Below are 72,089 nucleotides of genomic sequence, written 5' to 3'. Positions count from 1 at the left end.
GGGCCAGAAGAAATATGTGCAATTTTAATGGTTGCTTAGTTTTGGAATAGACTTTTCTTGTGCTGCAAACAAGTGTCTTTCTACTTGATAAATTTGATCAAAATGCATGCAATTACTTTTTTTTCCCCTAGAGGCAAAACATTCATAATAAGATGGGTATATATTTTCATCTCAAATATCATATTAGAAAACTAACAGAAAGAAAATGTGAAAGGCTAGTCATTCCAGGCATGCATAGCCCATTAATTAAATAAAAGAGTAAATCTACAATAGTTGCTTATGTTATTTATAAAGCCTGATGAGTTTGCATGGTGCTGAACTTTTCGGATATCATTTTTTTTCATTATACTCCAGTGTCCTAGAGCTGTCTAAATTAACCAGAAGCTACTTAAAGGCAAAAAGCACAACACCATTATAATTAACCCTCATTTCTTTCAAGTATATAAATTCAGGTACCTCAAAGCTTCTACAAAACAAAGTACTTAGAATTCAAGATCTGCTTTGAAATTCAAGGAAATTTTTGGTTGACTAGTTCTTGAATAAATTTGGGAAATAATTAAAAATTAATCTTCATATAATGTCAAAGCAAAAGAAAAATTTAGTAAAAATGAAATACAATAAACAAATTCTTTCCATTGTGGTGCTCTGAGAGGCTGATTTTACTGCTATCATTTGAAGGCTTTTCCATATGGCAGTTAAATTTAATAAATTATGAATTATATCACTAATGTTATGGAAGACAGTACATCCTGATTTTAAATCATTGCTTGTTTGATGATTTTATACAGAAATACTACATGTGCTGGAGCTCTAGGAATCCTATAATAGAGCAAAAAATGACTTTTGAACTTACAGTTTAAATTATTATTGATGCTATCTTTAATACTGCTTAGTACTCTTTTAATCCTTGTAGTCCTTAAAAACGCTATTTTAAACTCTACTTTCTAATCAAACTGTTAGAATTTTTTTCAATGTTCCAGTCTGGCTTTTGAGCCAAGTGTGATCATTAGCAGCTTTTTTCTTCCCAATATTTACGTCCATTCAGTGGCATACTAGAAGGTCAACTCTGCGACAGCACCAAAGGACATTATGTTTCATAAAACTGTTTTAGCCATTGTAATTAGAACAAAGGGGAAAAAAAAGAATCAAAGAAAAGGTACAATGATGACTTTATTAGTTGCTACAGACTTAATTTATTTTTCCGTTAAAATCACCACCTTTAGTCCCTGTCAGTTGAATGTTTTCTAAGCCACATCCACTGTTGCATTGCTATTATTTGAGGAAATACTCCTACTATTTTGGAACCTATCCTAATTAACTCCTCTACTGATGCAGGTTTGTAAATTATGGAGTCAGCCCAGCCTTTTTACCCCTTTGAGGGACAAGTTCTGTGATCTCATGGTAATTTACCTTTATTGCACGCTTTGTCACTTGATTGCTTCCCTAGGCATGATATAAGAAAAATATATAACAAGAATAATAATTAGTAACATTCACAGCTTAACATGACTGCAACATGACTTTATACCACTGATGTCACCAATTACATGAGTATTATTTAGCAGTCTGACAACAAATTCAAAAGGACAAACCACATTGCATATGAGTGAAAACCATAGTAAAACTTGTCAAAACATACATCAATGTGGAGTTCAGGAAAGATCAGTGCATAAATCATAAAATTTCAGAACTGCTACATTATCTCAAGCTCTAATTAGGTTATTTAAAATAAAATTAAAACAACTTAAATTTCATCATGCTTTGTACTTTCTGAAACTAAGGATATTACAAAATCTAGATAAAATTTTGAAATTTTATACATGTATAAGAGAATGAATAAAGCAAAAATGAAATAAATTAATGATTTTCCTAAAACTTACAAACTTATAAATATAGCATAAAAAATTTCAACTATCCATTATTCAGAGGAAGGATTCTTTCTCAGTAATCACAAGGAACTGTGTAACATCATATTCTATCTGGTTATAGAAAGAAAAAAAGAGAAAAAATCTATAGTTTGTTTTTTTTTTTTAAATGTATTTCTTGTGAAACACATACATATCTTATTGTCATGAATTCCATAATTTTTACCTGGGCTTTTCCTATCAATGAGCCTAATGATAAACAAAAATGGAGAACTGATTTATCTCAGTGACAGTGCTATTTTTCCTGATGAAAGAATGAGTTTCTCTCCAGTAAGGTATCTCAGATGCAGTATAACTTAATTTCTTGTTTGCCCAGATCATGTCCATAAGACAGAGACACAGGAAAATAATTTTTGTTGAATTTTAGTCCTTCAAAAAATGAATCAGACCTCTTGGATTGAAATCACCCACTTCTATTAGATAAAAGCTTTCTGGTTTGTCTCCTTCAACAATAAAAGAAACAGTGAAAACACATTTTTCTCTTATGAAAATGCCTGGAAAATTTCTCACTATTTTCTGTTGAAATAAGTTCTTTCCTAATCAGCATTACTAAAATAAGGTGATACTGCTTTTTAAGACAATTTTGAAAACAGAAAAGTCAAAAAGATAATTCATCATGATTGGTTTATTCTTTTTTTATTCTCTGCTTAATGATTGGACTGGTTTTCTATTCTTGTGCTGGTAAATACCTGAATCACTTGCACAGTTGAATGCAGGTAAACCTTAGAACAAAGGCCAAAAAACTGGACAGTGACTTTAAATAAAGAACTGTGGAATAGGTCAGACAGTGATTTTCAATGCTGGTAGGCAGATTCCATACATGACAACTCCAGAACTTTTGTGTGGCAGCATTTGCTACTTAGCTTAATTTCATCCAGGGTCTCCCTGGAGGGAGTAGGGTTACTGTATTTCCCTCAGTTGAACAGGTGAGTTTGTGCACAGAAATACTTTTTATTTCCTCTTCTTGTAGGGGCATAGCTTGAAATAAACTTCTATTGATAATTAATGGAGGGTGCTCTGGGATGGTTTTCTTCAGCCTCTTTAGAAAAGTGAGAGAAAACAAACTGCAAACCATATGAATCATTTTGATAATAGCAGTCAGCCTCTAGGCTTTGTCTAATTTTACTCCTCTCCCCTGATAAGTCACTGAGTACATGTTTTCCATATGACAGAAGAGCCTCCTCCTGGTGGTTGTCCCTTAGAAGTGAACCTTTCCAGCAGTCATGGCTCAGGGAACACCTGGGTAAAAGGACAAGTGAGAGTTGCTCACAAAGAACTGCTTTGGGTAGCCCTTGAGCAGTAAGGTGATGCCTCTTTCACAGCTGTGACATTTCCTTTAATGCCTTACCTGCCTCCTGGGAAAAATCCCTCCAGTGCAGCCATTTGCCTCCGAACATGGCATCACTTTCCCTTTGTCTTTGATTGAAGCAATACAGAATCGGCTGCTGACGAGCAGGATGAACACCAAAAGGTACCTCAGGAAATTAAATTCCCTTAAATTTCTTCTAAATGGCTTCCAGTGCTTGAACTGTCTCTTTTATGAGCAGCTCAGGCTTTTCTACACTGCAGCACAGCATGCAATGTGTACAGATGCTTGGGGCTGACTTCTTATAAGCCCTAGACAAATACGATGCATAAAAAAGAGTGCCAGGTGCTCAGGGCTAGGATGCTAAAGAGGCCAAGAGCACTTACAGCTCCCATTGACTTCAGGGGCAGCTGAGGCTGCTTGACAACTCTCAGGAAGAGCTCAGCAACTTGCAGAAGTTTCAAAAAGGTTTCTCTCTTTCTGTATTCTTAGAATGACATGCTATTCATAAGATACCTACTGCCTTAATTTCATATCTACTAACAGATTTAAATAGTAATGAGCAAAACTATTCTGCAAAGTAAACAAATAAAAGTTAGATGTTTTAGTAACTAACAGAAGGACAACTGTGTGTTAGGATTTAATTATGAGAAGAAAGTGATATTTGGCAAAAGGCATCCGTAATTTGTGTTTCCATCATTTTATAAAGCTTCTTTTAATGGATTAAAATCACTTCTGGCAGCTTTTCCCCCTTTGCTGCCATAAACTAAACCCAAATCTCTACTTTAGGGAAGATTAGCTGTTAGAAATGCAAACAGAAAGTTCTGAATAGAAATAAATAAAAGTATCAGTATGATTGCTTCACTTTTTAATAGCCAAAACATTTCATAAGATGCTTTACTGTGTTGTAAAATAAGCTTTTCACATCTTTGCAGGTGTTTCATGTGTACCTGAAGGAATATGAATTTGTAAGGCTATCTAAATATATATTTAGATAGTCTTACAAATATGAATATACAGATAGTCTTACAAAATATTTATCATAATTACACCTCTGTAATAAATGGAAAAATATGGGTTTGGGTGTTGTGTTTTTTTTGGTGGTTTTTTTTTTTTTTTTTTTTTTTTTTTTTTTTTTTTTTTTTTCCTTTCCTCTAAAATAAATAAAATTAGGCCTTTTTTTCCAGCTTGGAAATCTGTAAATTAGGTAGTTATACATACTTTTCTGAGACATAAATTGCAGCACTCTATGAACCAGCCTGAGGAAGAAATAAAAATGAAAGGTTTTTCTTACAGGTTTTCTGCTCTTTGCAAATTACTTGTTTGTTTTTTTTTCCTCCTCTCTGTTACTTTGTGAGAATCAATGTTAATAATCCAAGAAAAATGTGCACTGTAGAGAATTTCTGCAATAAATGCTGGTGTGTTGAAGTGGCAAACCAGCACTGTAAATCCATATGTAAAATAGGAAAGAGCAACATTACAATCTTGTCAACCACTAGCATAAATATACACCAATCCTTAAGGCAGGGGCTGGAGGGGGAGTGTGAAAATATCTTTCCAGAAATATGATTGATATAATGCCAGAGACTTACCTCTTATCTATAGATTAAGACTGTGGCTTCAAAAATTGAACATTTATACCTAAATGAATTTTAAATACTATTTCTAGAAAAAATTGTTTACGTAAAAATGCAGCGAAGAAGTATCAGAAACATTTGCAAAAACAATTTATATGTACAGTAATTATAAATGAGGTCTATAGAGATCTATAAATACTCAAAATATCATTCCATAGATTTTTTGTTTTGTTTTCTAGGGCTATAATGGATTATGAAATATATAAAATCCATAGCAGCTACTTCAGAAAGGGAAGCACCTCAGGGAAATATTGTGCCAGATTCTCAAATAGAGGTATGATCCCATTGTACCACTCAGCTGCTACAAATGAACCATAACCCAGTTGAAAATTTCTGGCAAAGGACTTCCTGTCTTCAGAAAATTCTCTTCTGACATATATCTCTCATTCCCAGGCACAGTAGCTTTATGTCTTCACTGTGAAAAAATATATCTCAAGAGTAAGAAAGTTCATGGTACAGTATTGCCACAGTCTTTCTCCAGTGATATAAAAACCCCACCAAATTTCTGTAGCACCAACACAACTGGACCAAGTAAACTCAGGACAGTTGACAGAGACTCAGACCTTTCTTATTTTTTATCCCCTGTGTTGAATCAGACACAGGTAAAGTTGATGTTCGCTAAGGATTTTTCTCTCATTTACTTCCCCCTTTTTTATTAAAAAAAAAAAGCATTTCCAACCAATTTATTTGTTTGCAGCACAGTAATACCACTATATTCACTATGCTAGTTACAGTTATCATGCACATCCTGCTTTAATTTTGAGCACTTAACTACCTGGGAATTTTCTTTTAATTTAAAGATTTTCACTAAGATACCTATTTTATTTATCTTGCAAAGAGAAAGAGCATTTTTCCTACAAAACCAGGTATGATCTGTATAACTTTATACCTTTTCTTATCCATTTACCTTAATGGCCGTTGGCATATATCTTGTTTTACCTTTCCTCCTTCTTTTGAGATCTCTCTTATTTCCTTAACATACATCATGAAAACAAACAAAGACCCCAAGGTCATGTCTATTTCAGTATCATAATTTCTAAAGGATGCAACAAAACTGTCAGTCTCCTTGTCAATGGCAGAAGAGCTTCTCTCTAATTAAATAGAAAATGGGATTTTCTCCCTCCTACTGACAAAATAAAGGAAACAAAATTCTGAATAATGTGATTCTCTCTGACATTTCAGCATGAATGGATGGAGCTGTTATCCACCCATTAGGAAATAGTAATGTGCAGAGCATGACATTTATAGTAAATATAAAAACTGTAACCATTTAGATTCTAGAATTGTTCATGCTTACAGCTCTATATTAGTGGTAAAATCTTATGAAAACAAAAAAGTAACATCGTTAAAAGCTCAAACACAAGCCAGCATGATATAACAGATTTTCTTTTTTTAAATTCAAGAAAGATGTAAATGGCCATGACATTTAACATTGCTGAGCAATAACAGTTATTAAGGTCGTTCAGAATGAAGGTAATTACATTAATATGTGGTATTGTTTGGCAACGAAAACAAGGAAATAACTGTGGAGGCTGGAAGTCTATTTATAATGCTCACGTGTCTGTGACTGTGTGACCACTGAAGGGCAATGAGCAATTTCTAGATAAAATCTGCATCATTATTCTCATATAGCAAGAAGAAAATACAGGGCACAAAGAAAGACAGCACACACTGTAGTCACTCAAATAGAGTGTCAGACTTAAAAGCAAAACCAGGACCACATCCAATTTGTGGATGAAGAAACAGAATACTAAAACCTCACTCATAATTTTAATCCCATAAAAAATGGGGAGCACTAAAGCCTTTTCAAATGTGTTTGAAATGGTAATATTCAAGAAAATTACTTTATAGAGAACTGTTCATGTCACTTTAGGATGTAGGAAAATATTTAATAGTACTCTCTGGAGGAATTAAAAAATAGAAATAGGGCAGGATTTCAAATAAGAGAAGAGGGAAGAAAAATAGAAAGGAAAAGAAAGGATGCAGCAAAATAGATACAAAACAAAAGGCTGCAGCTCTTAACTTCATGATCAAGCAGGTGAACCCAAAATATATGATATGTTGTGTTATGGAATTGCAAACACTATGGTGCACTGATGGAAGCATACGACTCAACACAACATTGTACCCAGAGAAGTACCTGCAATTTTTTCATACCTCAGCAGGTCTTCAAGGCTTGGTGCCTTTTCATGTGTGTCATAAACTGTTGGAACAAATGAATGCCCCTCAAGAAATTTTAAAAAATTCAAATCAAATTAATCCAAAGGCATGTACAATTAATTTGGTTGTTTTGCTTTTTCATCTAACTACTGTGAAATGTCTTCATCTCCAGAGAGAAATGAGAAGTTTACCTTCAACAAGTAAATGCTACAGAAAATAATGAAGTTACAAGTGCTTGAAAAGAAAGAGTGAAAAAAAAAAGAAACAAAAAAAACCACCCAAACCCACATTAAATTATTAAATGTATGCTGACTATGCTTTACAAGATACTGTCATCAGAGAATATCAGAGAAGAAAGATAAGAACAAGTAAGATAACTGTTATATATTAAATATCTTCTTGGTACAGCAGCCACAGTAAAATTTCCTTTCAAGGTGAAAAATTGTAGTTTTTTAAAAAAAACCAAATGTGCCAAGGAATATGTCTCAAAAAACATGAAATATTTTATAGTGAATGATAATATTTTATTTGTTTTCTACATAGAAGAAGCTATTTCTTCTTTGTATACTATTTCCAAGGACCACTTTGATTTAAGAACAGCCTTGAGTTTAAATTAAGAGATCCAAAACAAAAGGGAAGCTAGTCATAACAGAGTACTCCTTAACTATGCTGATAAATAAAAAAGCTTATGGTACAAGTATTTGTAAGCAGGAGAACTTTAGAGGTACAACAAAAACAAAACAAACAAAAAATGAAGAGAATTCCATCCAGCATATGCTAATATAAAATTGAATGAAGAAAAGTGTTTGGTTATAGAAAAAAAAAAAAACCAAAAAAAAAACCAACAAAACAACAAAACAAACAAACCAAAAACAAACAAAAAAATAAAAAAAAACCAAAAAAAACCCGGTTATACTCTCAGTGAAGATCCTATATAATACCTACAGCACCCTTATTTTCAAAATTCAAGGTTAGCCATAGAAAATAAAAATCCATGTCCAGATGACACTTAACAAAACACTGGTCAAAAATACACTTTTAAAGTTTTTCTGAACAAGATGAAATATATTACATGATCAAGTTATTATTTTTTTACCCAAACCAAGGTTACTGTGTTACTCCCATCTCTACCCCCATGCTGTAGATTTATTGATTCAAGAGTATCAGATATAGGAGTTTAACAGTAACTGTGGGGTAGGTTACTCACCTTATCAGGGAGTCCCTACTTGCATCTGGACACAATATAGGTCCCCTGCTCATACACAATATGGGTATGAAGGAGAAACATAATTTGCTAGACATGTTTTTTGCATGCCTAATGGGGAATGGGAACTGTGCTGGTAAATCAGTCAGGGAAAACGAAAATTTTCCTATAAACACAGTGCCCAGACAGTCTTACAAATATCATCTCAGGATTATTAAAAAATATCATTGTGATGTTTAAAGCACCAAGAAAACAATACCAAACCAAAACAAAAATCAAAACAGCAAGAGCAAAACCACAAACAAAAAACCAAACAAAAGACCACAAAAGTTCCCCTCAAAAAAAGAAAAAAAATTATGCAAAGCAAAACGTTTTGCAAAACCCGTCACTTTTGGTGAAACCTTCAAAGCACTGTTTGGCAGCTTATCTGGAAGGGTAACTCAGTTTCAAGACTGCTTTTTCAAAGAATGCCTCATCCTCCAGTCAGAGAGCATCGTGCAATGAGGGTCCCCACTGCTCTCTCTAGAGCAATGTACTTTGCAAGCTCTTGGAAACCTATGCTCCTTCTAACTTAGACCTCTTGAGTTACTCTACTGCATCAGAATTACACACAAGTAGGATATGGAAACTCATTTAACAAATTTTCAAAGTACACTAAGTAGATTAAAGCAAATTATTGGTTTTTTTAAAAAAAAATTCTCTGAACAATTAATGTTATAATTTTTAGTTTAATGTTTAAAATTTTTAGTTTAAAGATTTTACAGTGACACAGGCCTTACTTTGACTTCTTAAAAGAGGAATGATTTAATTTCTTACCAATGTACAATTGATGATAGTTTGTTTTTTTTTCTAAAACCAGCATGACATTATGTTCTGATAAATTATGTACTTGAAACAAAAATACATGCCTCGGTATTTATTTATTTATTATTTATTTATTCATTGATTTGCTTGCTTTAAGCTAGTGATTTAGAGTTGGTGTTTGGAGCTTTTAGACTGAAGATAATTTGTAATGATCACACAGATATTACAGCATCAGAGTGCTCGTGTGCTGTACTGGCAGTCACACTTGAACTGTATCCCCTCATGATTTTCTGGGAGATGTAGAAATAGCGTGAGGGAGATGTTTGTTATTCATTCATCTGAGTTTTTTTAAAAAATTGTTTCTGCTTTACAACATGGGTTATGGTTGTGTGCAATAAAAATATTTAAAGAAATTTCACCATGTAGAAAAAAAATAGGCCTGGGGCAATAAAGGAGGGAAGCAAAAGATTCTCTGCATAATTCCTTAATAGTGTGTAGAGTATCTCCAGAGAACCTACATAAAAATTAATGCATTAAAACTGCTTTCTTTAGTATTTAATTTACATTATTTTTTTAATTTATTCAAGGTTTGAGATTAGTTCTAGGAGATAAAAAGCCATATATAAGCCTTGGGAGAAAGAATTCCAACTGCTTGCAAAGAACAGACAGGGATTGATGACTGACTGATCTGACTTTCTGGAGCAGCAAAGTTTACAGCTGTACTCTCCCAAGGGCTATACCTCAAGAGGAGAATTACAGGGCTTTATCACAATATTTTAAAATTGTAAATTAAAATTTCTCAATTTTTACACAGGACAGTGAATAATGCTTCATCCAACTGGGTCCTGGGAGATTATTCACAGTTGTTTATTTGGTATAATCCTTTTCATTCTTCATCTGAATTTGCCACTCACTGGATGGAAGTAGCAAATAAAGTATCAAGAAGGAAGCTTTCTAAATTTCCAGTAAAAAGGTATGGTTGCTACAGGTCCTTGATCTCCCTTTTCTCTGAGTAACCTGAGCAGCTGCTCAGGATTATAGAAATATAACATCCCATAAGAAAAAAACCAAAACAGAATCTTGTGAACTGTAGACAGACAAACAAGGACAGAGGTGGTGGTCCACCTGGCTAAATGCAAATGTCTGCAGTGCAGACACCTCTGTCACACCTATATTATTATTCACATATATTCCTTCTACAGTCAGTGGAGAGAAACAGCTAAGTCTACGTGATGATTCATGTTGTCTTACGTAGAAGTTAAAAATGCATGGAGTGTTATGTGCTGAAGTATTTATTTCTTAACACTGGTTTTGGAGTCCATATACTAAGCATAGCAAGAAATCTCTAGAATGCAAATGTCTACAGTGAAGTTTAATACTAAACAAGTCAATTTTAAATCAATATACTAAAATAAAGCATATATATGAGTTTTTAAATCTCTCAAGAAAGAATGTGAAAATAAAAGATGTAGGGCAAAACTGGAATTAGGTGTTGCAACTCTTCTGGTGGAGACATTTTTATTTCATCCGGCTCTAAAAATGGAACCTTGTATAATATAAGTTCAAAATACAGGAATATATGTAACCAGATATAGGTAATTGTACTGTGGGAGTTCAATAAATCACAATTTAGTACAGTAAATTGAGTTATGTCTAATATAATCAGATGTGGATTTTTCAGAATAGTCTGTGAGGTTATAAATGAATTTTTGATTAAAACTACAGTTTTTGCTGAGGCATTTAAGGCAGAAAATAGCTTTTAGCACCTAAAGCATGTAGAAAGATAGCCAGCTTTAAATTTGTTTTTAATTCATTATTGTGTTCAGATGCTACATGATCCTGTCCCAATTCAAGTAAACAAAAGGACCATGAATGTGATTAATGTCCCCTAATAATGAATACAGAATCAAAAGTCATAAGTATTTTGTTTTATGTTAGCATTACTCAACATATAATGAAGCTTTACAGAAACATTCCAATTTGCATTGTTTGTTAATTGAATAGTCTTGATCAGCATTTCATTAAAAATTTAATTTTAAACACACCCATTGATATTGATTCAATCTCAGGACATTGCTTTGCTAAACCTTTGAAAAAAACCCCAACACTGTCAGGCTCTAGTAGCTGATGTCAGTGTTTATGTTTGATAGTTATTTCTGACGCCTTTAATAATTTAACCCAATTTCTGTATAAATATGGGAAAACAGACTTCTTAAAATCCCATAAACTATCTTAGAAGTCACTCCCCAGTTAAGTTTGCTTGCAATATTCCTCTGAAGAGAATAAATATAAATCTAGTCTTAATGCTGAATTTGAAAAGAAACCTCATTCTGAAAGTAAATTGTAAGTGTGTATAATATGATGTCATTTGTTTCATGTAATTTCATACAGTGACTTCATTCAGCAGTTGGTTTGAAAATAAGAACCTTTTAATTTATTCTTTTGCTCAACATAGTTTTAGAAACATATAGAGTGTAAAGCTAGTGTGATGTCAGATCTTTGCTATTTTTATTCATAAATGGGTAATTATATTTGCTTAGCAATGTATTTTCAACCTTTAGAATCCTTATACCAATTGCAGAAGTATTTAAAAAATTTAGAAGAGTGACAATAGTATTCTTACTATTCATGATCTTCATAATAAAATATAGACGATCAAACTGATTTTTTGTACAAAACAAAACATATGGGTACAACAAAGCTAAGAGCTCAGTCTTACCCTTGGATTGTAATGACTCCATGAAGTGCTACAGGCTTGGGAAAGCCCAGCTGGAAAGCTCGTAGAAAAGGACATGGGTGTCACATTCACGTTTTCTGAAAAACCCCTTCGCCCAGGATTTTTCTCCTGGGAAGCTGAGAAGCCTCAGAGAAAAAAGAAAACAATAATTATCTCATTTACTTCTCCTGTTTTACTCCTTTGGAATGTGTTTGGAGATTGTTTAGCAACAGGTGATTGTTTCATTGGTTTCTGGTGTGAATTGTGTTTACTCATTGGTTAATCAGTGCCGAGCTGTGTTGGGACTCTGGAGTTTTTATTATTATCTTTTTAGCATTCTGTAGGTATCCTTTCTGTATTCTTTAGAATAGTATAGTTTAGTATTCTTTAATGTAATACAGTATTATAAAATAATAGATTAACCTTCTGAGAACATAGAGTCAGATTCATCATTCCTTCCTTCATTGGAGCACCCTGCAAATACAATACATGGGGATGCTGGCTGACAGCAGCTGAACATGAGCCAGCAATGTGCCCAAGGTGGCCAAGAAGGCCAATGGCATCCTGTCCTGTATCAGCTACAGTGTGGCCAGCAGGACCAGAGCAGTGATTGTCCCCTTGTATTTGGCAATGGTGAGGCCACACCTCAAAATCCTGTGTTCAGTTCTGAGCCCCTCTCTGGAAGAAGAACATTGAGGTGCTGGAGTGTCTTCAGAGAAGAGCAACAGAGCTGGTGAGGGGTCTGAAGCACAAGTCTGATGAGGAGAAGCTGAGGGAGCTGGGGATGTTTAGTCTGGAGAAAAGGAGTCTCTGTGGGGATCTTATTGCTCTGTATAAGTAACTGAAAGAGGGCTGTAACAAAGATTGATCTATTCTCCCAGGTAAGTGACAGGATAAGAAGCAATGGACTCAAGTTACGCCAACAGAGGTTTAGATTGGATATTAGGATAAAATTCTTCACTGGGAGCATAGTCAGACATTCTAGCAGGCTTACCAAGGAAGTAGTGGAATCACCATCCCTAGAAGTATTCAAAGTTTGTTTGGATGTCGCATGTGAAGACGTTGTTCAGTGAAAAACATGATGATGTTGGGTTAAGGGTTGAAACTGATGATCTTAGAGCTCTTTTCTAACCTTAACGATTCTATGATTCTGATATTTGTGTTATGTTAATCCAGTTTTTCTTGATGAAAAGACAGAGATCCGTTTGGCCTCATCTGTAACTTCTCATTTCTTATTGGAAAATGTTGTAATCAGACATGTTGTGCCTACAGCATTGTTTTAAATACAATTTTCTCAAGATAAGTTTTAAGCTTTCAATTTGGGTATGTGTTTAGACTTTACCATTATCTTAAAAAACATGTTTAAACTAATGTCATGTAATACTGAAATCTGAGTTGGAAGGAAAGTTAGGTTTCTTCTTTCTCTGGTGTGAATCTGAAATTTGGAAGTTGTAACTGGAAGGCCACATATTTTTTAGAAATTACTGAAAGCTGTTGTTTTGGAAAAATGGCCATCAGTTTAAATATTATTGACATATTAAAAGCTTTATCAGGAAATACAAATAATAGCTAAAAATTATTAGATCTTCCATAATTTCAAACATAATCCAAAGTGGAAAAAAGTGGTGTTTTTTTCTCAAGGATAGGTAAATTATATCTGGATTATTGAGACACTTTCATAAATTTTTTTTCTTCTAAGAAGACAAAATAATATGACATTGTAAGGTTTATAATTAATATTAGAGATCAGTTACATATCCTTAGGCACTAATGTTGTACACAATTTTGTCTTCCTAATTTTATTTCAGGTTAAGAAGGGAGAAATGGACACTTATCAGGAAAAATTAATCTGAAACATTTAAGACATCTACATTAAGGCAAGATTAATTGTCTCCTGAAAATATACCATCTCATTTATTTTTTTAACCATTAAGGCAGCACAGGGATTTTAACTCAGATGAATTTGACTGAATAATTTCTTCTCCTTTGCATCAATATAATATTTTGTCATATCTGTGACTGCCTTAGCAACAGTACAGCCAACTACCCACAGCTAAAGGAGGTCATGACTTTTATTTCCAGAGATACTAAGGAGCAATACATCAGCTCTCTCATCAAGATCAACATCTTCATCAACTTTTAGTAGCTAAACTAATGATTCAGCCACTGACTGAATTCATTGAATCACAATCATTCATGGACTAGCAAAATGAAAAATGCTTAATAAGCCAGGATGCTAATATGCTGCTAAATTTTCTGGATTCATTTCCCAAGTGTGTGCACTTTGAGTTCATTAGGACTCAGGTAGCTCTTTTACTTTGCAAGTATTGAAAGTTACCTTGAACTTTGTGCCTTGAATATTGAAACTGTCCAGAATTCAGCCCAGTAGATGAACCTGCATGATTTACTTTCCTGTATTAGAATAGAAACAGCATGCCTCACGTGGAAGAAGAACTTAATTTAGACATGGGGTTTATAGGTTCATTCTGATAACTAATGGCATTATTTTTATTTTTACATTATCTTGTAAAAAGCACTGAGGTGCAGCATAAACATCTGTTGATTTCTAATGGTGGTAGCAGGTGTCCTGTGGCAGGTAGGCCTTAATGATTTAAGGACAGAGATGGTGTATGGTGAAGCTGCCATTTTCAGTGATATTATAATGTACTACTAACTCAGAGCTGATGGACTTCTCCTTTAAATTAAGCTTAATATTTTAGTTTAATGCTAATTCACATGAATTCTCATCTTATTGCTGACAGTCTAATTGCTGGTTTCTCTCTGGAATGGAATATTGCTGTGGATGAACCCTTTAGAGGGATGCTTTTCTGAGGAGTTGATATCTTAATTATAAACATGGTGAAACAAGTCAGCGATACACAAAAAAAAAAAAAAATACTTTCAGATGAGTTTTCCTTAATTTAAATAGAATTAAATCCCAAGTTTTATGATATTTCCAGGCCAGTCCTCAGAGAAAGATACTTTGCATAGGCTGCTATGAGAAAGGGTGGGAACAGGGGCACACATCAATTGGTTGCTCTCAGGGGATTGTCTTAATCTTTTCCTTTATTACTTTCTAAATAGCTAAAACCCAACTTGGTTTTAGTAAACTGATAGTCGTCTAAAAAGATTTGTAGGGGACAGTCAGAGCAACAAACAAACCAGTAGAGGAAGGTCTTAGCATACATCACCATCTACTGTCATCCTTATCAGTTTGCCAGGGAGCCAGAACAGCTGGGCAAGAGTAAGTGTAATGCCCTCCAGGGCTATCTTTGGAGCACTCAGCCCATAAAAATTCATTTTATTAGACAGAGATGTATACAGCAATCTTAAGCTGCATGACTAGTAAGAAATAGAGTTAAAATGCTAAGATTGCAGTATTAGAATAATGATGGAAAAATAAACCAAAATGTGAAGTTCTTTGCAATCATAAGCAGCCATTTTATTTTTTCCTTCTGTGACACATAAAATCAGATAATTATGTGCTATTAATTTCATTTTGGTTTTAGGTATTGATCATGTAAATCCAAATATTTATGAATTAGCAACGTATCTCATATGCACAAGAGACAGAACTTAGAACTTTTTTGTCTGAAATTTGAGACATTTTTACTTTGCGTTGAAGTATTCTAGAGATGCTGCTTCTTTGACTGACACTGTGGGGAAAATCTGTTATCTAGTCAAGGTGAAAATCTTTACATCTTGTCAGCTGAATCTAGCCTTTAATAATTTCATCCCAATATTTTTATAATGCAAATTAAAGGGATAGATTATATTATATATAACATATAAATAACTATATTTTTAGTTTATAAAATTTATCATTATGTTGCAATAAAGGCATATTGTATTAATGTGGAGTTTGGCTAAATTTTGGAAAGTAATTTTCATTGACGTAATTATGTTTATTGGTCTCAATTTTATCTTAAAAGGTAATTTTTTAAGCTTCACAAATAAACAACCAAGGAGTGCAATATCAAATACAGGGAGATAAAAATTCTAGTCAGAAGGAATAAACAAGACTTTTCAGAAACATTGACAAAAATATATGAAACTAACAACCCAGAAACTCGGGTCAATATATAGAAAACATGCATTAATCAGGAGATCTGCACACGAAACAATATAGAACAGGCTAAAAAATAAGAAAGTGCTTAAATGAGGAATTACTACATTTTATAATTACTAAATGTAATAAATATAATTATTAAATAGATTTTTAAAATAAAAGGTAAATTTCATTAAAAAAAAATTAGGTTATGATTGTGTAATAGGTTTCCTACAGGCACTCTTACATATACAAAATTTGTGTAAATTAAAACCTTTTATGAATCCAGGCTTTGGTTCTGTGTATAGACCATTGGCTAAGCCATAGTTTTTGGGGCTTTTTTGACTGTTTGCTTGTATTGCCATGTCTTTTTAAAAGAAATGAAACTATTAGATGTATTAGAAAACATGTAATCATACATATTTTCTCAGATATCTCTGTTCTTTGTTCATAATGGGTCTGATGTAACTTCTTTAGTAGCCATTAGCAAAAGTTCCAGTGACTGCAAGATAGCAGTGAGGGAATACTTAATAAGTGAACATAATCTGTTACTTTCTCTTGAATATAGCAGTTGTATGCTAATAGTATCATTTCTTACTATATAATGTTTTATTTCCTGCTTGTATTGGTTTAGTTATTTAATGTATTTGAAAAACCCATCAAATTACTTTAAATGCAGACATATTTACTACCAAATAGTAAAAGTCCTTAGAATATGTAAATTCTTGTATTGTTGGGAAAAAAAAATCTATTCAGCTAACAATTTTGTATATTGTATAACGTGAAAGCAATTAAAATTAATTTTGTTAAAATGTTAAGTAGAACAGAGAGAAAAGAAAACAGGTAGACAAAAACAGAGCCGTACAATAGACTGCTCAGCTATTTATTATCCTGTGCTGCTTCTCCAAATCTGTTTGTTACTAAACTACATCTTATTTTGACACATAATCCTCTTAAGAATTGATCCCCCCTTGTAAATGCAGCTCATTTCAGAATGTAAGCAAATTGGTTTGCAAGGATTGATTGATAAAGGGAAGCACGCATTCATCATGCACCAGAGTTTCCTGTAATAGAAATGTGAAGGGATGACATTTTCTGCTGTCCACCCCTTCCTTGAACTGGTCAAATATTTGTCTGGTTTAGCAAATGCAAATTGTATTGAAGTAGCTAAGCAAAATAAAAATTAAAAAAAATAATTTAACATTTAATTTGGACCTTCACCCAAAATAAGTATTGTGTCTTATTAAGAGAATATTACTTAGGTAAACCTTAAACACCTTACTTATCTTCTTATTCCTAAACAACACTTGTGAAGCCTTACAGTCTTTCAAATCAAATATTGAATTTTGTTATGGGTAGTCTGTGAAAGTTCTACTTTTTGAGAGAATACCATTTCTCGTAGCATTCCCCTGACACTTTCATACATGACTCTTCAGAAACTAAAGACTGAATTAAGCTGCAGGTTCATTGCAATTGTTATTATTTGTAGTATTCTTATATAGTATAAGACCCTGATACTATGTGACATTTTTATTCTCTGGTCATATCCTGCAAGAAAGTATATAAAATAATTCAGCTAAAACAAAGAAAAAAAAAAGTTAAATTAATAAACATGTTCTATTACAATATTTTTTTCTGTAAGACATATTTCTTCCCATTTTTCATCCCATTTTTCACAGACATAAATGCTCATCAGATAAGTAAAAGAAGAGTAGCCAGAGTAAGCTGGGCAAACACAGCATGTTTGGATATCTTCAGTATGCAAAATTTGGGCAAAAAGCATAAGGTCCAAGCTCAACAGGAGATCCGCTGCTACAGAGCTCAGCATCATCTGGGAGCAAGTGACAGCTGCTTTCCTGCAGACAATAATCTGCTTTATGTGAGACAAGAATCCTTATGAGAAATAGTAAAAGAGGAAGGATTTATGACAACTTTTTAAACGCATAAGAGTCTCCCTAAAGTAACATCATTTGAACAAGGAAAATCTTCTCATCCTGAAAGGTAGGGATTTGGGGCTGCCATTGAGCTGTGAAATTGGTGTTAGAGGACCGTATCAATTACAGCTCCTTGCAGAAAGTTGTGGATTGTATCTCCCAGTAAATTCTGATGTCATAGCAGGCTGAGGATTCCTGAGAACTGTGGAAGACTCCCAGGATCTCTTTCCTCTTGGATTATTCTCTTTTTAAAATTAACACCCAAGCACTTACAAGGACTCCATAATTTCTTTTTTATACTGTCTTGGAATTGAGTTGTTTAACAGATTACATAAAATAAGTAACATTCACTTGAAGGGTTGGAAGACTCAGATCCTGTGATTGACCAACTCAGTTTAGACACAACTTTTGCTGCTTACAGCCACTAGGTCTAGCTATAAGAATTATCTCACATGAGTAGGATATCAATATCAGATGATTGGGAGGTTTTCTTCATCCCTGAAGAGTGATGGCTTGTGCTCCTGTTGACTCTTGCAGGTTTGTTGCAAGAAATTATTTTGATCTCTTTAGTAATTCTGGATAAAATCTTTTCTTTAGCAAAGGAGTTGTTTGCACTTTTTTTTAGCAGAAAAAATACTCAAAAAACCCAAATCAATCAACAACAACAACTAAAAAACCACTACAAATACTCCCATTAAAATGTGTTGTAAAAGAGGCTATGGTGCTTCCAGCCATCATACACATGATCTACAGAGAAAGAAAAAAGTAAACCCATATCATTTAAGTTTGGCCTTATCATGTGTTCAGATGCGACAATCAAGTTCCTTGTTCAAATATAACGTCTGCTAGTAAAATCATGCCTCAGAAACTCTTTAGCAAAGGAACACATAAACTCCTGATCTATATAAATATAGCAATTATACAGATATTTCTTAAAAATACAAAGTTTACAGACTTCGGCATTTAAAACTTCATGCAGAAATATGAACCATCATAAAGTAATGGATTTTACAGCTATTTAGTTCACTAAATACTGCAGTTTTTCCATGTAGAGTAAGTGGGACATGTAAGCACCACATTTCACCTCTTCTTCACTGCAATATCTCTGGCTATATGAATCCTAGTCCTTTGCAGTTTTATGCATTTGTTTTGATTAAGTAGGTGGGAATATGAAGGTAGTTGCAATGAAAACAAATGCTGGTTTATTTATACAGACTTTGAATGTAAGGTGAACCAGAGATACACTATATGCTGTATCCATGGGTGACTGACTCTCTTCCATGGTACATTAGGTAATGAGCTGTTTTTAAAACACACAACTGAGACACAACTGCTTTGACCAATTGTATCATTTATATCTGTCCACCTGGATTACATGCAAAAAGAACTCTTTTGCTATTATAGAAATCCATCAGCTTTGAAGAGGCAAAAATGACAGGCCTGGAGAATCAGACCTTCTTCCTAAGAAGAAAGGGTTCTTGGAAGCATCCCTATACAAGTAAGATTAAGAATTGTAAAGTTAGTGAAATCCCTCACATTTTCATGGGTAAAGCATAGGTGTTTATGTCAAAGACACTGATACTCAAAAAATTATTCCTTATATTTTGATTTTTCCTTATGAGCCTTAGGTTATCCTCCTAAACCCAAAGTTTTCTAATACAAGTTCCTCTTACAATAAGATTTTTGGCCATTTTCTACTGTTACATAGTCTGCCAGTACTGGAAATCTCTTGGTTTTGCCATCTTTGGAAGTAACATTCAAGCACTTGACTCTGCTGCTAGGGCATCCCTTAGCCCCCTCTTCCCCAGACCAAGAAAGTCCAGTGTCCTCAGTTTTTCCTCCTGAGCCATGTGGTTAAGGCCTGATCATCTTGATAGGTTTCTGCTGGAGTTTCTTGAATTTTCCAGGTGTCCTCTTCCAGGCCTTCTGAGCAGAAGAGCCTTCCATCCGTTTTTAGCCATACTCCTACTGAAGCACCATGGGATGGACTTGCACTTAATGAAGCAAGTGGTTCATCCCATTTGCAGTGAGTGAACTGTTGGCTCAAACTCAGCTTGGTGTCCACTGTAACTCCCAGGTTCTAATCAGCCACCAGTTCCTTAGACTCTATCAAGGCTGTGTTTCTCCTTACTGAAATGGTACACATGGAGGTCTGAGAACTGAATTCCTGCTTACATTAAGCAAGAGTTTTAGTGCGGTCCTTTCTTACCCTAGTCTCCTCCTCTGTTTTACTTTGTATTTGTGTCTTTGTTCATAAACAAGGACCCCTTATTTAAGTAGGTTTTCTGCTTTTCTTTGTCCACAGTAGGATGACTTATTGATGAGTTCTTTCATAAATCATATGGTTTTATTTTAAAAAATCAATATAAAATCATCAGTTTCCTGGACAACCTTGTTCTTTATGGTTACTTGTCAGAGAGTAATCCTAATTAGACATAGAAATTCCCTAAATAAGCCTGATTCTTCTGAAGTCCAGAATCCTAACTCCTCTGCTTCCTTCCCAAGACTGTCTTAAGATCCTGGGCTCAATTGTCTTATGATTTCTGAAGCCCAGAGCGAGGCACATTCATCACCAGTTTAGGAGTAGCAGGTCAAAAACAGCATTATTATCAGAGGGTCCTTCTAGCATATGCACCAGTATACTAGTGCTATCTAGACACTTCTGGAGTCAGGTAAGGGTCTGTGACCAGGACAATTACAACAATGAATTCTAGAATGCCTTGTACAAAGCCCCTTCTCACAGAATCATTTAATATCTCAAATTGGAAGGGATCTGGGAAGTTCTTCAATTCTTGACTCCACACAGGGCAACCTAAAAGGAAAACAATCTATGTTAGAGCCTTATTCAAATACTTCATGAACACCAACAGGCCTGGGGCCATGACAACTTTCCCAGGGAGCTTGTTCCAGTTCTTGGCCTCACTCTCATTGAAGATCTTCTTCCTAATATCCCTGAACTACACTTGGCAGCTTTAAGCCATTCCATCACGTTCTATCACCAGAAACCAGAGAGAAGAGATCAGCACTTCCCTCTCTCTCACACTTTAGGAGAAAGCATTGACCCAGCCCCTCAGTCTCCTCTTCTCTAAGCTGAATATGCTTCTTAGGCAAGTAGACTGGAACTAACACTAATTTAATTATTTTTCAACATCCCTAGGATTGCATCCTCCTGATCTTGACTCAATGTGGACTTAAGACTAATTCTACATTGTGTGTGGTCAAGGGAATGTGAAGGAAGGTCATTCCAAACAACATTCCTCAGTACCAGGCAGCTCTCCCCAGACTCCATTTTTTTAGCAATAGACCTGCTGACCTGGCTGCATGGTAGCTAGAGCAGTTTTGTCTGTTCAGTGCTGTGTCAGAAAACACAGTAACAGACATAAATGACTTGGCACTTAATATTTATCTGTTATTCAGAAATTCTAGGATCATATTTCTATGAGATCCTTGAAAGATCTTAAGTTTTAAATATATCTACCCCCTATGAGTAGATTGAGACATTAATTTGCAGCCAATTTTTGTAAGAAAGGATGTTATGAAGAAATATAAAGCCTAAAACAGAGTCAATTTTTGAAGAAAGGATACTTATGAAAAATCTACAAAGTTTAATGCTTCGATTACACAGCACATTTAGATGTCAGCAACTCTTTAAAGCAGGTGTATTTTGATTATTTCCTTTGCAAGCTTACTGAGAGTGGTTTAAAAATACAAAAATCCTTATAAGCATAATACGTAAGAAACAGTTGACAGGATTCATTGTCCAAGAGTAAATCTATAGCTATATGTTACACTTCATTCTTTTCAATAAAACATATTTAATAAACCAAATTTACTTCAAGATATATATCTAAACTTTTGGAGCTAAGAACACCAGATAACAGTGTAACTACTTTTATGTGAGGTAAAAAACCATTATCTTCCTTTACAGATTGTGAACTGAGAGACTTCAAAGAAGCTTTCTATCTACAAAGGCCTAAAGTTCACTTCTCATGTGATCATTATCTACACCAAAAAACCCCAAAAAACTAAAACAAAATACCAAACCCAATAAACCTCATTCTTCCTTTCACCTGATTATTTTAATGCAGATACATTTTGTTAAACCTGGAAAAATGCCAAAAGAAAAAAAAAAAATCATCTAGGTATTCAAGGAAATACCTATGCTAAGACGTCTAATTGATGACATGAATCCTACTCATAGTCTTAGTGCAGCTTTATACTGAGATTAATGGAGCATCTGAAAACCATCACAGAACACGAAAGTATATTATGAACTGGTTTTTTACTGAACAAAATTATTTTTGTATATATTAATGGTTTTGACAAAAATTTGTGCTTCTCCTTGACCTGTTTCCATAAGTAGCTACTTAAAAAACTGCTATCAGAAATATAAGAAAGAAAAGAAATCAGGCATGAGGAAACAACAGTCAATGTTAAATCTCATTTAAATATTAACAATATTTTTTTTTCTTTCAGTTATGTACTCTAATTATCTTTCGATATAAAGTATGATCTATTGCCTTGTTTTATTTTAAAATATATCAAGAATGCAAAAAAAATCTGCATAAAAGAAAAAAGGCTTGGAGCCATTGTTGTTACTCTAAATTGCAGTCCAGTTTTCCAAAAGAAAAAAGAAGAAAAGCTGATAAAAAGAAAAGAAACACAAAGCTTAAACTGTAGTAGTTCTTTCTAGCTATGACATTTAACTGGCAATTTTTTTGTTAGGGAAGTACATACACACAGAGATGCCCACAGTCACACACACACACACACACACACACACACACAGCCTCACTCCAATGAGCTTAGCAAAGACCAAGCAAAATCTTAGAAGCATCAAGCTGTGTAAAACATTGCTTTTAGCTGCTTCCCTCCTCAGCAGTTCTCAGCAGTGTGTCAGAGAATACTCTCATTAGCTGAGCTGGAGGGTTATTAAACCCAAATTAAGAAGAAAGAAGAGGAAGATGACAGCAGAGAAACAAAACACACACAAGAGAGGAAACCCAGATTTCCTTCTTCACCCTTCAGACATTTACCTGAGTACTCAGTGTGTGAAAAGGTAATTTGTATTTTAAATGCTCTGTTATGAACCTGATGCTAGATACTGTGAATCTGGGGTAGGGCACACAGGGTACCTATTCCATGCAAAGTAAAGGATTTAACTGACATTCCTGGGAGACATCCAGATTCACATCTCTGGTTCCTTTTTGTTAGGTTGTTGTTCAAGCTCTTTCTTATGGACCTTAATGGTGCTATGTTGGATCTAAGAACATTTTAGGGAATTTCAAGATATAGATGATATTCAGTTAATGTATTTTTGCTCAGTTCTTTCATTCCAGCCTAAATTACAGTTTCTGGACAACTGTGATCAGTAGATGCCCTATTGAATTATGCAGTTAGAATTAATTTTGAACACATTTTTTTAAGAAATTATTGTTATTTTAGCCCTTTTTTGTTGTTTTTAAAAGATTATTTCTCCTTGTATTAAAAGGATAGGCTAAAATGGCTAACATTGACATTAAGCCTTGGTATCAAGAAATTAGAAATTCTTTCTTAGTTGATGATGCATTAGTTTACAGCCAGTAGAACTAGTGTCAGCATATTAGTTTAATTTTGTGATATACCCCAGCTTTAATTAATGACAAAGCCATTTTTGTCACAAGAACAGTCCTTAAGAGCAAATAGGCATCTACTGAGAACAGAAACTGATTCATGATAACTGACAATACACATTCTAAGTAGGCTTGAAATGTCAGTATTTTTCACCTTGGTGTGAGAAACATTTCCTTCTTGTAGGAGATTTGTCTATCTAACAATCAGAAAACAAAAAGTGACTCATCAGATGCCAGATTAACTGGAGAAGGATCATTTTGTTCAGAATTAGACATCAGGATTAGTTGCTGCTTATTTTGTGATTGCAGGAGATATAGAAAGCATTACTTTTTATTTCAGGAAAAAGGCCTGACAGGATTTATTGTTTAGTATTTTCCTTACACAAAACTGCAAGTCATCTCCAACAGCAATTCCCTGACTGGAGTCAGAGCATTTATCTGTGCATTTGTTAGATCTAAAAAGGTAAATGTTGCCAGGATGAGGCTCTTTTAAAGGAAATCCCTAAATATGCAAACGTTAGCTTTGATGGTTTAATTTCTTATTATAGAAATGCTGTTCCATTAGGGAGAGAGAGAGAACTGCAAACTAAGGGGTCTGGTTTCAATGCAGAGTAAATAACTTCCAGAATAATCAAAAACTTTAAAGATTCAGTGATTTTTCATGATAGAAAAGTGAACCTCAGCTGTTTCCATATTTTATTCCATCTTTTAAACAAGCTTTCTAGCTCAGTAGATCAAACTTGGTGTTGCATCATTTATTTGGTGTTATGCACATTTTAACAGCATCATTGCACAGAACAGAAATTACTGCTTTATGACAGGGAAGCAATTTATTTGTGTTTAATGCACATAGAATAAGTTGGTGGAGGGCTGCAAAAATCATATGGTACATCAAACACATGCAAACACTTCAACAGGTTTCAATCTTTTTGGTCCTGGCAATATCTATTCTTCTTTGGGGCTTCAGCAGACTTTGACACACTTTGCCAAAATACAAGTTTAAGGTCATGTTTCTGATGAGACAACAGCTTTTATTAATAAATAAATTATAATAGTTGTGTGCATGTACTTTACAGTGCATAATTTTACAGTCCACTTAATTTTAAAAATTCGTTGTTCTGTCGTGAGTAGTGATTTTGTATACTACAGTTTTCATAGCCTTTGCAAATGATGTTCATATTGGGGTGTGATGAAAACCAAATCTTTTGAACCCTACTCTCAACTTATTCATGTGAAAAATGAGATTATGTAGGAGGCCAAAAGAAAACTATATTCTACCACACTGTATTTTAAAGACTTTGGCTTGATGGGCAACAAGTATTGTCTGTCCACTGTTATTATTTAAAGTATCATTTCATTATTTAATTATATATATTTTTAAATTTGTTATAATTTCTAAAAATAATGGCCCCTTAAATTCACCTAATAATTTCCAACAATTACAGTGTTAAACATGGTCCAGAAAGTTATTAAATGAATTTTATTAAAAATTCTATTAAAGAAATTCTATTAAATATATTTTCTTCATTTATTCCCTGTGCTCTTTCTTCTCTTTCTAACATCAAATTTCACTAAAAGAAAATAGAAATGAAATAGTATATGCATTGCCAAGAATGTACTCAAATACATCTTAGAAAAATACTTTCAGTTTTTTAACTTTATTATTTTGATGTTTTACTGCTCTCCATAAATGAATTGCCATTAACATCACGCATTAGAAATCCATTATGAATAAAAATTACCAAGGGAGGGCAAATAAATTTACTTTGCAGAGAAAACAAATAGGGAAAGAATGATAAAGCAAATTTCAAAAGCTTAGTACAGTAAAAATATAGTATTAAGAGAAACAGTACATTAGAAGTTTAAGAACAAAATCAGGATTTACACAGAATCAGATTTTTTTTTATGATAACTCTGGTTCAGAATAGATGTATTTTCTAATAATTGATATTTAAGTAAAATCTCAGACACAAAAATCATAAACATGAACAGAAACATTTATTTAATAATTGAGGTTTTCTATCCTTTAGTTCTTCAAAGAGAGGACCTTTAAAGAGCAAGAAATTCTTTCTTTCATCACAGAAAGTTTAAAATTTTGGCTTCTGATATAATCATGACAGAGAATAGCTAGAACTACAGTATTATCACTGTTCAGTGGAACACCAGGTAATTTAATTGGTTTCCTCCATGTGTATTTCTTCTACCATATTTTAATTAATTATTCATTAAAATTGAGAATAACCTTCGGATTAGTAGTTGGGGAACTTAACAAAAAATTAACCTCATAAAACAGAACTTTGGTTAGATATCACTCTTTAGCATCTAAACAAGATTAAAACGTATTGATAAATGCTCTTTCTTCTCAAGGATAAGTAAAATTTAGAATTTTGTTTAAATTTGAGATTTGATATTATCCTTTTTTTCCCCATTTTCCTATTTTCTTGAGAAGGAGGAAAGGCAGTTAAATAAATGTGCGGTTTAGTAATCTATTCCTCATCAACATCACGTCTTAATGCACAAAGAGCTAAGTAATTCAATAGGTCATCCTTTGCCCTATGTTGACCTATGCATTTGCATTTCATTTTTACCCTGACAGTTCCTTCACAATCATATGAACTCAGTTCTTAAAAGTAGCAATATAAAACCTCTGGTGGAATGATCAATATAGAACATTTATTTTAAAAAAAATCTGAAATAATCTTAAATTCATCTAGCATTTCAGGCAGATCTGATTTTTTTTTTTTTTTTTACCCACATCAGAACATTATCCAAATGGAGATGCTCATTATGTTCTGAATGAGTGGAGAATTAGAGGAATAAAACAGGTAACTGGACGATTGAGTTTCATGGGCACTGATTATTAGGTGATATCACAGGGTTTGTATTGGGCTGAATCACTTGCCTTGTCAGAAGAGCATGATGGATCCAAGATTGTTCAGCCTGGAGAGGAGATGGCTGTAGGATAGAACTGAACATCAGATCCCCAGTGCCTGCAAGGAAGTGGACCCAGGCTCTTCATACCTGTGTGTGGTGAAAGGACGAGAGAAAATAGACATATGTTGAAAAAGAAAACATTCTGTTTGCATGCAATGAAAATTCCCAATGGGATAGCAAAATGGTGGAGTAATTTGTAGTAAAAGATTCTAAAGCAATGGTGATTTTTAAGACCTGACTATATGTAGCATGAGCAGAGTTGAGCAGATCAGACTAAGAAGCTCTGAAATTATCATTTTTCTTGGTGCAAGATGGACTAAAAACTTCATGAGATAGTTTCCCAGTTGACTCATCCTACGGTCATATGGCTCTACATCCAAAATATAGGTCAGAGGCATCCTAATAACAACACAAAACTTAAGGAAATCTCACTAAAGATGACTACATGTATTTAGATGAAACTATGTCTCAAAGTATAATCAATTTTACAATCTCTCTGTAAGATTTTATAAGACTTTATGGCAGCTTATATATCTGGAAAGAGTGGGAAAGGGTGAAATAAATATATGTTAATGAAGAGAAACAACAAATACATCTTTGGTGGACTAACATTTGTGCAAATGCAGTGACAAAGGATTAAATTAAGCATAGGACTAAAATGTTGAGACAATTTATGTGCTTGACATTGTCCTTGCTTGCTCATCTTCCCTTAAAAGGTAAACAAATTATACTGGTTTTTTTGTTTGTTTGATTTGTTGGGTTTTTTTTCCCCCCCAGGTTACTAATAGCCTGTTTAATGATAGGTCTCGTCAGTCACAGCTTCCTGGAAAGAAGCCTGGGCTTAGGGAGGGTGGGGTTTTTATTTGCTTCTGCTATTTTGCTTTGGGTTTGGCTTGAGTTTGTTTTGGAGGTTGATTATTTTTTTGGTTTTGGTCTTTTTTTTTTTTGCTAATGAAAGCAAATTAAATTACAGGCATCAAATTTGAAATAGTGTACTAATTGTACTCTAACCACAACTGACATGCTGCAGCTAAGGAAACATAGAATTATCTTGTTCAAAATTTTGTACATAATACTGTGAATCTGCAAAGAATCATTGCTTAAAATTTACATAAATATCCCGCATTTACAAAATTACTGAGGAATTTCATTGTAGCAAAATGGTGCCATTTCCCCTTTTCCGTTATCACACTAATGTACATACTCTATTCATGACAGAATTTTCTTTAAATAACATACATTTAGAGCCAGGAATTGACTTCTCTATATGATTTATTTTTACTGAATTGTTCTGTAAAAATAGAGAGTCTTTGTTTTCCCCTCAGCTAGAGGGATGTATAATCTGTGACAGTGAACACTCCCTTCTATCTAACACACTTTTGTCTTTGTTTTGGAACAAGACATTAAAATTCCTGTTTTCAATCTGTTATATTTATTTTGAACTGCTAAAAAACTTTGAATTCTCACACTTGAATTTCCATCATTATTTTTAACGAGGCAGGCAAATTGTGATAATTTGCAATACCGTATTTCTCATGGTTGCTAGTAACAAACTTCTGACTTAAAGTAGTTGAATTTTTATTTCTTTCTTTTAGAATATAGGAGAACATCCTTTGTTTTATTCAATATTATGCATTTTGTTTCTAAATGAAACTCAAGAATATTAAATCTTTCGTAATACCATTAATTGCTGCATGACAGTTTTGATTGTACCAAGCTTACTTTAAATCATTTTTTCCTATAATGGTGTGAAAATTCCCAACCTTTTTTTTTTGTTTTGTTTTGTTTTTTGTTTTTTTTTTTTTTTCTCTAAGCATAATTAAGCACTTCACATGGAGATGGGAAGAGAACATTCTGCTTGTTATCATCTTTATGGTCAAGTGCACCTGGATCTTAATAAACTGTGTGTAGGAGCCTTCTCATTTCTTAGTTATATAAAGACAGAAGGATGCAAGAAAATGTCATAATATTTCAGCATAAATAGAAAATAATTATTCACACCTTTAGACTGATATAATTCCTTCCTGATAGCTGGCCTTTTAAAGAATTACTTTATATAAGAATTCCTAATAAAAATATCTTCTAAATTTCCTGGGAGAGTTAATCATCGTTGTTTTTAACTGAATTTTTAAAAATGGTGTGACATGATAGCTGTAAGGCTGGGAAGTTCTGCATGTAGCTATTACCTCTCAACTTCTTTGATTCTTTCATGTCCTGGGAGATGTCCCTTTATTCCTACCACTCCTTCAACCAAAATAGTGGTCCTCGCAGATAAAATATGAAGGCTATAGCAAGCCCACATGGTACTGCTGAGCATTGTAAAGGACCAACCTTCTTCACTTCTGAAGAGAGACTGTGATATGAAGATATATACAGAATATTCCAGTCAAGTAAAGCTTAGCACATTACTGTAGGAATAAATGAGATTCTGGCTCTGATAGTGGTAAATGGACATTGAATATTTGTGGTTGGATTCTTCTGTGATGTGTGAGATATACTTTCTGTCAGACAGCATAATCCTGTCATACCAGCCTGGACTGCCAGATAAATGAAATGGCTCTGTATTGTTCCTGGGCTATGGTGTAAAGAAGAGATTAAGCTATTAAAGAGCATCCAGAGAAGGGTTATGAAGGTGGTGAAGGGCCTTGAGGAGAAGCCATATGAGGAGCAGCTGAGGTCACTTGGTCTGTTCAGCCTGGAGGACACTGAGGGGAGACTTCACTGCAGTTACACCTTCCTCATGAGGGAAAGATGACGAGCAGGCATTGATCTCTTCTCCCTGGTGACCGGTGACAGAAGCTGGGGAAAGAGCATGAAGCTGAATCAGGAAAGGTTTAGGTTGGATTCAAACAGGTTCCTCAGGCAAGTGGTCACAGAATCAGTCTGACAGAGTTCAAGAAATGTTTGGACAATGCTCTCAGGTGCATAATGTGATTTTTGGAGCCAGAAATTGGCTGTAATAATCCTTATGGGTCCCTTCCAGCTCAGCAGATTTTATAATTCTGATGACAAGAAAATGTTTCACAAATTATGTTAAGAATAGTTCATGAAAGACTAATTTAAGTATTTGGTAACTGTTATCATATATCTATTCCAGCACTAAAAGTTACTTTTCAGCATTTTCAAAACAAAAGATAGAGATGTAGGCAGAGGGAGAGAGCACATAAGGGAGAGAAAGCAAGAGAAAACTTTCCCCATCAGCCAGCTTCCAGTAGAAGTGGGAGGGTATCAAGTTGAACATCCTCCCTTGAGCATCACCTCCACTGCAGCAGATCATCCCTCAAAACATTTTTTTCATGTAGTAAGTTATATCACTTTCATCAGGAACTATTCAAAATGTCTGTGCTTAGTTTTGCTTATGATGTGTCAACTGCAGCATGTGTTAACAGCGAAATATACTTGCTGGTTGTTAAGCTTTCTTCATATGTATTACTTGGTCCCTTAAGGTAAAATAAAAGTTGTTTAAAAAATAAAAATAGGTAAAGGGCAGAAATCCTGGGAAATAAAAGTCAAAAATACTAGCAAAAGAGCTACCAATGCATTATACATGTAAACTGATTTTCCTTAAGAAAAATCTTCAGCAGTGCAGATTTGACTGAAGCAACCAGCCTTTTTTCTCTCCCCCTTCCCCTCCACCCCCACTTTAACAGAAAACAGTGTTTCCTGTAAAATAAGCTGAATACAAACAACTGGTACAAAAATGCAAATGCTGTTGAGATATTTATGATTTTAAATTTAAACTTCAAAGTAACATTATGAAAAACAGACCTTTCTGTCATGTAGCTGGGTGAGACTACTAGTCTCACTACTCTCTACTATAGCAAAACCCAAATAATTTACTTCCAGGAAAAAAAACTACTGGATCCCAACCTGTGTACCTTAAAACATGTCCATACATGTGGGATACGTGAAATTTGAAAAGACAAACACTTGGAAAAAGGTAATTTTTATTAGTTTGTTTTTCAATTCTTTGCTTTTTTTCTGCAAAGTACTTTTATTAGAAAATGTCAGATCAACAAAACTGTATCTTATTTATGGGCTACTATGTGGCAAAAGAAAATATATAAAATCAGATACTGGAATTTTCCCCAGAAATTACTGTCTCCTTAACACTCAGCTGAATTCGTTGATATACATCCACAGCAGAAGTTATTCAGAAGAGTTTTTGGAAGAGGAAATATCTTGTATCTTCACAATGTATGTTTATTCAAACTCATCAGTCCTGGTTACAAATTTTTTTTTTTTTAACCTATTCCAAAAGTAATTTTATAATAAATATGGAAGTACTTAAAAATAGGAACTTAAATGTCTTGAATTCCCAGACACAAATTATATCCAGGAGTTAAATCTGTGAAATGATTCATCAACTCTCTCAACTCATTCACTGTGGGTGATTGCCTGTGTAAAGACCTCCCACAAAGCATGTAAAATTATTTTATGAATTCCAGGACTTTGTGTGTGGATGTGCATGTAAATCTTACTACGTAAAAAAGACAAGTTATTTGGACACCATCTAAACCTGGTTTAGGAATGAGGTAATCTTATACTGGGAATCTTGTTATCATCAATCAATGGCACAAATAGCAGAAAAAAATGTTTCTATTTGTCCCTTCAGATGACTTCTCTGAAAATATTTTAAAAAATTTCTTATAAAGTAGTATTGATCATATATGTAGCCTCAAAAATAAAAATGGTTATTATTCTTTGACTTCCTTTTAATAATCATTTAATCATAATCAAACTGAGTCTATAACAAAGAATTCTTTCTTTTCAGATAAATTCCATTGTAACAAGTATTCAGCTGTTTATCCATGGAAAAGTCACACTTGTCACTAATTTCTTCATGAGAAAGTTTTAGAGAATCTAGTCCAGTCACGTTTTAAAAAGAGTAGATATGCCAAAAAAGTAATTAAGCTGCAAGTTTCTTAAAACTGTCAGCTAGATAGATGTAATAGATCCAAGTTAACGGTACTACTGAGAAAATGCTTTGTTTTGAAATCAGCTTTTTTTTTTTTCCTCTTGGCCATTAAGTACACAGCTTTACAATCTTTAACCTTCTGTTTAGCTGTTGTCAGATCTTTGTGTGTGGTGGTAGGCAGAGAAAGACTAAGACGACAAATATGGTAGTGCAAGAGAGAGGAAATACCAGAAATAATGAGGAAAGAAGGTGACTTGCAATGGAGATGATTTAACACAGAAAACTTTACTCACTGAGGACAAGATTTCTCTATCTCATGCTATAGCAAACATTTTGTTGACTTGAACTTAGCAAATATTATTTATATACCCAGAAAATTACTCAAAATGTTTTACTGTAGCACATTTACAGATGCAAATTATTTGTTTAAATTACATGATTTATTTAACAAGTGAAAGTTTCAGAAATTGCAGGATCCATTTAAATAAACTGAAGCAGAATGTTGAGTAGATAGATTTATTGAGTTTCTAATGCAGCTGAGGTTTAGGAAGCAAGATCTAGACCAGAAATATGCTTTAAGAGAAGAAAATTCGGCAAAAGATTTTCAAATATTGTAATCTAATATATAACTCCTCATACCACATTCAGTTCATTGCTCTGTACAATCAAGAAGTAGGCAGACTTATATGTTCTTACAGACAAAAAAAAAAATTTTGAAAAACCATACATTAATTTGAAAACCTACTGTATTTCATATATACAATAATTGGAATTTTTCTCAGACCTGTATTCATTTCTCAAGTGAGATAAAATGGTACAGATATTACACAATATCCTCCCAATTAATTGCATTATAGTAAAGGCTTTTTTATCTGAAAACCTCCTAAACACTTTCAAATATAACTTTTTAAAAAGTTATTATGACTTTCAGCCAAGCTGTATTTTTAAAATATTTGGGCTCAAACTTCAGTGTAGAATTTGATAGGGTAGTAAGCATGTAATGAAGAAGAATCTGACTGCAATGAAAAATTTTAACTAGTATTTGGACAAAATTTCGCAGGTTTTGTTATCTGTTGGCATCTTATTGCAGAGGTTTCATACCCTCTCGGAGATTTCTCATGAGCAGCTCCTCACAGCACTGACTCCTCCTTCTCAGCACAGCCAACAAACTCCATCTCACCTCTCCCAACCAGCCAACCTGCTCTTTTATAATACCCCTCTTAACTGGATCCAGCTGTGGCCTATTAAGAGCCGGTTTGTTCTTAATGCTTGATAATTAGCACAGCTGTAACTCCTTAGGGGCCAGATCACCTTCACCACTTGTCTCTATTCACCGACCTTTTATCTAACCACAATTTCCCCTTTTCTTTTAATTACAAGTTTTCCATTCTTTTAAAGTCCTATAGAATGATTTCCAAGTGGCAGCCAAATCCACAGCTGCCTTGCCCCCTTTTTGACACTATATTTCACAGGGGGTTTTTTTGGGGTTTTTTTCCTTTTTTTTCCTCTTTTTTTTTTTTTCTCCTTTCCACATATATCAGACAAACAATCTGTTCAGCACTCGATATGTTATTTCTCATTGTGTCCCCAGCAGCTCACCTGTACCTCAGGTATCGAAATCTGTCAGTTCCAGATCAGGCAGCTTCTCCTGCTGCTCTCAATGCTACGCTGGGCTCCATCTCTGGCTGCACCTCGCCCTGCAGCCCACTCCCAATGATGTTGGGTGACTGTGGAGATGGCCACTATACAATTTTAGAAGGCTTCTCTTAGCTGTTGTCTGTGCACTCCATATGTTGTTTCTCCTTGTGTCCCCAGCAGCTCACCTGTACCTCAGGTGTCGAAATCTGTCAGGTCCAGATCAGGCAGCTTCCCCTTCTGCTCTCAATGCTACGCTGGGCTCCATCTCCGGCTGCACCTCACCCGACAGCCCACTCCAGATCACATTGGGTCACTGTGGAGATGGCTACTATATATTTTTAGAGGGCTTTTCTTACACATTGTCTGTGCACCTCTGACTCTGTCTCTCAGAGCTCCATGTTGCTGTTGTTCCAGTGCTCATGTCACAGTGACTTAGCAAACCTTCCCCTGTACTCCTCAGGGGCCATGCTATTGCTGAGGCACCCCCTGCTGCTGTGGCCATGCCATTTGCCACTTCTGTCACACAGCTTGTGTCCTGCTGCACACACAGCCATTCACGGGGAACCCAGCACCATCCTGGGTCCTTGATCACGTTGGGGTCACTAATTGTTGGCATCTTATTGCAGAGGTTTCATACCCTCTCGGAGATTTCTCATGAGCAGCTCCTCACAGCACTGACTCCTCCTTCTCAGCACAGCCAACAAACTCCATCTCACCTCTCCCAACCAGCCAACCTGCTCTTTTATAATACCCCTCTTAACTGGATCCAGCTGTGGCCTATTAAGAGCCGGTTTGTTCTTAATGCTTGATAATTAGCACAGCTGTAACTCCTTAGGGGCCAGATTACCTTCACCATTTGTCTCTATTCACCTACCTTTTATCTAATCACAGTTATCGGCAAAATTCTGAAGTAATATGCTGATTTACACATACACATTTACAATTAAGACCAAAAAGTAGACTTTTTTTCAACTTTTGTTGACAAACTATCAATTCACACATTGTTTTCATCTTATGAAAGATATAGAGTTTGTTCTTATACAAAAGCTTTCACACTTTTCTACATGTCTTCAATTTAATTTAATTAATTTAATTAAAATTACAAGTGTTTTATCATTTGGTCCTATCCTGGAGATCCTGAGACTGGGCCATGTAATATGGATTAGAGACACAAAAGTATATAATTCACAGAAACATGGATGAAAAATTTTAAAATTAAAATTCTTTTTCAATTGAGAATTTGGGGCTTTCTTTTGTTGAAATGGCAGAAAACAGTGAAATATTAATTTATATGAACTAGGATGTATTTCAGAAATGTTTGAAAAGGTGCCCCAAACGAACAGGTCTATCGCGACATTAGGAATGCGGGTAAAGATGTTTTAGTGTACACACTCTGTCATTTCTACTGCAAATCTAAATGGGTGGTGGTTATTTCTTCTGAACTTTAAATCTAAAGAACTTAATTTTATTTTGATTTTGTTTTGTTTTTAATTTTTTTGCCCTATAGTTTAATGGTTTAGAATCCAATCTTGTAAATATGTATAAAGTAGCATGAACTTGTCATAATTTTCACATGATTTTGTTAAACAAAACACAGATTAAAAGAAAATTGTTTTATGAGTGGTAGAGAAATGTAAAGATGTATCTGAAGAACTATTTATCCTAAGGATGGAGGAAAATTTTGTAAAGGTTTGCTTTATAAGAAAATGCTGAGCTAACAGTTTGAAAATTAAATTGTTTTAAAACATAAAAAAAAAAATCATCTTAAAAATTATTTGTCATATTTTATTTATTGAAGGAAATAACTTTGCTATTTTAATAGTGGCAATATGGTGATTTTCAAGTTTTACCACACCACCTTCATGTTGTTTGGGGTTTTTTTGTCAAAATGAGAATACATGGACTTAAAATATTTGGACAAAAATATACATTAACCTCTTCCAGATACTGCATTTTCTTTGAATTCTGATAGTAGCATGAACCAACATCAGTTGAGACTATTAGAAACTATACTGAAGCTAATTTATTCTATATTTTATTTGGTATCAATTATCCATGAATCATAAATCAACCAGCAAGAAGTAGAACTTCTCTTACTACTTTGGATGCATCAGTCTGGAGATTAGCATTTGATGTCTTTAAATTAAAATTAGTATGTATGCCAATATATTTTTATGTATTACTGTACTTCAGCAGCAAACTATGAACCACAATATGTTTCAATATTAAGGACAAAAAATACAATACTGTATACAGCTGCAGTTCTGCTGACAAATGATCAATGTGGAGTTGTGCAATAGGGTCAAAGATGTTATTTGAAGGTGATAACACAAACACCTAATAAATCATGTTATAAATAACAGAAAGAACTTCAAGTTGCTGTGCATTCAGAAAGCTGCAATGAAAGAATTTTCCCTCATGAATTTAGGCTGCAGAAAATTTTAAGACAGTATAGAAAATAGAGTTAGGATAAAAAAAAACTTCCAAAGTACCACTCAGGTGGCACTCTGGAAAATTTCAGAGGGAAAAACATTGGTAGAATATAAGTTTCAATTTTCTCTCTGTCAGTATGACCAATATTCATAGAAGACTTAGACCATCAGTCCTCAAGAAAACAAAATTATTGTAAATAAAATTACGTATTGTTTCAAAAACTAAGTGGTTTTGAATATTTATGGACACTGAAATTTCATGGTTACTGCAACCAAGATCCAACATTGTTCACCAGCCTTTCTTTGTTGGTGAGAATGAAAGTCCAGTATAACACCTCTCCTTACTTAGAGCTCCTCTATCATTTGGAGAAGGAACTCATCTCACATCATATCATACAATCGTATCATATCAAATCAATCATCAAGGCAGCTTATGGCCCTTCTCAAGCAGTTTTGCACGATTGCTGCTATTTGGTGCAGAGCACAGAATCTGTTGATCCAATAATACAGATGCACCATTTTTTCATCTTTTCAGACACAGAGATTTTGTAATGTTATATTTTGACACTGCCTACCAAAGCCTGGGCTAGCTCTCTGATGTTCTGGAGCAGAGGCGAGAGTGGGGAACCACCCTGGCTGGGATGAAGCCAAAGCTGAGAGCTATTGCAACTCTAACTCAAGAGACAGTGCTCCAATGCAGCAAGGCAGGGACTGGACAAAGAAGGCAGAGAAGACTCTCCAATCTTGAAGTTCCAACCAAACTTTAACAAGGCCAGAGGCAGCAGATCAAAGAAACCATTAACCACCTCAGCGCATGGGATTATAAAGCATCACAAAACAGTGGGTGGATACAACAGGACAGCCAATGGGATCATACTTGGGGTGGAGTTTAGGGGCAGAAATCAACCGGGATAGGGGGAGGAGACAGGTCTCTAAATGATGAGTGGTGGGAAATGTTCTGGAAGAAGGGGCAGGATTGCCTTGATAGGTAAGGAAGGGACTGGAACAAGGGGGGGGGGGGGGGTACTTTGAGGGACGGCTGAAAGTGGGGCACAACATAGGGAAATACCAACTAGGGAAAAACATGAGGGATAAGAGAACATACTCCCTAACAATTGACTTCCTGAAATAAACATAAAACATGAACTGCAACAAAATTTAGTGAGAATGTATCTAGAGAAGCCTGACTGGATGTTCTGACATTCCAACTAACCATAGAACCAATGTGGCTCTAGAAACCAATATTTAAGTCAAGCTGATAAAGAAGTAACTTTACAGTAGTTAAGATAAAATAACTGCAATGATTTAAAGTATGAATGAAAACAAAATCCAAGAATCCCAAATTAATCCAGTTTTTTCTCTACCTTGAGCAACATTTGCCGTCTACAGAGGAATAACTTCTGTCCAAATATTTAGTCTGTACTCATCGAAGTAAAAACTGTCACCATATCCCGTGCCTGACTTGAGTCTATTAAATAGTACTCAGTAAAAATAGAACTGAATTCCTGAAACAGTTGACAACAGGCTTCATGGATGCCTCTGAGTATATGAGCTAATAGTTTTAATATGTTCTCCATCTGAATTAAAGGAGTGATAATACATCTGGTAGCATTATTAGGTTGTTGTCTTGCAGACAGGTCAATCAGTATAAAAAAAAATTATTCCACAACTCTCAGAACATAATCAGGTTCTTATTTAAATAAAGTAAAACAAAAGCTGTTTTGCCTAAACATGGGGAAGGATACAAAACAAAATGAAAATATAGCTGGAGGGATGCTGGTTTAAATCAGGTAAAGACAGGCTGTTAGAACACGGAGAGATGAACATAGGAGAAAATTATGACAGCTGACAAATTAATCCAATTCAAATCTGCTAAGTTAATTTTTTTCCTTCTCCCTGGGTTTTTAATGCAACATGTAAACATCCCCCAACAAAACAATAAAAATAACCAGAAAACAAACCACATTAAATGAATGTGAGGAAGCCAGATCTTCCCAGGCTGTTTAGAACATATTGAACTTTAATCATAACCATTATTGCAGAAGTAGCAAGTCTATTATCAAAACAGTTTTCTCTTTTGACAAAATTCTTTTCTCTGTCCTTTTTTTGGTAAATATATATATTATTTGAATAACAACTGCACATGAAATATTCACATCATCTATATTAAAAACAGGGTATTCTCATTTCAGTGAATGTTATGCTCTGCCTTGACAGAGAAAAAAATTTCCATAAACATAATGATTATAGCTTAAGCTTTCTCCTAAGTATTCTCTCTTTGTCTCGCCCATATATTACACCATGCTTCTGTTGTGCATTGGAAAACTGCAATTTGCTTGTTTGCCTTTTTCATTTTAAATTAATCTCCCCTCAGTCACCACACTTGAACATAAATGAAAGCAGTGCTGTCAGAGAAGATATCCTAGTTATGAGTGTGTGGTTTATTTTTTAACTGAAACAACTGAGAATAAAAAGAAAATCAAAACAGTTTAAATGAATTGTCTCAAATAAACATTTAATTTGGAAGATGAAACAGAGGTGTGTACAGTCTCAAAACCAGCATTGGGAAGATTCATATGATAGGAACTTGAGAAATCTATTTATAGAAAAAAATATAAATCCTGAAATCCTGCAAATACCTGACAGATAAATCAAGGCTATCACGCAATTAGCTCATAATTACAGTAATAAAAATTATATTTTACTGTTGGGGGCTTGATTTTAATTCAAGGGAAATGATGCTCTACTCTGCTCTTGTGACAACCCACTTAGATTATATTAGCTCTGGGGTTCCCAACATAAGCAAAACACAGAGCTGTTGGGGAGATTCCAGAGGAGGCAGGCAGGGATGATCAGAGGACTGAAACACCTCTCATATGCAGATGGACTGAGAGAGTTGGGGGTGTTCAACCTGGAGAAAAGAAGTCTTTAATAAGGCCTTACAGCACTTTCCAGTAAAAAAAGAGAGGGACTTTTTACAAAGGGATAGAGTTACTGGACAATGATTTTAAACTGAAACAGAGTATGTTTTAATTCAACATTGGAAATAAATTATTTGCTGTGAGGGTGGTGAGGCAGTGGAATAGGTTTCCAAGAGAAGTTGTAAATTCCTTGACCCTGGGAGAGGACAAGACCAGGTTGGATGGGGCTCTGAGCAATCTGGACTAGTGGAAGATGCTCCTGCTCATGGCAGGGGGATTGGAATTAGACAATCTTCAAGGTTTCTTCAAAGTCAAGCGATTCTATGATTATATTATTTTATGGATATTTTTATCCAAATTCAGAACACTTTGAACTGTATTTATTGAGTGATAGAGACTGATTATATAATAAGAACATAAGAAAATTAAAACCAAAAACATAGGAAAAAACCCTACACACAAAAAAAGAAAATAAAAAATTGAAGAGGTATATCAAGAGCTTATTTCTACAGTTTATATTTTATGTCAGCAATACAGAGCTCTAACCTTTGGGTGGGAGTTCATTGGTTTATGCTGTACATTAGTTTGCACAGAAACAAAGTTATCTGCCAAACATTAAATAATGTAGTTTTGAGAGAAAAAATTAATTTTATTAGACAATCTTATGCATATGTTTCCTAAAACATTTAAGAGAATCGAAAGATAAGTCTTGGAGAGTATACATCTTTCATAATGTGGAGCCCTCATGTTGTGAGATAATGAATTTGGTTCTAGAAATGCAAGTTCTATCAACTCCTGAAAAAATTGATCATGAACAAAAAGATTTTATTTGCTCTCTGTTACCCTAAACTATCAGAAAGCAACTTTTCATTAATAACTGGCCATGAAGTCAGTCTATTTCTTCTCTCATATTTTATTACTATTGTCTTTAGGATTTTACTTACCACATCTCTTCATTATCTCTCATGTTGCGATTATGATCTTCAACTTTTTTTGTCAATTCCAATGTCTTCATCATTCTGTATTCCTTCTTCTAATTCATAACAGTTATCTTCTATTCCATCTATGGGATTTGAAAAATAGCCTTTCTTAACCTATTTTGCTATAACTTTGTCATTTCTTCCTTTTAATCCAACGAAAAAACTGTTTGGCACAAGGTTCTTTCATTTTCCTTGAAGGGGTTTAAGCATGGCCTGATGCCAGAATCCATTTTGACTATAAAAACGGAATGGTCTATTTTATAAAGAATTTGTAGCATTTGTTCCTCCTAGTATGACAAGATCAGAGTTCCCTTCTCTAGCAAGGAATCTTCACTGCTGACAACAGATAATCTTTGAATGCTTCTAGGACAAGCATTCCTGTTTCTCTTGGTAGCTGATGTATCCTATGGTAAATGACATTCAGGCAATCCTTCACTAAATTTGTAGATATTCATCCTGAGTTTGACACTTGACAACTATTCCAGTAGGCAGCTGTTCCTTTGGCATTGTTTTATGCATCAAGAACACATAAGGTGGTAATTTTATACCATCTGTTGACACTGCCAATGATAAAGCAGTGTGAATTTCTTTTCTGCTTTTTTACTGAAATGGATTTTATACCTCCCGTTTCAACAATGTAACTTGATGTTTCAACTGCATTATCCATATGACTAAGCACATAGACATGATCTTTACATTATTCCCGGAATGGAATGAGCTTTTTAGTGAGGTCAGAAGGTAGGTGTTGGTAAAGTACAGATCTCTCCCAAAGGAAAAAGATATGAAATTGTATCATTTCTATTCCCCTCTATTGTCATTTGCCTTCTTGCCCTGAAATATTTCCTGATTATAGTACTTCTTGATCTTTCAGGTTAATGATTTCCCATGAAACTGGGATTAATCTTTTGTTTGAATATTTACATACCATAATATTTAAATACCACAATTCATGGAGTTGCAGAATCATTCAGATTGAAAATTTCTCTCCAGTCCATCCTCCTACTCAAAATATGGCCACCACTAAATTCAGATAAGATTTTTATTCTGTCTGTTAAAAACATTCTTTTTTGAGGGGTCAACTCAATAATTTCTGAAAAATTAGCAGATGAAAACTTCATGTTTCCATTTTCACATTTATGTCCCCTTATTTTTAGATTTCATCTCATTCTCACCATTATTAGTCTGTTGGGTTTGGTGGTTCAAGTTTCTGTTTGTGTGGGTTCTTTTATTTTTTTTTTCTTTTTGTTTTTCTCTTTTTCTTTCAAATAGAACCACCATGAATAAAAAAATTTGAACCATAACTTTTCCTGTGCCTCTTTGAAGTCAGGTGTCACACCTCCAAACCCTTTGTATTTTATAATTAATCGCAGAATTACTCATAAAAATACTCATAAAGCTACCAAAATCATAATGACCTGCACAGTTCTGTAAGTAGGAAAGAGAAACACTATCAATCTATTGCTTTTGGCTGTGTCATTATTCAGTTTCAGGAATATTCTTCCTCCTTTTAGGAAAATAAATTCTGATGGAAAGTAGAGCTGGGAGAATGTCCTGTCCATACATCAAGGAAATTTACCAGCTCTTTAGTCTGTCAAGGGTACAGTTCCCAAGTAATACAGGGTTTCAATGGCAGAGTAGATGATACTTTCAGATTTATAAAATGGAATTTAATCTTTTTTATGATAGGGATTTCAAGAATCATGGCTAGATTCTAGTGAGGAAAGAAAACTGGAACCTCCTCTAGTTACTCTCTTTGAAACACTCCCCACTTTGAAAGACTTTGACAAATGGAGAAAATAGTGTGTTTAGAACAAGCAAGGAAGCTGCTTTAAGATCTCACTGCCACGTTTCTCTGAGAATGTAAGTGCATCCTACACCACAAAAATGGGTTCATGCAACACTTTAGTTACATTAATCCCCTGTCATGTTCCAGTATGCCCACCCTGAGGCCATAGCTAGATCTCATAAGATTAACTAATCCCTCTGAGCTAAGGAATGCCCTCTTCCAAAAATATTTCATCATAGAGACTTTGAGTAGTTCTGTACTATATGTGAATTCTCTTTCAATCTCTCTTCAGTAGTGTAAAAAAACCCATAGAAATTTCAAGTAGACAAGGACCTAGAACAAATTCTTGAATGAGAATCAAAAATACATTTTGTGAATTTTAACTAAATGGAACAAGCATTCAAAATAGCTGATTATCATTCCTGTCAGACTAGGAGTTGACCTTGCAAAGATTTTATTTCTTGTAAAAATTCAGTTACTCCTCATGCACTTTCAGATTAAAGAGAGATTCATCAGACTCTGCTCAATTTAAATGAAGAGGTAATTTAACATATTTGGAGTCATACCAACTAAGTATCACCCAACTGTAATGCTGCTTGCACTGTGTCCAAAGCATCATTGATTTTTCATGATCCACGTCTTTCTGTCCAAGATTGGGGCCCCAGCTTTGAGTGAACACTGTTACAATCAGAAACCATACTTCTTCACTGAATTAAGATATATTCAGCTACAATTGACTGTCATAGCCTTATGTCTAGGGCAGTAGCTCTGACCAATATTCCTGGGTTCTTTCCTCACTTAAAAAATAACCCACATCACTCAACTCAGTAGGCAATTGAACCTCTGATCATCAAGTTCATCCCACACAGTGAAGAACTAGAGATGGAGACTTTCGGTTTTATGAAAAAAAGATTATTTTTCTATATAGTGACAAAAAATGAGAGAGAAAAATAATCACATCTTCTTCCTTATGAAGTCCCAACTTCTGTCATCAAAGGTAAGCAGACAATGGCAAGTACAGCTCAGAGGATGTCAAGAGAAAAACAGCATGACCGAATAAGCTGCTATAATAAAAGAGAATAAAGAAAAATGATTATACTCTTTCCCGCAGAGAGAAGAACATTCCTTAGCAACCATGAATTGTTCAGCTAGCAACAGCATGGAAGTACTGTAAGACACAGAGCAAAGCTGTAAACTATGTGGAAAATGCGCTGGATGGCCTGGGCTCAAAGGGCAGGGTCAATGATTTGAAGTATAGTAGTAGTCAGTATATTGGTAGTCAGTCATTTGCAGTGCCCCCAAGGTTAATGGAATAAACCTATACAACAGTACAGCTGGGGTGGGAGCTGCACAGAAAGCCATTCTGCAGAAAATAGCATTGGGGTCCTGCTGGACAACCAGTTGAACAGAATTATGGATGTACCCCTGCAGCAAAAGCCAATTGCATTCTGGGCTGTACCATCAAGAACACAGCAGATTGGATGAAGTACTTATTGCAATCAGTGAAGAACTTTTGAGAACCGACATGGAGCACTGTGTCCCATTTGATATCAGCAAACTGGAGGAAAGAAGCTCAGATTTTTAGGGAGCTGCAGGTCATCATTTCTAATGAGGAGTAGACACAAATGGATTTATTCAGACTTAAGAGGAGAAAGTTACAGTGGGATCTTACGCTGCCTACAAATATCTAATGGAAAGTACATGCAAAAGCAACAGATACAAGTTCCAGAAAGAGAAACTGCAGTCAGATATTAAGATATATATAATTTTTTAAAATTATGGTAGTTAGCCAAGTATTGGAAAAGAGTTTCACAGAAGTTGTGGAATACCTACACTCAGGTGCATAGATACAAAACTCAAGCAGACAGCATAGTGAGTGACTTGATCTACTTCTGAAGCTTGAACTAACTTGAAAATGGTCCATATGGAGTTGGACACCTCCGTATGCCCCTTCCAACATACATAATTTTGCTAGGTTAACCCTTGCTGGATGCCAGACACCCACTAAAGCCTCTCTATCATTCCTCTTCTCAGCTGGACAGGGAAGAAAATTATAACAAACATTCATGAGTTGAGATAAAGACCAGGAAAGGTCACACACCAAATACCATCATAGGCAAAACAGATTCAAACTGAGAAAATTAAGTGAATTTATTACTAACCAAAAGCAGAGAAGGATAATGACAAATAAAATAATTCTTAAAAGCAATGTTCCTCTACCCTTCCCTCTTACCCAGGCTCTACCTTCTTATCCCACAGGAATGGGAATGAGGATTTTATAATCATTTAATCACACATTGCTCCTGCTGCTGCTTAGGAAGAAGCATCTTTCCCCTGCTGCAGTGTGGGGCTCCTCCTATGGCACATAGTCCTCCACAAACTTTTCCAAAGTCCATCCCATGGCTAGTAGATCTCCCCGAACTGCCAGCATGGTTCACTTTTCTATGGGGTGCAGTCTTTCAGGCACAGCCTGCTCCAGGATGGGTTCCCCATAGGGTCACAAGTCCTGCCAGGAAATATGTTCTAGTGTGGGCTCTTTTCTCCACAGGTCTTCACATCCCTTCTCCAGCACAGGCTTCTCACAGGTTCACTGCCTCATTTGGGAATCCAACTGCTCTGGCATGGTTTTCCTCCATGGACTGCAGAGGCACAGCTGCTTCACCATTGTCTTCACCACAGGCTTCAGAGGAATCTCATCTCCAGTGCCTTGAGCACTTCCTCTCCTTCCCTTTTTACTGACCTTGGTGTCTGCAGAGCTGTGCTTGTCATATATTCACAATCTGCTCTTCTCTGACCACAATTAAAACTGCACAATATCTTTTTCTCCTTCTTAAATATGTTATCACAGAAGTGTTACTATAACCACAGTAATTGGCTAAGCCTTGTCCAGCAACAGGTCTGTCCTGGAGCTGACAGGCATTGGCTCTATCCAACATGGGGGAATACACTTCTTGCAGCTTCTCACAGAATTATTCAAGACTGAAGCAGGCAGGCAATCTCACAAGTTACCAGGAACGGTTGAGAGAGCTGTTCCTGTTGATTTTAACTTATTTCCAGACACAAGAGCTGTTGAAAATCTGAGGTCAGAATGCAGCATGATCGATTTTGCTAGTGATGGTGTGAGAGGTAACACATAAGCACATACATACTTTTAAGAAGTGTCAACAAAATTTGAGGAATGTATGTGAAGAATACCAGTTGATTTTGCTCATTATCCAAAACTTGTCTGTAATGAAAGCCTTGTGAACACGCAGAGATCAGATCTTAAGTAACACAGATTGATGATGATGGTGGGAATCAGTGACAGAATTTGATGTAACCTGTAAATGTAAGAAGTTTCCCAGTCCTTCACCATAGATTTGAATTTTTCACTTTAAATTTGTAACAAGTTGTAACAGCTGCAAAAGAGATCAAAGAAAGGCTTTGCATTGAGTTCCTTTACTCAATTTCATTTTATGTTAAAGCTCAAAGCAGACTTCAGGGATGGGGGGAAGTGTAGGCTGAAGAAAGATAAAAAAGAGATAAAAGAAAAAATGAAGGAGAAAAAAAGAAAAAGGAAGTCTTTGAAAAAATCTTTCTAAAACCTGAGCTGCAATGACAAGAGTATAATTTTGAGAGTCTGTGGGAATACATCAGAATTCATAAAAGCAGGTTTCCATTTGCCACAAATGTTATTCTAGTGTAAACATTTACCACTCCAGCTGAGTTGCTGAAGGCAGATTACAAAGATGAATTATTTCTCTCACTTGTGTTTTCTTTTTCCTTGATAACTTTTGATCCATGCAATAGATGTCCAGCCTCTGTCAGATGATCTTGCAGACTTTTCTTAGGTGATTGTACTCCTAATAAACAGTAATTTGAAGGTAATTCTTTCTCCAAAGTACAGCCTAAAAATATATTTTTTTTTCTATTACAGGACCACTGTGATATTTATCTCATTGTCAAGTGACTACTGAGTGTCTTTTTGTACTTGCAGCTCTGTGACTGCTGCCTGTCACAACAGGCTGACAGACCAAGGACTTCCCTTCTGGACAAAATCATAGTCCTTTGTTTCATGTGCCAGGATGAGGGCTACTATGAAGGCAACTGGCTACACAAATAGCTCCAGAACTTAAGAGGATGGAAAGCCCAGCTCTAACATCGAACTCCTAGCAACAAATTCAGTAACCTTGACAACTCACTGCATCACCTGCCTATACTTCTTGAGCTGAATTTTCAACACTAGACTTTATTTTCTAAAATAAAGAAATGTTGAAGTAGCTATGTAAGACTATAAAAAACATTATAACAAATCTGCCCCTGTTTACTGCATTGTTGCAGGCACATCCTACTTCTTGCCTCAGTTTCAGCCAAGCTGTTAATTTTCTGACGCAGCAGACACTGTTTCCTTTACTTTGTCAGAAGGCTCTTTCTTATGATCTCTGATCTTCGACTTATGTGTTCACTGTTCCTTACAGAAATTTCTCTATCACCCTGTCAGCTCCAGCTCCTTGTTCTAACTCTCCTCTACTTCGTTCAGCTTCCCCACTGCACACTCTGGAACAGTGGTCATTCTGGCTGTATACTGTTGCCATAAAAGAAAAAAATATGCCAAAAAAATTAGGCACTGTCAGCCAGAGACACTCTCTGACGCCAGCTGCCCATTTGTACAACTAAGATCAGATCACACCAGTGATAGGTTGTATTTTTTCCTCTCTGAAGAGGTTTATTCTAGAAATTGGATAGTATTACACACTCTCACCACTGTGCCTGTCAAAAATGCCTTCCTTGAAATTGAAGTCTGTGGTTAAAACCTAATCTGAGTCTTAGCAGTCCTTGGAGAAAATGGGGAAAGTTCATGTGGAAGAAAGAATATAAAACCCAGTAACTGACATGGTGTCTGCCTTCAGTTTCAAAGTATTGCTGAGAACAGGCTGAATAGCTGCATTTGGCAAGCTCTTAAATGTTTTGTTCAATAGCTTCTTTTGTAGGATGCTCTGTTTTACCTGCTGCTTCAAACTTTCTGAAAAACATTAAAAAAATGTAAAAACCAAATTAAAAATATCTTCAGGTATTGCCTAATACCTGAAGTTTCTCCAGTTGGAAGTGAAAAGGCCAAGAGGAGTAAATTTTTAACATCTTTATTTCTCTCACATGCTTTGTCGTTTTCACTGACCGTTTGTTTCAGCCTACCTTTGTATTTGCTTTGGTATACAAAGTATGCGCAGGAACAGTGGAGTTTCATCGTTCTCAATGGACTCATCTTAAAGGCTCTTCCAGTTTGTGATCCATGCCTAGACTTCTTTTCATAGAAATAAAGAGTTATAGGGTGTCCATGGGTCCAGCTTTTTTCTGAATCACATATAGATGAGGTGTGGATTCTGTAGGACTGGAATTTAACTCTGTAGCACACCTCTGCATGTAGTTGTTTCTCAAGCCCTTCCATTAAATCCAGTAGGTTATATTTTTTAATGTTATTAAAAATTAACACAAATAGAATTATTTTCAAATGTATTTGCATAAAAATATTTATTCAAAATCACGTGCATAGCTGCAATTATGAGCAACATCTTGTTGTGAAAGGGAGTAGCAATGTTTGTAGATGCATAGAATGATTTAGACTGTAAAAGATCTTTGTAAACATGAGTCCAACCATCAAACTAGCATCACCACCTTGTTTACCATTAAACCCTGTCTTCTCATACCATATCCATGTTTTTTCAACACTTCCAGGGGTGGTGACTCCACCATTTTCCAGGGCAGACTGTTCCAATGTTTTTCAACCCTGTCCATGATTTTTTTTTTACCTGTGCTGAGACCATTTCATCAACTTCCTGCAGTGCTTTCTCACATGACCTACGATACAACATCTAGTACCAACATTTCTATGTCAATAATAGATGTCATCCCATAGGTCATGTGACAGCAGACATCTTAACCACAACTTTACATAAAATTCCTTAGAAAATTGCATTCTATTGTCACTGTTTAATAATTTATAGTCATTCAGGTAATGCTGCTAGTCCAAGATCTATATTTAGTGACATATAAAAGGGTGTATTGCACAATGAGAACAAAATTGTAGTCAAGATGTGTCCTTTGCTTTTTACTTCCTGCAAAACAATTACATGAATGAACATAGCACAAAAAATATATTAGAAAAACCTAACGGCTGATCTTCAGGCTTGGTTGGAAATATACATTAATAATCCTTATAATCTTGTAATAAGTTAGTTTCTCTAGCCCCTTAGTTTATTTTTCAAGTTTTCTGAACATTCCAAGGAGTGCAATGCTCAAAATTGGCCAATATTGCAATAATAAAACAATAGAATCATTAATGATGGAAAGTACTGTTAAGATCATGGAGGCTACCCATTAACCCAGCACTGCCATGTCCATCATTAACTCATGTTTCTGACTGCCACATTCACGTTTTTTGCACTCTTCCAGATATAGTGAATTAATTATTTCTCTGGGCAACCTGTTTCAATGACCACCAAATTAGTGAGGAATGCTATCCTAATATCCAATCTAGACCTCCTCTGGCACAACTTGAGGTTACTTCCTCTGGTCATATCACTTGTTGCCTGGGAGGAGATGTCACCCCTGACCTTGCTTCACCCTTCTTTCAGGTAGTTGTGGCAGCTATGAAGTCTCCCCCGAGCCTCCTTTCCTTCAGTCTAGTTCCTTCAGCCCCTCCTCACAGGATATGAGCTCCGGATCCATTACCAGCTTTTCTGCCTTTCTCTGGACTTGCTCCAGCACCTCAATGTCTTTCTTGCAGAGAGGGCCCCAGAACACAGGATTTAAGGTGTGCCCCCCTCAGTGCTGAGTACATGGGGACAATCAGTGCCCTGGTCCTGCTAGCCACACTCTTCCTGATACAGGCCAGGATGCCAGTGACCCCTTTGACCACCTGGGCACTCTTCTGACTCACGTTCAACTGCTGTTGACCAGCACCCTGGGCCCATAAAACCTCAGCAGAACAACCTGCCCTTCTTTTAATTTTTCCCCTGGAAATATTATCCTACCTCTCCAAGGTTTAATTTCATTATGCTGTTTCTACTCATATTTACGATATCTCTAAGCCCCTTAAATTTGCATCAATGACCTTGTAAGACTCAACCAATTTAACAGTATGTGATTTTATTTCCAGTTCTGCCTGAATAACAAATTAACTAAAACTAAATCTAATAATGGTGATGTTGTAGAACCCCAGTGGACACAATTTCATACCTATTTTAAGCTATTCATTTTATCCTTTTCAAGTTTCAGACAATTTAAATATATATGCTGACAACTCAAGGAAAAATTAATGTAATAAATTTAATTTTGTGAGGTATAGTATCAGCAATATTACAAAATCCTCGATTTATTTTTTTTTAATTTATGAACTGGCCTTAGGAAGAAGCTGATCTTTAACAAATGTACCAAAAATAATCATCAAGCCCACATATCTTAGTTACTTAACTTGATCTATGTTCGGAGCATTTCTGTACATGGATGGTATTTACTAAAGTATTATAAGTATTCTTAGATTGTGCTTTTGACTGTGTTTTTTAATTATTTCTTTCACTGTCCTTAAATTCATATGTATAGATGTAGAGTCATAGAGAGACATATATTAAGGCTGGTATTCATCAAGTTCATATTGGTTCTTGCTGTCAAAAAATTGACAAATTACTGCATTTGCCATGAAGTACTCCAAAAGTAGTGACAAACACTAATCAGTAATAGTGGGCTTCTATTAATGTTCTGTGCTTAAGAAAAAGACAGTTTCTGAAGTTCAGCGTTTGTTCAATGTTTCCATGTTGTTCATTGGTATAATTAAAGTAATAAAGAAGGGCCAATGTAAGAAATTATATGAACAACAGCCAGACTTCTGTTCATATTTTTGTAATAATCTACTAGGAAAATATTTTTCCCTTTATAGGTAGTATGCTGTATTGTTCATATTTACTTTCTGAGAAAAATACATCTCTGTTTCTAAAGAAATTGTTAAAAGCTGTATTTAATTTGCCATAAAAAGTTTTATTAAGAACTGTAAAAAAAAAGTAAACAAACAAAAAATTAAATCAAATTAGCATTACTCAAGGGTCACAATGGAACATCTCTTGACAATGTATCTCAGAATACAATCTTTCCTTTTATAGCTCTTAGAAAAATATGGATTCTTGTTCATTTTTTACATGGTTAAAGAACTGTAGGAAAACATGCAGAGGCATAGAATTGAAAGCATAATAAGATTGAAAAGTGTATTAAGTACAGCCTATGTCAAGCTAAATTCTGTGAAAGCCATTGATTCTGTATGTCTGTTAAAAAAAAAAAAAATTAATAGGCTTATGAAGAAAACACTATACTACAACACAAGAGGCTGAGAGAGCTGAGATTGTTCAGCCTGGAGAAAAGAAGGCTCTGGGGAGACCTTATGTCCTTATAGCAGCCTTCCAGTACTGAAAGGGTGACAACAGGAAAATTGAGGAGGGATGCTCTGTATGGGCATGTAGGGATAGGGCAAAAGGAAACAGCTTTAAACTGAAGTAGAATAGGGTTAGAATATATATCAGAAAGTGAATCTTTATTGTGAGGTTAGTGAGACTGGAACACATCACCCAGAAAAGTTGTGGATGCCTCATCTCTGGAAGGGTTGTCACAGCAGCCACCCATGTAGCCCCTCCAGCTATCAAAATTCATGCAAACCCAATACAAATATATTTTTACAATTCATTTCATACACAGAGTGACCCAGCAATCCTGTAAGATAGTTTCGTGCAAAGTTTCTGTTCTCATTACATTCTTTTTGGGGAAGAAAATCCAAATCTGACTAATAGATCTTCAAATCCCTGTAACCTCTTTGCTGTTGATATGCCAAGTCCTTACTAATAGCACATCACACATTTAAAAATATTAGACAATCTAATACCTCTTCTCATCAATCATTCTGGCCTTGGATGCACGTAGTCACTTTTCCAAGAAGCTTTCATATTAAATCTCCTCACTTTAAAATGGCTTAGTCTCCTTGACATTATAGATTCATTGTACAATGTCAGAAAATATTAGGAACATACCATTCATGCAAGAGAGAGGAGACTCAGGGACACTGTGAAGAACATATAACTACACTGGAGAAGAATATGAAACCATACTAGAATTCTTCCTTCTTCCAAAGAGAAAATTGATGTAAGTATTAAGTTTTCAGATGAAATCCTGAAGATGAATGAGCCCATAATGCATGTTGTGCTTATACACTTTACCTTGTGTGTACCACAGAGAAATGAAAAGTGAGAAAAAAAATCTCTGAAACAGTGAGAAAAAAAATTTCTGAAACAACAGAATAATATGAGAGGTCAATTGTTTTGTTTTGGTTTTGTTTTGGTTTTTTAATATAGATGTATACATATATATTAACAGCTCAGTTTACATGTACACTAAATATTAGCTTCATAGAATCATTGTTATAGCTGTAAAGTAAATATGTATTTAAACAATACAAATTCAGTAAGAACACCGCACAGAATTTATCTAACAACACCTTACTGGTTTTTATTTTATATATTACTACATATTTTAGGGCAGCAGCATTATAGTCATATTTTTGGCTTGCATGTTTCACAATATTTTAAAGTCTTAAGAGAATATCCATATTTTTATTGCAAAACTAAGCTAATATAAGTGTTAGAATATCAGGAAGCTGACAGTCATTCCTCTTCATACATTAAGAGCAAGGAAGCAAATTCTCACTTCAGTGAAGATTAAATTCTGCAAGGCTATGATTGCCCTAAAATGTGGGACATAAAAAAACTTGTAATGAACTTGGGCTAACAATTTTACTGCAAGGCCTGAATCCTATGAGCTGGAACTTTCAAGTGAGTAACTGTGAGAAAACACAGACTTATGAAGGATGGAAAGCTTCTACTTCGGCAATTGACCTGTAGGGTGGAGAAGACAACGGTAAGTTATGGCATTGGTTGTGTCTCATACTGCATGTGCTGTATGACTGCTCGGAAATGCATACACCTGCACCCACAGAGGTACTGGCAGTTCAAAATCACATGCTGTTGAACACTTTCTGCAGCACTAGGTGCATCAGAATTATGAACTGAGGGATAAGTTCTTCCTTTAATTATGGGAAAATCCCTGAAGTTCCTGAAAATCCCAAAATTGCTTTTGATAGCAATTTCTAATGAAGAAAGTTTGCCTGCTGAAAAGTATGGGCAGAGTTTAGCTGAATGTTAGACCCTTTGTTCTAAAGTTGAATGTTTTCATTGGCATAAGTTAAATTATTAATTACATGTAAAGACAACTTGATACATTCATAATTTTGTTTGTTTTTAAAAGAAACATTGCTTAGAAAAATTGTTTTAATTTCTAACACAAATAAATATATTATTTTGTCTGAAATTGTACCTGATGCAGAAAAATCTTAATTTAGTTATAATGACAACTTGAAATCTACAAGAATAAACTGTGTAGGTCATTGTTAAGACAATCTAACATCATTGTTAAGAGAATCTACACAGAAAGTTTGAACAAACTAATATGAGTATGCATATGTGAGAGAAAAATGAATGGCACAGTCTTCATTACAGAGTCCTTGAAGAGTCCTTGATCTGTCAAATTACTGACATGATACTCAGTTACTGCTTCATTGGAGCCCCGATGCCCTGTCATGTCAATATACACAAGGGAGATGAATTTCGCAAATACATCTCGGCAGAAGCAGAAATAGAGCATTGAGAACAGAACTGATGACAGTTTTCCAGTGAAATGGTTTTCCATTAAGAAATAGCATTTTGTTTTATTTTCTTTTCTGATTACCTAACAGGTACCAGGGACAAAGATATGGAAGATTTTTAAGTTCCTTTCACAAAATGCTCATGTAGCAGCCTAGCAAGACCTTGTAGATTATACACAGATGTGACCTAGTCTGTTTTCTAGTTTAAGAACAGTAAATCTTATTGTTCTGGCCTCAAAACCTCTGAACTTGATAGGGTGAAAGGAAAGAGAAACAGGTCATTTTGGAAAACTCTGAAATGTCAGTTCACTTTTCTCCAGAGAAAATTTAGAAATTCTGGTCCTATTAAAAAAACTCAAAAAACAATAGTTGGTATTAATCCAAAATTGTATGTGTGAATATTCATTTACATATTTATGCAAATATACAGTAATGCTAAAATGTGTTAATATTCTTCAGAATTTCCAATAAAAGGGACTCTCACATATCTCCCTTATAAATTGTAAGATTTAAAGAAATTAGGTACCATGAAACCATGTAAATGTAAAGGTAAGCAAGGGCTATGTCTAAATAATGATATCAATCTCATACAAGCAAATCTGAAAAACAACCAGGATGTAAGGATATGATGCCTGCCCTGTATATTTCAGGGACTTTTCTTCAAAGTATTTCTAGTCTGCTCCCATAGACGAAATGCCCAGTAGTGTCTAGGATCTAAAGAACGCTCCTTGAAAGTTATTTTCTACTTCAATTTCATACAGTTGCACTTCAGTACCATTGAGGTGATTCACTTCAAAAACATTAATGATAAGCATATTCATGTACAAGCTTTTGCAATGTGTGCGCTCTCCTCTTACACTCTAGTAGCCATTGAAATTAATGAAATTGAATACTGTGGGGTGAAGTCTCTAAGTGATACAGTGTGAATTGTGAAAGTGATCCATTGAGATTCATAATTGGCAGTGTATGAAGGTGACAGGTTGACTCCTATCAAATTGAGACAGAACCAATGATAGGTCCCAGATCAGAAATGCACATCTGTATGGTCTAGACAAAATGCTAGCAGCAGAGAGTGGAACTGAGTAAATAGTCAAGAATATCCTTACCCAGGACCAGGAGCATCAGACAGCAAATATCAACCCACTAGATAAGCCTAACCCACCTCAAAACTCTAGTTCTTGATATGGGTTGTGTAATGTGTATAATTGCTCTGGGCTCTCAGCAAATTTCAGTGATGGAGATCTGAAATCCTTCAGAAGACATGATAGCATTGTGGCTGCTCTGAATTATCCACTGTTAGAGTACACATGTGGAGACACTTGAAGAAGTGAGTTCGCTTACCTCTAAATGCTGTCTTGTATGAATTCATATTGACATGTACACTTGCATTCCACTAGACCTTCCTCTTTTTCTCAGTCTCTTTCAGCTTTGAATTTGACATTAGAAGAACTGTGATGGATGTGTTCCATTCTACAGGCTTCACAGTGAGTGAGATTATAAGGAATAGGATCAGAGGCCAGGGTCCATCATTTATAAATAATGGATTCTTTGCTTACACAGTAAAGTAAGACTTACTGACTCTTAGAGGTTGGAACTGTTGACTACATATCTCAAAAAAAATATGTTTCTTGTAAGCGGCCCTTCTCTTCAGATTTCAAAGCTTCCAATACCATTTCTGAGAATGACTATGTATTTCTTAATCTAAATTTAAAAATGGCTATTTAAAGAAGCCAAACTTAATTAAAAAAAAACCACCTGTTTAAAATTATTTCACACTACCTACATTTCCAGTATCAGAAATGTGTAGATATAGTTATGGATTTAGAAACCACTGTGATGCGAATGTTTAGAAGACTGATAAACCGGGTGAGATTTAAGCATCAAAACTTTATTGTACTGAAATTCATTAACACATACTACTATTGGATAATTCAATCCATCTTGATACAGTATCAGTCATTACCACTATGTGTTCAAAGCAATTGCCCTTTAATAATCATAGGCTACGTTAGCTGTTAATCCACTGTAGCATCAACTTGATATTGCATTACTATTATTGGTAGGTACATCTCTTAATGGCTTCAGTTACTGAAATCAGGGTGCAGAGTCTCAAGAGGCCTCAAGGGGCAACCCCAAAGAGAAGTGCTTTCTTTAATTTTCCCCATTCTTAATTCTGTATCTTAAATCCTTTGGTTTTCCTGAAAGTACAGTTTTTCTTCTCTGCCTCTGGGCTCTATGTTGCACAAAGCTTGAGGGACAAGGTGGGGATTATTTTCCAGGTGTCATAAGTGTCTTACCCTCTTCCTAAGCATTTTTTTCCTTTTTCTTTAATTTGGTTGTATTTCTTCTTTTTGTTTTTTATTTTCATTTTTTATTTTCCCTTACATATCTGCTGCTACTTCCCTTAAAGCAAAAGCTGACTTTTCCCATTGCTTGAGTGTGAGCTTCTTCAGACCATCATTTGATCACCGGTGAACTCTTTGTGGTTCTGGGGCCTCTGCTTTCAACCTCTGTCATATTTTCCAAACCATTTCCATTATCCCACTCTTAAACTGTGCATCATAACAAGAGACACAGAGTATCAAGACCAGCATCGCAGCCAGTTCCCTTAATAGATTCATAACAACTGGCCAGGACAGTGGCCTTGTATAGTCAGCCTAAGGCACACCCAGAAAAAAGCCTATGGCCACTTATTAGCCATGGCAACCCAGTTTTATATGGGGCCACCTGATCAAAAAAAAAAATGCTTCTCCATTTCTACTACATTAACATAACTTTTTCTGGAATTCCACAGAGATAATTTATGGTATGCTAAATGAGTTTCTATTGTTATGAGTTTGAAAGACCTCTTCTCTAGCTAGTCTCTGTAACTAAGTTGTATTTCAGTCCCTGATACATCATTCATATATTCCATTACATCTGTCTAGGTATTACACCTACATTTTCACTCTTACACAACATTTGAACATAGCTCAAATTTTCAGTTGTTGAAAGTATTCCTGACAATATTTTGTAGATGAGACCACAAAGAATGTAAGAAACTAAGTCTCAGTCTAGCAATACAATATAAGGCATGCATAATTTCACACTTTATGTGTTTTATGTAGTATGCATGACTGACTGTTGGAGTTATAGCCTAAAAGATTGCAAGTCAGGCAAGAAATACTGTGAAGAGCCAGGAACAGAATCTAAATATTCTCAGTTATGCAATGTCTCTTTTCGCAAGATTGTCCTAGTCAATATTCTCTGAAAATATTAGTAATATTATATACATTAATGTTTGTCTACCTGTCATCAGAATTCCTATCAGTTGCGTGACACCATATTCCTATAATGGACAGAGAAACACTTACAAGTGTTTTTAAGTTTTTTGTAGTCATAACTTCCATCTGTTACTTTTCTTTTCCCTTCAAGATTTTTATGTAATATGGTATGCTCTCAATATTTGGGATTTCAGAATTCTAAAAAGCAGTGCAATTTTCTTTGTCAAAAAAACCCCAAACAAATGAAGAAACAAAAAAACAACCACAAAAACAAAAACATAAAAAACAAACCCTCCCTCCTGCCCCCACAATACCTTGCAAGGTAAAGCTCTTCAATACTTTTTGTCTCATTCTCTAAATCTCTAACCTGTCATCTTAAGGAGGGCATATCACATTTTTAGTGAGATGATGTTATTTAGACCACAAAGAAGGATTTAGACTGTATGATCTTTATACTCTAGATTTTCAGGTCAAGCTCCAATACAAAAAATGTCCTAATTATTTTATTTTAACTATATCTCCCTGAGGTTTTTTCACTGTGGCCTCTTCCAATATTCTGTTGCTTCAGTCTTGATACATGCAAGGTATTTTAACATCAGTTACCAAGGTTATCATCAGCTTGCTTTCCGTTATCTTGTCCTTGTAAAGAATCTTTCATCAGATTTCCTCTTCTGTAAATCATTATGTAGAAGGGAAATAATTTGCTATCCTTAGTTCTATCTTTAGTATAAAACTTTCATTTACCACAATAATATCCACACGTAATGTTGAATAAAGATTTGTGAACCTTGTGATCTGTGGATTTGTTGCAATCCAAAAGCAATATAATACAATTTAGAGTATTTTCAAAGGGATAAAATAAAATTAAATCTTGAAAAATCATCAGTTTTGTTAGAAAGTAATAATAAAAACAAATGATGACATTAAATAAATCTGAAACTACAGATCGTATTATGGTCTACATAAAATTGAGAAACATCTGTCAGAATTCTATTTATACCAGAGTTTATTGCTTCAATAAAAATTGAATTAATTCTATGAGGTGAAACAAGCTCTGCCATACTGTCAATTGGAATTAAAGAAACCCAAATATTTATACCCACAAAAATAAGCTACTTTGATATATTGATTTGACTGAAAAATAGATACTTATGTATGCCCTAAAGCAACAGAATGAGCAAAAAAGTATTAGTGACAAATAAACTCTTAATTTTGAAGAGTTTTAGCCTGGTTATATCTACAATGGCCAGTTGTTTTGGATGTTGTCCATGGTAATAGTTATACATTAGTCCCTGGATTAGTTAAAATGTTGATATAACAGCTAACTAATCTTCACTGTAAATGCTCCATTGTCTCATTCTAATTCTGTAGGAAGTGACATTGAGATGAGTCAAGTGTCATTGAACAGTCCTAAAGCATGAGTTTGATAGCTTTCTAATTCTTGTTCTAAGTACAGCTGTCTCAGGGGATGAGAACTCCCTATTTCAGATCCTGATAACAGGAAATATTAATGCATAGGTTTTATCTTTTGGTATTACCTGTTTCTTTCTACTTTAGACTTTAATTGCTTGACAAGGAAACTGTCATTCTTTATATGGTGTATTGGACATGGTGCCCTCTGGAAATTGTCAAAGATTCTAAATTAGAAGGGCTGATTATAATAAAGTCATTCCTGTCCCAGGAAGGAGGAGCTGGGAATCTGTCATCTAACTCAAGTCTGTTAAACAAAGTGGTACTGAACACAAACAAATAGGTTAGTTCTTTCAGCTTTGAACTTGTGCTAAACTTTACTTTCCTGAAAAAAAATCCAGCATTTTGAGATGTGAAGAAACACACGAAGAAAAGTAAAAAGCAGATTTGGGTTACAATTATTCAAAACTTTAAAATGCTAATAATCAGTACTCCACCATCTCTGTTATAGGATGAGGAAATCAAGTTTCAAAGCACCCACCAGAAACAGCTGGTCACCATTCAACACAGGTGGTGTTGAGACAGAGGCAGGTAAAAAATAAGCTTTGATGAAATAGCTTACATCAGAAGCATTGATTCTTCAAGCATTAAAATCCATCAGCATTAAAACAGGTTAGAGATTGAAGAACCACCCTAAAATGCTACGTTAAGATATGCATTTTAGTCTATCTTTTTTCATGGTTCAGAACAGACTCATAAAATACATTAAGTAGATACTTCAATATAATAATCCAGAAAGAGCTCAATTAAATATGACTTTTTAACACTCGCAAGAATTTTTTTCTTAAATGCCAGTGCTGATTCTAATTTGCAGTTCAAAGGGTCAAACCCATAAAACAGCCTGTTTGCAGCCATAAGCCTTGGGAAAAACAGCTGAGTAAATTTTTATATAATTTTGATATTGAAAATTTTATTGTCATTAATTTTGTCTAGACTAAAACATTAGAAATGACAAACTTAATTTCTCTTCAGCTCTTAGTTTTCCACTTTTTAAATATAAATGTATCCGTAATATAGCTAATCATAGAATTTGAGTTTTAAAAATATTTTTGTAAATTTAATAGACAAGGATGGAAGGCATAATCACTTTGAGTAATTTTTAAGCTGTTTATTGAATGTGTTATGTTGACTAGTTTTGAGATATTTATTAATCTAAGTGGAGCTTGCCCTGACTTCTCCAAGAAATTTATACAAAGACTATTCTAATTTATGTCATCTTAATCAAGACTTTCTCTTTAATGAATAAGCCATTCTGATTTTTTCTGTACAAATACTGAGAGCAGACATCATTCTCAAGATTTCATTATTTTCAGCAGGATGTGTTATACTGAATAAAAGAGACTTTTAATTTACTGTTTTCAGAAGCTGATGTCCAGTTTGGATTGTTTTTGATGTTTTATTTCAGACCAACATGGAGATTTTTTTTGTCTTGTTTTCTCTTTGAAAACTGATTTCACAAAAATGTGAATGGAAATAACCAATAACTAAGCTAGATATTGAGAGTAGGAAGAATCTACAGAGTGATTTGGATAGTCTGGATAGATGGATAAAGGACAGTTTTAGGAGGTTCTCCCAGGCAAGTGCTATGTATTGCACTTGGGTCTCAACAATCCCATGTATGACCACTTGGGGAAGTGTGGCTGGAATGCTGCCCAGCAGAAAAGGATGTGTGTGTGCTGGTCAAGAGCCAGCTACTCATGAGTTGTCTGGGTGCTCGGGTGTCCAAGAAGGCTAATGGCATCCTGACCTGTATCAGAAATAGTGTGGCCAGCAGGACCAGGGAAGTGATTCTTCCCCTGTACTCAGCACTTCAGTTCCTGTGTTCAGTTTTAGGCCCTTCTCTACAATACGTTGAGATGCTGAAGCATGTTCAGAGAAGGGCAACACGGCTGGTAAAGGGCTGGGAGAAGAAGTCTGATGAGGAGCAACTGGGAGAGATGGGATTGTTTAGTCTGGAGAAAAGGAGTCTCAAGAATGGACCTTATTGCTCTCTACAACTACCTGAAAGAAGTTCTAGCAAGTGGATATTTTCTACCAGGTAGCAAGTGGTAGGACAAGAGGAAATGCCCTTGAGTTGTGCCAGAGGAGAATGAGGCTGCATATTAGAAAAATAGGGTGGTCAGGAATAGGAATATTCTATTCAGAGAAGTGTTGGAACCACCTTCCCCAGAAGTGTTCAAAAGGTTGTGCAGATGTGCCATTTGGAGACATGATTCAGTAATCATGGCATTGTCATGTCAACAGTCAGACATCACGCTTGAGGATCATAGAGGTCTTTTCCAACCTTAATGATTATAGGATTCAAACCTTTGTCTGTAGAAGCTGGTCACTGGACTGTGTTAGAGTAAATTCATACATAAATCCCTCTGTCATTAACCTCTGCACTTCAGTTTACAAATATTGATTCTTAGGAATAACATTTGGTTTAGGTGCATTAGTTTGGTTTATGGTAAGTTCAAAAGCTATAGCACTCCAAACTCATGTGAATGGTCTCCCAATTTAGAGAAAGCCCCTTGTCCCCAAACCCAAGCTGAGATGTACTTCAAGAATTTTTTTTAATGAAGGTTTCCATTATTTGATTGTCTGTAGTAATATAAAGTTTCAGCTTTGTTACTTTTTTTTTTTTTTATGGTAGTATATATGTGGAATTCTGATAGTTGTGTGGCTGTGTAGACAAAATACTTTTTACTACTCTTTTTTTAAAACCTACTTTTGACTAACACATATTAGAGCCATTAAGAAATCCTTTGTTGTAATTTCTATTCATTATTCATGAATTGAGTATTTATTAATAAATTTTTATTAGCTAAAAATATCTTGCTAGGCCTCAATTTATACTATTTATTTAGATCATTTATCTCATGGACTACAGCATATCCCAACTTAACAAGCCCAGACGTTCCATTTGATTCTTAAAAAATAGGAGATAATGTTTTATTTTTAAAAAAATAAAATTAAATGGATATACTAATTTTTGGTAAAAAATTATAATATTTTACTTTTCCAGATAATTTCACCATTAGGTTGAATTAATGCTGAAGATATTAAAAAATGCACATAAGTGTAATTTTTTTTCTTCCATATGATTTTTTATTTACCAGCTTTACCACTGAACACTAATCACATTGTTCTTCCACAAATGCATATATATAAACCTCCCATTCTCAGAAGGGATTATTGAAATTTGACAGTGCAGAAAATTTAAAAATTTGCCATTGTAGTAAGAAAGTTGAAAAACCTAGAAAAAACTGGGAACTAGCATTTTGGTTTTGTAGTAACTTTCTTTCCAGAGCTCAGTAATCATGTGCCCTAGACAGGAAAGAAAATTAGTGTAGACTGTGATTTACGGTGCATCCTGTAGGAATTACTATGCACAAGGCTTGGCACAGCAAGGTATGGACTGTGCCATATTTTCATATGGCTGCCTATTTTCACTCAGAATGAGTGTGCTAGGGTTCTACTCTTAATCACTTCATTGAGCACAGTCAGTTGATGCAAAGGGTGTTAATGAATACAAAATTTTTCCTCAAAGAAAGCAGAAATAGGGAAACAAACATATGTGAGATAGCAGTCTTCAGAGAGCAAACCAAGCATTTCAGGATGTAAAATTTTCTTTCACCTATAAAAAAAGGAAAAATGTTCTGTCATTAATTTCCATTTTCTGGTGGGGTTTTTTTGTTTGTTTGTTTTTTGGGGGTTTTTTTGTTTGTTTTTTTGGTTTTTGGGGGTTTGCTGTTGTTTTGTTTTTGTTTTTTTTTAAAGAAGCTTTTAGATTATAAGAGGTCCTCTAATTAGGTATATAACATATTTCTAATGTAAGAGCTAGAGAGTTACACAAAATCACAAAGTAATTAAATTGTTTTTAAAATTTTTATTCATGATCCTAAATAACTGTCCTCCTTTAATGAAGGATGGTTTAAGAGCTGGTTATTCTGTCACTGTAGCTGAGGATATTGATAAGAAGCTGTAGGGAGCTATTTCACACAAAAACTGCAAATATACGAGCAAATATCTTTCCCTCATAATATCACTCAAGCAAAGTCAGAAACCTGATGTATAGGGATAAAGGCAAAGGTAAATTGGATGTTTCCTACTAGTCCTACACCACTGGTTATGAAGCACAACAAATCAGTGAGCTGTTTTTTAGCTATCTGTTGTATACTGGGATTATGTTATCAAATCCCATTCCGTTTCTCTTTCCACTTTACACTTAGTCTTTAATTTTCTAGATTTAATCCTATCTTAATCATAGCTGAGGCCTCATTTTTAATTTTTGTGCACTGTTAGTGCCCTCCTCTGGATTTTTTCCAACTTTTCCCACATTTTTTAATATTATTCAAGACTTCAAAATTATTATCCTTGTGCCCCAAAGCAATAAATTCCCTATGATGATTACATGCAGCATTCTTCCTAAGAAATCCCAGATTTCCTGGATTTGCCATTGCTTTAGACTTCTGGCTCCCAATCAGGTTTTGATATTTGATAGCCTCTTGCTCTTTTTCACAAATACTGATAATTTGCATTATCATCCATTTAAACTGTAGTTTTTCCTCCTGTTTACCAAAGTAATTTTCTTTTTATTCTCTTTTATAATTTGTAATTTTTGTTTATCATTATCAACAATGCCCCAAATTTATAATTCTGAATTTTGATCCTTCATTCTGATTGCTTTCATCTCTGCCAGCATGATGCAATACAAACATTTTAGAAACCATTTTTCTATTCCATTGTTCAGCTTGTTAGGGAAAATATTTAGTAAAACCATTTCAGTACATGCTCTGTAGGATTTTAGTTAAAATGCTTGACCAGTCTGATGACAAAACATAGATAAGCAACTTTTATAGCTGTTTTCAAAGAAGTAGGGCTTTCATCTGTGTCACTCAAGAGGCTCTTTGCCATATTTTTGTCTTGATAAATTAATTTTGTATCTATATCCTTTTAAATGTGTCTAGTAAATTGCATAGTTTGTTCATCAATATCTGTGTAGATATTAAAGTTGATTGGACTACATTTTAACAGAACCTCATTTTTTTTCTCCTCTGTTGAGGACTGCTTTTTGAGTTCCATTATCTTCTTTCAATTATTTTTGTTCTTTCCTTCTCTCAGAATAGTTAGGTTTTTCTTTGTTTTAACTTTCACAAGAATTACCTTAGAACTTTATATTTTCAATTAGTTTGCTGCCCGGTCATGAAGACACTCACATTTAATCAGCATGTTGTTTTCTTTTTGCAAGCAGGTACTCAGATGCTTACTGCCTACTTTAATATGATTCAGTGATAAATTCAGAAGTACAAAAAGTACCTATTATACACTTGAGGGTTTTGACATTGTGGGCTTGATCTAAAAGCTCTTAATTCACACAGATATTAACTTCAGCTCAAAACACAGCCAGTCATAAAAAGTAGAGCTTGTCCACAACTTACTAAAAGATATGTAATATTCTGGTTGTTAGAACACTTAAATAAGAATTCTGGTGTTTGGTTCTCCTGACTCATCAAGATGGACTCTCCTGTCCCTTAGGCACTCTATTTTTTCAATTCTTAGCTAGTGACCAGCATACAAATCTGGCACACCTTGGCACCTTCTTTTTTCTTACGGTCTTAACAAAGAATTGCCTTTTTTTGGGTGAGCACAGAAGAGTTTTATGAAAGCACATAAATCTCTTATGCAGTAAATGAAGAAAAGGAAATACCTCACTTTTGTCATACTATTTGTCACACTTCTTTCACAACTGTCTTACTGCAGAGGGAGTCAAGGTCCTGTCTCAGTATTGTAACAGATTAGATGACAGTTGAACTGTCCCTTAGGGCAGAAGAAGAATAGAAACAAACAGAAAAATAGACAGATACCCCTATGACTCTTTTTTATTATTTTCCAGTAGGTGGGTAGCACACTAGCATATTTAAATATTACAGACATGGCTTACAGCGTTAACTGGCAGCAGTAAGTGGTACGAATAGCTTGACTGACTGGTATAGCCTTTTTATACGACGTATGCTTCTATAGATGCTTTCCACGTAGAGCACAGAATACAGTACTGGCAGAAACTTGACTGACTGACAACGGAATATAGACAGGCCAAAAATTTGACTGTATGAGAAAAAGAAAGAGAAAAAAAAAGAAAGAGAAAAGAAATTTTTTTTTTTTTTTTTTTTTTTAAATCTATATGCAAAGCTTATATATTGTTCAACAAACGTCTTTTATATATTTTAGTAATCAATCTCTAAAAGTAAATTCTTTGGTACAAAGAGTCTCAAGTTTTATTGCACTGTGTTGAATCTATGTTCTGTATATGTTCTTATAGTCTAATAGATATTTCTTTAGAGTTTTTATTGTTAGCTATAAAAAATAACGTTGATTGCTTTTCTAAAAATATGTCAAGGTTGGTAGCCCAGCTGAAGTGCCTCTATATCAACACAATTTACACAGCAACAAACAGGAGGAGCTGGAAACCACTGTGCAGGTAGAAAGCTACCATCTAATTGCCATTGCTGAAAGTATTGAAGTGACTCACAGAACTAAAACTGTCATTGAAAAATAGCAATGAGTAGGTAGAGAAACTATGGTTGTTAAGGTCTTCAGTGGCCTTGACAGTGTTTGAGACAGGCAACCGTCTTTAAATCCCTGTAAAGGGACTAACAAAGGCTTAAGCCAAAAAAGGAAGGCTTGTGGTTGATATTTACTACAGGCTATCCAACCAAGGGGGGCCTGCAGATGAAGCATTCTTACTTCAGCTACAGGAAGCATCAAACTCCCAGGCTCTGATCCTGCAGGGAGACTTCAATTACCCTGACACCTGCCAGAAAACAGTACAGCTGCTGTAAACGGTAGGTGGTCTAGGAGACTCTTGGAGTGTCCCTGCTTAATCCAGATGATAACCAGCCCCCTGAATATTAGGAAAACAAACTTAAATTTATTAAGGAATTACTGGATAAATTCCCTGAGTAATAGCTGTCAAAGGAGCTGAACTGGGATAGGAGCTCTTTAAGGATACATTTCTTATGCCACAAGACTTGATTTTTGTGTGTAAGAAATCAGCACAGAAGGAAGGAGACCAGCATGGCTGAGTAAGGATGTCCCGATCAGACTAAGGTGTAAGAAAGAAATGCACAGGCAGTTGAACCAGGATCAAGTGTAATGGGAAGACATGTAGGGATTGGATCAGGACAGATAAGTCACAGTTAGAGCTGAATCTGTCAAGGGATGAAAACAATAATGATCACAGAATCACAGAACAGTTAGAGTTGGAGAGATGTCAAAGGTCATCCAGTTCCAATCTCCCAGCCATGGTCAAGAACAACTTCTATCAGAGCAGGTTGCCAAAGCCCCATCCAACCTAGTAATGTCTGTGCCTATGCTCTGTTTCTGCTTTAACAGGTCTTGTACTGGTGGCCTTGAACAGGAAGCAGTACTCCAGGTGGGGTGTCACTAAAACAGAGGTGCAGAGCTACCTCCCTCAACCTACTGGCATTAGTTCTTCTCAAGCAGCTGGGGATGCCTTATACTGGCCTTTCAATACTTAGAGGGATCTTTTATGAATAATGCAGAAAGACATTTTTCAAGAGCATGCAGTCATAGAACAATGGGCAGTGATTTTAAACTGAAAAAAGTAGGTTCATATTGGACGTAAGGAAGAAATTTTTCTACAATAAGTGTGGAGAGAAGCAGGATCACATTTCCTAGTGACATTGTGGATGCCCAGTCCTTGAAAGCAGTCAAAAGCTGATAGGATGGAGCTTTTACAAACTGACCTAGCAAAAGATATCCCTGTCCATGGTCAGGGAATTGGACTAGATGATCTTTAAATGTTCCCTTCAAATCCAAACAATTCTATTACCATATAGACATAAATACTTATTCTGATATTTAACAACAGGGCATTTTTTTCCATGTCTTACAGAAAAAGTCTTGTGATTCTAATATGGAGAAATAACTAGTGGATGTTGGCTGCTAACTGTCTTAGATTTAATTTCCTTTTGCTTTTGAGGTATTTAAACTGATGTGTTTGACTTAGAATGGAATCTGTTAGATATTATACTCTAAAAGGTAGTCTTATACTGACATAAAATATACAGATAATGTAAGGTCTTAATTTAGTAACAAGCAGCAAATAGCAGAGTGCCTGTCAGGTTATATTAGGATCAGTAATCTATATACAGAATGAAACAGAAGCATAATAATAGTACAATACCGTTGGTACTTGGTAACTACATGTCCTAAGATGAATGATGAAAGACCAAAATGAATAATTGTAAGTAGAAGCTGAGTTAATAGACAGCTCATAATAATCATGGGACATAATAACAGATCCAAAAAAACCATAGGGGTTTATTTCCATCTAATTCTGATAGTTGAATCTTTTGCCTTACCATGTATTCTTCTTATATATTAACTCTGACATATGCACTGCTCTTTGTGGTACTTAAAAGCTTTATTAATGGCATCTAAAAATCAAAATTTTGTGTGTAACTTTTCATTTTAAATTATTTGTCTTTGGATATTATATTTTAAATTATTTTTTTTTTATTTGAAAACCCCACAGCAGTACACAGAGATAAATCTATATATCAAAAGGTAAGCATCTGAAAAAATAGACATTCTTTTACAAAATTGTCAGCAGTCAACATAAAAGTTAGACATATAATAGCATATCCAGGAAAAAAAAATTATCATCTCCTGCTAAGAAATACAAGACAATGAGAGATGATCCATTATAAAATGTAGTAAGTTTAAAGATTTTATGGCATTCTTTATCTATTTTTTTTATAATTATTATAACCATTTCACTGTTTTTATGTAAATCATTCCTCTGAATCTCATGTTTAATTGATTGTAGGTATAAAGATGACTTAGTATGTTGAACCTGAATTACAGATACACAACACAGAGTTCTACAAAGTTCCCACTATGTTAGAGCACAAGCTAGTGGTTGCATTTAAATTTAAATCCTAAAGATTTTAAATTTTGTACATTAAGCAGCCTAGATTATTTTAATAAGCATTTAATAGCATAAAAATTTTTTCTTTTCTAGATTGAAGAAGCTTTTGAAATTCAGTGGGAGTATCTCAATGTATTATAAGTTGACTGATTCTTTCTTTTATGTTCTTTATTACTTGATAGCATGGTAATAGGCCTTAGGAGACTTCCTACTACTGCACTAGGAAAGAGTGAAATTATTTGATTAATCTGTATGGTGGATTTTACTTATGGAATTAAGGTAACATGTTCCCTGTATTCTAAGGAGAAAAGAAAAAAATGCTGTTAGTTCAAATTCAGACTGCCATCTAGTGTTGAATGGAAATGTAAAAAAGCAACCATATTTAACCTGAGCACATACATCTCTTAAACCATTGTACATCACCAAGTTTACATAGTACATAACAATAAATAATTTTAAAAACTCTTTAAGTTTTTAAAATGGCTCTTGAAGAGGCTGCAAAAATTTGTTTGGAAACTTTTTTGTATACTACTGTATTTACAGTTCAAAATATCTGACAGCATAACATAATAATTTCAAATATTTCTTTACAGTATGTAGAAACATTTCATATTAATTCATTATGGTCTATTCTTCTCTCCTCTCTTCTTTCCTTGGTCATCTACAATGGAGAATATGAACCTATTTTTAAGTTAGTTTTTTCACTTGTGGAACACAGTTTCCATTATGTTGGGTTTGTTTTTTGAAAGGTATTGAAGCTATCAATTTCTCTTTTTTTGTGTATCTGTTTGAACTCCTTTGTCAATAAAGCATACTTTTTGTGAAGTTCTGTTCCAATGCTGATGAAAAAAATCTTTAAGTCTTTGACTAAAATATATCAGTAGGATTGTTTACATTATTTATTTTTGTTAGTTTGTTTTAACATTTAGAATTAAAAATCACAGGATCCAGAATTCAGAGCAGAAATATTTTTCTGTAATGTCATGTAAAAAAAAAATAAAATAAAGAAGGATACCAAGATATTAGTGATGCCAAGATATTAGTCTTCTCTTTTTATCCAAAAAGCTCCAAACTAAACCACTTTTGGAAAATGTGCTCTTACTCTCTCAGTGTAGTTTTGGCTGTCATTCATGTCTTCTGGAAATACCAAATATTACACTGTGTGTTCTAGAGCTTTCATATATAAGATCCTGCTTTACACACCTGCAAATCTGCTTCACAGATCTGTTGGTAGTCCTTATAACAAATGTCTCAATTTATGAGTTACTCCTCCTTCTTCGTTCCTTCTACTCTTTACCACAACTCACCAACAAACAAGTAGATTTTGTTAAAAATACCTAAAAGTAAAATGAGGTACAAAAATTTATGAGTATCTTTTCAATACATTCAGCATTTAATCCAGTCCTTTGAGGCAAGAAAACAGGCAAACTATGTATATTTTTCAATTAAATAAAAGATTTTACTGAGAGGATATTTTAGACCAGTAAGTAAATATCTTGACAGAATTATTCCTTATTGTACAATTATAATCAATGTATGCAGGTGAAAAACGGCACACGTTTATCTGGGATCTCTTACTGTGTATGTACACTCAACCAGCTCTCTCTTTTTGTCTTAGGATTATGCATTTCAGCCTTGATCACATGGCATTTTTTACTACGTGAAATGTGAGTGGTTAAGGAAAGCTGTAAGCAAAGTGCTGTAGGAATTCCACCAGAAGAATTTTAAAACTAGATTAAATGCATCACTGAATCTCTTTCATAACATTTCTCTACTGCTCTCCTTCCAGCACTTGAGAAAAATTTGTTCTGGTGGAAAATCCTGTCTCCAGGCAGACTGCCCATTGGGACCCAATAGGTGATGGATCAATTGGCATTTATTTATTTCTAAGGTCCAAATGATAACAAATGACCTGTAGGTTAAACAATAAATAAACAAAGCTCAAATTAAGACTTTCTGCCATATGTTTGGAACTGATTACAAGGGAATTCAAACATTCCCATACAATTACCTTCAGAATTAGGAGGAAGTTGAGTTGTTCAGATGTCCTCCACAGAGCTGATCATTTCAACTTGTCTCTTATTTCTCCTATTGCTTGAGAAAGATAAATTACTTCCAAATTGAATCCAATTAGGTTCAAAATATAAATATAGGAATTAGTTTCATTATTTCCAGAAGGAAATTACCCTCTCCTTTTGAAATAACAAATAGAATCATAGAATCATAAAATGTTAAGGGTTAGAAGGGTCCTTAAAGATCACCTTGTCCCAACCTCCCTGCCATGGCAAGGACACCTTTCACTAGCTCCAATTGCTCAAGGCCTTATCCACCCTGGCTTTGAACACCACCAGGTTTGGGGCATACACAACTTCCCTGGGAGAATGTCCCAGTATCTCACCACCCTTACAGTAAGGAATTTCTTCCCAATATCTAGTCTAAATTTCCTGTCTTTCCTTGTCTTACCCCTACAATTGCTGATGTAAGAGTCCCTCTCCAGCTTCTCTGCAGATCCCCTTCAATACAGAAAGGTTTCTATGAGGTCTCCATGCAACCTTCTCTTCTCCTGGATGAACAGTCCCAACTCTCTTAGCCTGTCTTCATAGGGAAAATACTCTTGTCCTCTTATCAATTTCATAGTTCTCCTCGAGACAGAAGAATTCCATGTTCTTCTTATACTGGGGATTCCAGAGCCAGATGAAGTACTCTGGGTGGGTTCTAAGAGAGAAGGACAGAATCACTTCACTCACCCTGCTGGCCACACTGCTTTTGATGCAGACCAGGATTTGTTTGGCTTTCTGGGCTGCAAGTGCACACTTTCAGCTCCTGTTGAAGTTTTCATCAAGCATCACACCCAAATTCTTCTTCATAGGGCTGCTCTCAATCACTTCTCCACCCAAACTGTGGGTGTGCCTGAAATTGTTCTCGTTTTAAAGGATTTCAAAAGTGATAATAATTGTCTCTTTTTAGTTACTGACAGACACTTAAATGTAGAAATCTGTCTGGTTAGAGGATCTTCATCCTGGAAGATACTCAGAAGCCAATGGAAATTATCTTCTATTTCTTTAAAGAGCTGAAAATTCATTTTTCTGAAGCTCATGGGCCTGACTTGACCCTTTGCCAGGCCCATATTTCTTGAGATGACAAGTTCAACTGGGGCATGGTTGCTACAGCCCAGGCTACCTCCAATCTTATCTTCTTTAATGAGCTTCTCTGTACAGAGTCCTGTATGGTGCAATATTTACAATTTGTCACCAAAACAGTGTTGATAACACACCAATGTTTTAACTATTGCTGAGCAGCGTTTACACTGAGCCAGGGATTTTTGTGCTTCTCTGCTAATCCCTTAGTAAGATAGAGCTGCCAAGGAAGGAACACAATTGGGATAACTGATCCAAACAGATCAAAGGGATATCCCATACCATATGATTTCATGCTCAGCAATAAAATTTAGGGGAAAGAAAAAGAAAGGGAATAACATTTGTAGCTATGGCATTTGTCCATCCAAGTAGCTGTTAACTCATGATAAAACCAATCTTTCCTCAAACAGCTGAGTATCTACCTGCCAGTAGGAAGTAGTGAATGAATTTATTTTCTTTTTCTTGTCTTTATCAAATTTTCTTTATCTCAATCCATGAGTGTTTGCACTTTTACACTTCAGATTCTCTTCCCTATACCATTGCAGGACAATGAACAAGGAACTGTATGGAGCTGAGTTGTTGACTGGGCTCAACTACAACTTTCATATGTGTATTAATAATACTAAATACATGCAAACATATACAGGGAATCTATGCTAGCCAGAAAATCTCTTCTGCTGAATTAATTTTCTTATACCTTGGCCAGATATTTTCCAACTGAAGAGAATGGAGCTAGACTCTTCCTACTGACACCAAGCAGTAGGACAAGAGGCAACGAGCTGAACAGAAACTGATGTACATGAAGTTCCACCTGAATACAAGGAATAACTTATTTACTGTATGAGCGACCACCCAGAGGAACATTGTCTAGAAGGGCTGTAGAGTCTCCATCAGTGGACACAATCTTGCTCAATGTGCTCTGGGATGGCCCTGCTTGAGCAGGGAGATTGGGTTATTGCACCCTATTTTGTTCCTTCCAACCTGACCCATTCCGTGATGCTGTGAACCAGTAAATTATTTTAATTCTTGTACACTAACATTTACAATGTGTATACACACACATGCTGACATATTAAAATTCATATTAATAGATATCAACATATGAACTCATAGTATAAATCTAATGAGTAAAAATATGAACTTATATTGAGTTTTGAACAGAAAGATTCCTTTTTGCTAATTCAAAAGTTGCTTGGTGGCATTAATATGAGCCCAAGGGAAATAACATGTTCCAATTAATTCTACTTAAGACATTGTTATTTTTTCCAAGTCTTTTAAGTAATAACACTGCTCAGATTAAGTAACAACTAATAAACTATTGCTTCCTTCACTGTCTACTAAATTGACAGCCTCTGCCTTAAGGTAGTAACTAACAAGCTGGCAATTAAATGTCCAAATTCACTGAAATCTGTTTCAAAGTATAAACAGAGTTATATTTCAGGACTGCATAGATGCCGCCACTCTATGTTGTTATTTTTTTTAATACATGAAAAAAAAACAATGCAGATACAATTTCAATTTATTATTTTCTCAGTAGGAATTATTGAGTTCTGCAATTTAAATTGATTTGGTATCTTGTGAAAGCAGCTCTAGAGATTTTATGATTTTTACTCCAATAGGGCAATTGAATAATCAGGTTTTACTGACATCTATTTTCAATTGAAATGCTTCACATCTTGTAAAATTAAAAGCAGATAAGATTCTCAAAGCACAAAAGTGGTTTTACTGTTTACATGTTATTATTAAAAGAAATTGGAATATTCAGTAATTTTCAGCTACTTGGACATATATTAGTTTAGGTCATCTTTAGCTATCAGAAAGCTATTAATCTAAGACAGAGTCTAACTTACCTGTAGTAAGCATCTTTCTTAAATTAGGAGAAATATATTAGAAGTCTCTCCTCCCTCTTTTAACTAAAGATAGATTTCTATTTAGAATTCCTGGGCTTCTGGAGGGTAAACTTCCTTCTGAGCTATCTACTTAACAGCACCAGCAAATATTTTCATTATGGATAACCTACAGTGTTGAAAAAGAACAATAAATTATGTTAAATGTACTGGTTTTAATCAGAGTTTAATGATTAATACTAATTATTAAAAAAGTCCTTTTTTTTTGCATCCATGCCGTCTTTCTGAAGAGAACTCATTTTATTTTTAACTTATTATTTCATATATATATATGTGACCTATTATATAGGTTTTTTAGTTTATATCATCTTCCTAGCTTACGGTCCTTTGTTTTTCTTTTGTCTTTTTAAAGGATGAGTTCTAGTTTCACTAGAACTCTCAGTTCTTGTAACAGAAAACTTAATAAATTATCATACTTTAAACAAAATAGCCATGTCACTAATTTTCTGAAATTACTGCAGATCCTCCCTCCTCTAGATACTCCCTTTAAATCCTTTCCAGATTAAGTATAACTGTACATTTAAACTTGAAATTCTTAATTTTTCATATGGAAGATGTTTTACATCAACACCCTTTTCATACTTCGATAGACATGGGCCTTCAGTTTTGCTATCATCTTTAAAATAGCATAAAACTCTTTTTTATCATCTGAATTCTCTAATAATTCCTACCATGTGAATCTTTTAAGAACTACTGTACTTATATTTTGTATACAACTAACAATTATAATGTCAAGACCTCATTTAGTATATAATTATCCAATTAGAACCAGTGACTGTGAATAAAATATGGGATTTTCTACATCACTTTTCACTTATCTTAATTTACTTTCATCTGCTGTTCTTTTAGTACCTCATTGCTATTCCAAAATTATTCTGCAGTTCTTTATACTTGGATTCATCTCATCTATTTTAATAGCAGCATTTTCCCCCTTCAGTATTCACCAGTTTTTGTAACTTTGGAGTTATGCTGAACAAGAATCATAGAATCTCAGAGTCATTGTTTGGGTTGCAGAGGACCTTGAAAGGCCATCCATTGCAAACTCCCAACAAAAAGCAGGAACGTCTTGCACTGTCTGATTACTCAAAGCCCCATACAAACTGACCTCCAGATGGGGTATTCATAACTTCACTGGGCAACCAGTACTTCACCACTTCTTTGTAAACAATGTGTTTCTTATGTCAAATTTAAACTTAACCATATTAATTTTAAAGCAACTGCCCCTCATTCTGTGAGTACACGTAAAAAGTCTTTTCTTGCAAAAGTCCCCTAAGAATTGAAGGGCTTCAGTTAGCCTTCAATGAGTTCTCCTCAGAGCTTTCTTTTCTCCAGGCTAAAAAATCCCAATTCTCTCAGCCTTTTTTCATAGGTAAATTGTTCTAGCCTCTTGATGACTTTTGTGGCCCTCTTCTTAAAATATTCCAATAAGTCCTTGTCCTTCTTTTGCTGGAAGTCTCGGAGATGTATACAATATTCCAGATGGAATCTCACAGGGGAGGAGTAGAGGGGAATCACTTCCCTTAACCTGGTTGTCACACTGCTTTTTATGATGCCCAGGGCGGTTGTCTTTTGGGGCTGCAAGTCCACATTATAACCTAATGTCCAATTTTTCATCCAGCAGTATCATGAAGTCCTTCTCTTCAGCACTGCTCTTGATTCCCTCCTTCTCCTAGGAGGCTGGGAAATTTGGGTTCCCACCTGCCTT

The 72,089-nt window shown here is 34.9% G+C and overlaps 3 long non-coding RNA genes across 5 annotated transcripts; 1 reads left to right on the top strand and 2 right to left on the bottom strand.

Annotated features, from left to right (window-relative positions):
- Positions 1-17,929: 17,929 nt before the first annotated feature.
- LOC135293862 (uncharacterized) lies at positions 17,930-21,899 on the top strand. The gene is made up of 3 exons (XR_010355961.1): positions 17,930-18,271; positions 19,139-19,232; positions 21,663-21,899. It is a non-coding gene; the product is annotated as an uncharacterized LOC135293862 (long non-coding RNA).
- LOC135293861 (uncharacterized) lies at positions 18,920-39,738 on the bottom strand. 3 transcript variants are annotated; one of them, XR_010355958.1, is made up of 4 exons: positions 39,134-39,738; positions 28,467-29,079; positions 26,249-26,367; positions 18,920-20,546 (listed from the first exon to the last, which is right to left on the bottom strand). It is a non-coding gene; the product is annotated as an uncharacterized LOC135293861 (long non-coding RNA). The 3 variants fall into 3 exon arrangements; XR_010355960.1 differs by lacking the exon at positions 39,134-39,738 and adding an exon at positions 33,022-33,222; XR_010355959.1 differs by lacking the exon at positions 39,134-39,738 and adding an exon at positions 32,798-32,952.
- A 26,869-nt stretch (positions 39,739-66,607) lies between these two features.
- LOC135295380 (uncharacterized) lies at positions 66,608-68,102 on the bottom strand. Its single transcript, XR_010357449.1, has 3 exons — positions 67,804-68,102; positions 67,352-67,434; positions 66,608-66,677 (listed from the first exon to the last, which is right to left on the bottom strand). It is a non-coding gene; the product is annotated as an uncharacterized LOC135295380 (long non-coding RNA).
- Positions 68,103-72,089: the final 3,987 nt, after the last annotated feature.

The sequence above is a fragment of the Passer domesticus genome, chromosome 2, assembly GCF_036417665.1.
Source record: "Passer domesticus isolate bPasDom1 chromosome 2, bPasDom1.hap1, whole genome shotgun sequence".
NCBI classification, from domain to species: domain Eukaryota; kingdom Metazoa; phylum Chordata; class Aves; order Passeriformes; family Passeridae; genus Passer; species Passer domesticus.
This window is presented reverse-complemented; position numbering and strand designations above follow the sequence as displayed.